This window comes from Ornithorhynchus anatinus, chromosome 9 (assembly GCF_004115215.2).
Source record: "Ornithorhynchus anatinus isolate Pmale09 chromosome 9, mOrnAna1.pri.v4, whole genome shotgun sequence".
Lineage (NCBI taxonomy): Eukaryota > Metazoa > Chordata > Mammalia > Monotremata > Ornithorhynchidae > Ornithorhynchus > Ornithorhynchus anatinus.
In genome coordinates, this window is record NC_041736.1 from 26,267,890 (window position 1) to 26,338,835 (window position 70,946).

Here is a 70,946-nt window from a genome sequence, read left to right on the forward strand (position 1 = left end):
GGGTCTTATTCCCAGAGGCTTCTGGGTGATTTAACCCTTTCTACCTTAGTTCCCAAGCAGAGGGTGCTATTAGAATACATTTTCCACTTCCCCTTCAGTTCTCCAACGAGAGCATTAACTTTTTCACAACCAGTCTGCCAACTCTCAGCAAATCATCTACCCTAAAAACCTGGACCTAGTCACAAGAAGCCTTTTCACGCCTTACCGCTGCTAAAGATTTCGTTTCGAACTACTGCAAACATTTGCTCAACAATCTCAGAATGGTCTGTGGTATTTATTCCTTCTGTTTCCACTTCACTTGCATATTTAGAAAGAAAGTCACATTTCTTTCCTTCTCCCCATCCCCCCACCCATTCTGCCCCCAGCACGTTCACAATCTACTGAATTTAATGCCATTTAAAGAAAAATCTATCAAAGCCCAAATCCGTCTGCCTGGCAGGTGTCACGGATAGATTCTTGGAGATGGCGGGTCTCTCTGAGGTGCCCGCAATATTGGAACTGATTGGGGATTTAATACATGTCAAATATCAGTTACCATGACGTTTGTTTCTCTTCTCTGGCCCTATAAACTCGTTCTTGACTCCTCCCACTCCAAGAAAAAGTCCAGACTGAGATCCATGTTTCTTTAACTCAGAATAGTTGCACTCCTCAAAGATTTCCAGGGGATTTCTTGATTGATGATTATCAATCTTAGACTATCTGACTAATATGACACAGTAATTTATACCCTAGATTTCTGCTGTTATTTAGAGATTATAGGAACCCATTTATCCACTCTCACTACATCCAGAGAGTCACCCAACATGGTTCTCGTGCATGAGACTTCTTCAAACTGCAAATGAAAATGCTGATTAGAGGGGCCCGGCTTTCATTTTGAGAGAGTGGGGAGAGAAAAAAGACGGGAATTTCAGGAGACAGTTTTCAAAGTCCAAGTGGGCCAGAAAGCCACCGTTTTGCATATTTTCCATTCTTAACGGACATTTTCAACTCTTGTCAGAGACTTGAGGTGAGAGAATATATCTACCAACTATGCTAAACAGTACTCTCCCAAGCGTTTAGTACAGTGTTCTATGCACAGTAAGTACTCAATAAATACCACTGATTGATTGAATGATTGAGCCCAGCCAAGAGTAGTGGAGAAGAAATCTTTAATGTGGATGTCCTTCTATGCAAGTACAGCTGAGATGATTCCCTCTCTAAACTGTACACTCCTTTTTTATGGTATTTGTTAAGCACTTACTATATGCCAAGCACTGTTCTAAGTGCTGGGATAGATCTAAGTTTATCACGGTGGACACAGTCCCATTTCCACATGGGGCTCACAGTTTAAGTAGGAGGGAGTAGTGTGCTCCCTTTGTTCCTTCCCCCTCCCAGCCACACAGCACTTATGCAGATATCTATATTAATATCCTTCTCCCCCTCCTCAAAACTGTAAGCTCATGTGGGCAGGGAATATGTCTATGGTTGTATTGTACTTTCTCAAGTGCTTAGTAGAGTGCTCTGCACACAGTAAGTGCTCAATAAATATGATTGAATGAATTTAATCTTCATTTTACAGTTGAGGAAACTGAGGCATAGAGTGGTTAAGTGACTTGAACAAGGTCATACAGAAAGTAATTGGCAGAACTAGGTTTAGAACCCAGACCCATGCTCTTTCCACCGGGCCATGCTGCTTCTCTGCTTCACATGGACAGAGAACACATCTACCAACTTTTTTCTAAGGGTGGTTATTAAGTGCTTACTGCCTGTCAGACACCGTTGTCAGCTCTGGGGTATCTGCAAGGTAATCTTGTTTGACACAGTCCCTGTCCCATGTGGGGCTCACAGTCTTAATCCCCACTTCTCTGAGGCTCAGAGAAGTGAAACAACTTGTCCAAAGTCACACAGCAGACAAGTCTCAGAGCTGGGACTAGAACCCAGGTCCTTCTGACTCCCAAGCCCATGCCTTATACACTAGGCCAGACTGTTATAATTCTGTTATTTCATACTCTCCCAACCTCTTAGTATGGTATTTTGCACACAGTAAGTACTCAATAAATGTCAACAAATTAATTGACACCTCCCTGCTGCTTTGAACACCCAGGGTAATTATTGTACAGTAATTCTCAGTATGCAATTTTTTAATTTTCTTGGAAAATTACTTTTCAGTGAAATCTCTCACCATTTCCATTATCACTTCTGTGAAATTTGATCTACATTTAGGAACTAAACAGCAGTGTCCCTTTAAGTTTCCCAACCTTTCCATGGTTTTCATTTAAAAAAAATACTGTAATCAGTTTTCTTTATATTGCTTGGGAAGTAATCAGAAATTCATTCTCTGAAATGGGTAAATCATTCCTAGTATATCTAGAACTTGGGCATGTATTAATGTGTTTTTGGACTGTTTATGTAAGTCATCATTTAAAGTGCTGAGAATTGTGATTGTAATATGGAAGTGCAGCCCGGGAATTCAGGCTTTGATTACTTGGGTCTTTGATTAATTGCTAAGATAAATAGATATGCAATTACTCTGAACTAAGGCAACAGGAAAAAAAATCCTTTTGAACACCTGATTAAGAACAATGAGTTCTCCCCCCCAAGACTGCTGTTGACTCCTGGCCTAGTTAATGCTTTAGGGTTCAGAAGCAATGTTATTTTTTATCATGTTGCAAAGCTTGAGTGTTTTTTGGGGAAGATGCATTTTTGAATTATTTATTGATTTTCACGGAGGAAAGGAAAATCTGAGATTTTGAGGCACTCCAATCATGGGTGGGTGGGTCATTTGCATTCTAACTGTGAACGTACCTTATGTTTGTTAAGAATGACCCAGAGAACCCTTTCTAGCTCGGGACAGCATCCTCTAATCTTAGAGTTTACAAGAGGCATTTGAAAAAAATTCAATCCACTCCTCCCGTTTCACCAGTGAGACAGAGACATGAGTATTTCTTAAGTGCTTACTGTGTGCCAAGCACTGTCCTAGCGCTGAGGGAGATAGAGGGTGATCAGGTTGTCCCATGTGGGGACTCACACTTTTAATCCCCAGTTTCCAGATGAGGAGGCCCAGAGATGTGAAATGACTGGACCCAGGTCACACAGCAGACAAGGGGCGGAGCTCTCTTCCCCTCTTCAGAGCCCTATTGAGAGCTCACCTCCTCTAGGAGGCCTTCCCCTTCCCCGCACCTCCTGCTCTCTGCTCTTCCCCCTTCCCCTCCCATCAGCACTATGCTTATTTGTGTATATTATTTATTACCCTATTTGTTTTGTTAATGAGGTGTATATCTCCATGATTCTACTTATCTTGATGATATTGTCTTGTTTTGTTCTGTTTTGCTTTGCTGTCTGTCTCCCCCATTTAGACTGTGAGCCCGTTATTGGGCAGGGATTGTCTCTATCTGTTGCCGAATTGTACATTCCAAGCTCTTAGTACAGTGCTCTGCACATAGTGAGCGCTCAATAAATGCTACTGAATGAATGTGCCTCTCCCGGGGATCCAACGCACGTCTCACTACCCAACGTGGACCCAGGTTAATGATGAGGATGATGCACATGTACATTTAGTGAAGGACTGAACACATCTGATGTGCTTTGCAGTGCACGGGCTTGGGAGTCAGAGGTCAGAAGTCATGGGTTCAAATCCCAGCTCTGCCACTTGTCAGCTGTGTGACTGTGGGCAAGTCACTTCACTTCTCTGTGCCTCAGTTACCTCATCTGTAAAATGGGGATTGACCGTGGGACTCACATGGGACAACCTGGTTACCCTGTATCTACCCCAGCGCTTAGAACAGTGTTCTGCACATAGTAAGTGCTTAACAAATACCAACATTATTATTATTATTATTGTTATTATAAATTCCTTGAGGTTAGGAATTGTGTCCACCTATTCTATCCATACTGTCCCAGGTGTATAGTACAGTGCTCTGCAGACAGTAAGCACTCAGTGAATACCACTGATTGACTGACAGTGCAGTCATTCGCTTGGGAACAGCTGTCACACGGAAGACAGGAAAGGGTACAACTTTCTCCGCAGGCTGCCCCAGAATGCACACTCGCTACACTGACAGGTGTACTAGACATATGGAAGAAGAGATATATTACAAGGTAAATACTCACTGATACCCCATGACCAACCTATTTTAGTTCTAAATCCCATGACTTCTCCTGCTAGTTTAACGCAAAAGAAAAGGCAGACTTGGCCACCTGGTTGGATGGACCAAGGCAGGGTAGCCTAGTGGAAAGAGCACAAGCCTGGGAGTCAGAGGATGTGACCTCTAATCTTGGCTCTGCCACTCATCTCTTGTGTGACCTTGGACAAATCACTCACCTTCTCAGTGCCTCAACTTTCTCATCTGCAAAATGGTGATTCAATAGCCGTTCTCCTTCCTACTTAGATGTTGAGTCCATGGGGAATTTGATTATGTTGTATCTTCCCCAGCTCTTAGTACAGTGACTGGCACGTAGTGAGTGCTCAACAAACACCAAAGTTATTAATTATTTTGGACCAATCGCTGTGCTAGAAGGAAGACCTGAAGATGAGTCAATTTCCACTGAGTTTGAAGGGACAGAATGTGTAAACTTCTCAGAAAAAATTACCAAGGCATAGAGATGTCTAATAATTCTAAGTCCATCTAGCCCCACCCCTTTGATATAATAATAATGGGATTGGTCAAGCACTTGCCATGAGCCAGACACTGTACTAAGCGGTGGAGCGGATTGAAGCAAATTAGGTTGGACACAGTCCCTGTTCCATGTGGGGTTTACAGTCTCAACTCCCATTTTACAGCTGAGGTAACTGAGGCATGGAGAAATGAAGTGACTTGCCCAAGATCACAGGGCAGACAAGTGGTGGAGCTAGGATTAGAACCCATGACCGGCTTCCAGTTGCATGCTCTATCCACTACACCATGCTGTTTCCCAACAGCAGCAATCAACATCACTAAATTTCCATAATCGTACGTAAACGTGAGAGTCAAGGTCACCGTCCAATAAGATTTCAAGGATTTAAAATTTTAAAAAGGCCCATTCAACCTACATGTTCATCCTTTCACAAAATCCTGTTTGTTCTACCTTCACAACATCTCTTGAATCCACCCCCGCTTTCTTCCTCAATCCACACTGCAAGTTTGTTGATCCAAGCACTCATCTTAACTCACTTTTTCCACTGCATCCTCCTCCTCACTGACCTCCTATCCTGTCTCTCCCCTCTGCAGCCCGTATTTCACTCAGTTGCCCAGATTATTTTTTCTAAAAAAAAAAAAAATTGTGTCTACATCTCCCCTCAAAAACCTGTTTGCCCATTCATCTTCATATCAAATAGAAACTCCTCATCTTTAATGCTCATATTCAATCAGCATTTCCCCCTCCTACCTTACCTTGCTGATTTCCTACTACAACCGAGAACTGGACCTTGAGCTCTTCTGATTTCACCTCTGACCCTTTGCACAGATCCACATCCTTTTTGATTGTCTTGAATGGTAAACCTACGCTCAGACTAAGTGGCCTTGTATGTTTGAAAATCTCGTTCAAATCCCTTTCTTTTCCAAACCCAGTTTTCCAAAAAACAAACCTTGAGGCTGAAAGACTTGAACAAAGAAAGCTGTTGGCTGGTAAATTAGTTTAGTAAAAGGAGACACAATCGAGGTTAATTTTGCTCTATAATTTTGATAGTTGTCTTTTTCCCTAAAATACTGTATCTGACTGAAGGTCCCCTTCGCATTGTTTGTACATAAGAGTAGTTAGTTAATCAAAAGCATTTATTAAGTGCGTTCTGTATGCAGAGTCCCTTCAGGGTGGCACCTGGAGAGTTTCCAGTCCTCTACCAGTCTCGGCTACGGGAGGGAGAATCAAGCAGAGGCCTACCCATTCCATTCCTAGCTTGGTCAGGGGCTAGTGAGTGGAAGACAATCTGCTAAAGTCAAAACTCACCCGTGCTGGGCAGCAGCAGCACAGGAGAGAGTCGAGGGCAGAGACTCAAGTGGTAAACCGCTTCTGGATTTTGACCAAGAAAACTCTCCGGATTCACTACCGGAACGATTGCAGATGGAGAGCAGGGACTTCTGGGAGAGATGTGTCCGTGGTGTCACCATGGTTTGGAAATGACTCGACAGCAAAGACAAGACCATTATGCAGAGTACTCTACTGGGAACTTGGAAGGGTGTTCATTCATTCATCACATCATATTTATTGAATGCTTACTGTGTGCAGAGCACTGTACTAGATGTTTCAGAGAGTATAATATAATAAGTAGATACATTATCTGCCCACAATGAACTTACAATCTAAAGGGGCAGAAATCTTCACCATAGAACACATAGCCCCAGCTGCCATCCCCTTGGTTTGCATCCATTCATTCATGCTTAGAACAGTGTTCTGCATACAGAAAACACTAAATATGATGAATTCATTCATTTTATTCATATATTCATTCAGTGAATCAGTGGTAGTCATTGAGCACTTACTGTGCATGAAAGCATTTTCCTAAACACTTGGGACAGCACAACAGAGTAAGTAGACCTCCCCTCACTCACTCATTCAGTAGTGTAGTATTTAGCAAATCGCTGTGCTAAAAGCTGGGGAAAAGATGCAAATTAGATCGTGTCTAGCCTCTTAAGGACTCACAATAAGTGGAGGGAGTTGACAACAGACACTAAGGAAAGACAGAAACAACAGAACACAAAAAGATAGGGAGAAAAATGAATACGTTAAGAGACTTTTATAAGATCTCCTGATTCCTAGAGCTGTGCTCTTTCCAATGGACGAACAGCAGGGCTCATCTGGGAAATTAGAGATTGCTGAGTTTCACTTCTACTCCTGCCAAATTGGTAGGATCTATAATTAAGTTTGGGTCAGTGAATGCTTAAAATATCACGGCCCCTCGAGGGGAAGTCAACACAGTTCTGCAAGGGAAAATTATGCTTCACTGAGCAGCTGGAGCTCTTCGAAGAGAACCGGAGAACATAAAATATCAGGAGAGTTTCTCTACTAAAGCCTTAAAAGACAAAAACCAAGTAACGGGATTGGAAAGAGCGCTCTCATGGTTAAGAAAAGTTAAAATGTAGAAATTAAAAGGTAGCCAATTTTTGGTATAGAGAAGAGTAAACCAAGGGGTCCCTAAGGATTCAATCTGGGGCAGGTTTTGTTTAACATCTTCGAAACCTGGCCTGGAACACCCTCCCTCCTCATATCTGACAATCACTCTCCCCTCCTTCAAAGCTTTATTGAAGGCACATTTATTCATTCATTCAATCGTATTTATTGAGTGCTTACTATGTGCAGAGCATTGTACTAAAGGTTTAGAAGAGTACAATACAAAAGTAAACAGACACATTCCCTGCCTACAGTGAACTTACAGTCTAGAAAGGGGAAGACTCACATTAATATAAATAAATTAATTACAGAAATGTACTTCTGTGCTGCAGGGCTGGGAGGGGGTAAGATCAAACGGAGCAAGTCAGGGCAATGCGGAAGAGAGTTGGAGAAGAGGAAAAGGGGGGGGCTTAATCAAGAAAGGCCTCCTAGAGGAGATGTGACTTCGATAAGGCTTTGAAGGGGGGGAGAGTAATTGCCTGTCGGATTTGAGGAGGGAGGGCCTTCCAGGCCAGGTGCAGGATGTGGGTGAGGGGTTAGTGGCAAGATGGCTGAGATCAAGACACAGTGAGAAGATTAGCATTAGAGGAGCGAAGTGTGCGGACTGGGTTGTAGCAGGAGAGTAGTGAGGTGAGATAGGAGAGGGCAAGGTGACAGGCTGCTTTAAAGCCAATGGTGAGGAGTTTTTGTTTGCTGTGGAGGTGGATGGGCAACCACGGGAGTGTTTTTGAAGAGTAGGGTGATGTGCCCTGAATGTTTTTGTAGAAGAATGATCCTGGCAACAAAGTGAAGTAGGGAGTGGAGTGGGGAGAGGCAGGAGGCTGGGGGTGTCAGCAAGGAGGCTGATGCAGTAATTCAGGCAGAATAGGATGAGTTATTGTATTAACGTGATAGAGGGCCTTCCCTGATTAGCTCTTCTATCCTCTTTTCCTACTCCTTTCTATGTCACTCTGACTCACTCCCTTTATTTACCACTCATCCCCAAGCACTTATATACATATCCATAATTTATATATATATTAATGTCTCGCTCCCTCTCTAGACTGCAAGCTCTTCATGGACAGGAAATGTGTCAGCTATGTTGTGATATTGGATTCTCCCAAGCACTTAGTACTGTGGCCTGCAAACCCTGAATGCTCAATAAATAATATTGATTGATTGATTTTGGTTGTGTTCATTTTCATTTTCCATATCTAGCTTAGACTGATGAAATTTACCAGAATCTACAAGAATTATGGACATTTAACTGAGTGATGTGCTTAGAGAAGCAGCATGGCTTAGTGGAAAGAACCCGGGCTTGGGAGTCAGAGGTCATAGGTTCTAATCCCGGCTCCGCCGCTTGTCAGCTGAGTGACCTTGGGCAAGTCACTTAACTTCTCTTGGCCTCAGTTACTTCATCTGTAAAATGGGGATGAAGACTGGGAGCCCCACATGGGACAATCTGATTACCTTGTATCTACCCCAGCACTTAGAACAGTGTTTGACAGATAGTAAGCATTTAAGAAATACCAACATTATTATTAACATTGAGTTCATTTAGCTATAAAGTCTGACACAGACTAGATCACACAAGGCACCCAGTGGTACTAAATAGAGAAGCAAGTCTCACTTTCTCCATGTACACATCTCTTTCCATTTCGTTGATGGTGAGTATTTTCTCATTTGAAAACTTCATGAGGTCCTTTGAAGAGATGCTATAGAAATGCTAAGATCCCATTATTATTAAAGAATGACAAATCACAAATGATTAATGGAAAAATGCAAGATGATGTATGTGAACTGTAGGCTCAGAAAAGCTGTCCCTTCTACCTAATGATTAAAAAAGTCCTACATCAGTCTTCTTCCCCTATTAGAGTCTCATGACCCTCTCTCATTTTCACTGTCCCTAAACAATTATCATCATGAAATAGCATAAAAGCACCCTGGCAATGCCCTTTTTGACAAACCATACCCTTAGACTGCCCTCAAAGTTAGAAATGGCACAAGATGGTCTCACCTCCATTTATCCAATGTCAGCACATATTAATTTGTTCGTGAAAAAACATAGCACCACTCTAAGGTGGTTAGGATGTCTAGAGGAGTTGCTAATTCATACACAGAGTTCATTATTTCTGCACCTTTTATCTTCACCAGCAAATATACATCAGGGCCGGTAGCGGATTTTCAAGATTTTAATTGAGAAAGGTAGTTTCACTTAGTTCTAACTAGCAAAGATATAAAAGGGAGCATAGTTTAGAAACCCGAGGTGTTTCATAGGTATTTAAGAAGACTTGATTTAGGAAGACTTGATTTAGGTAAGCACCCATGTCTCTGAAGGTGTCCTTGGGGTCCCTTATAGTGCATGCATCAACTCTGCTGTTGTCTGTTCACTTGTCAGTCAGGTTATACCAGTGTAGTCTAATCTACTGAGCATTTACAGAGTGCTTACTCTGTACAGGATGCTATATTAAGCACTGGGAGAGTACAGTAGAGTTAATAGACATGATTCTGCCCAAAGTGACCTTGCAAGCTAGCAGGGAGAGATGGACACTAAAATCAATGAAAGGGCAGAGCTTGAAAAGGAGTGCAAATATATGAATATAATTACATTAGGGAGAGGGGATGAATGAATCTCTTAGAGAGGCGGAGGTGTTGAAATGTAGGTGTGGGGAATAGAGGGCTGTGGAGATGAAACATTAATCAGGGACAGATGTGATTTTATTTGGTTTTGAAGATGGGGAGAGCAGTGGTCTAGTAAGCACTTAGTACGGTGCCCTGCACACAGTAAGCACTCAGTAAATACCACTGAATGAAGGAATGAATAGTCTGCTGAATGTGAAGGAGGAGAAAGTTCCAAGTTAATGTGAAAGCATGAGCAAGATGTCGCGGACAAGAGAGATAAAGAATGAGGCCCCAGGAATATGCTGTCTTGAGAACATGAAGCTTTCAAGCTGAGGTGTAGTGGAAGAGGAGTGAGAAAAAGTAGGGTTAGGTTTAGAGCTAATTGAGTACGTGAAAATCAAGTTTCTGCTTAATGCGGACTGGGATGGCTAACGACTTGGAGGAGTGCAGAGGCAATTACAGAATAATATTTTAGGAAAGTGATCCAGGCAGCAGAGTGAAGTATGGACCAGAGACAAGAAGAGGAAGGCGGAGGTAGTATTCCAGCCCAGATATGACAAATACTTGGACCAGTAATAATAATAATTGTAAAATCTGTTAAGGGGCTGACTGCGCGTTAAGCCGTACTAAACACCATACTAAACACCGTACTAAACATCATGATAGATTCAAGATAATGAGGTCAGATGCAGTCCCTGTCCCACATGGGGTTCATAGTCAAAGTAGGAGGAAAAATAGGCATGGAATCCCCATTTTACAGTTGAAGAAACTGAGGCCCAGAGAAGTTAAGTGACTTGCCCAAGGTCAGAAAGAAAGCAGAGCCAGGATTAAAACCCAAATCATCTGACTCCCAGGCTATTGCTCTTTCCATTAGGCCAAACTGAACCAGTTTAGGACCATTTGGATAGGGAGGAAAGGGCAGATTCAAGACTGAATATAGGGGTTGAAAGAGAGGAGTCAAGGATAATGCCCAAGTTACAGGCTTGAGAGATACTCACCCCCTTCCCTTATATGCATATCTTTAAATTATTATAAATACTTATTCATTCCCATTAGTGCTTTCTCCTCCTCTAGATTTGTAAGCTCATTATGGTCAGGAAACAGGTGTGCTAATTCTGTTGTACTGTACTTTTCAAAGCGATTAGAACAGTGTTCTGCATAATAAGCACTCAATAAATACCACTGATTGATTGATTGAAGAGAGGATCTGGGAGGGAGGATGAGGAGTTGAGTTTCAGACGTGGGGAGTTTGAGGTGCTGGCAGGAATACAAATCCCCTTGTAATAATAATAATGTTGCTATTTGTTAAGCACTTACTAAGTGCAGAGCACTGTTCTAAGCGCTGGGGTAGATACAGGGTAATCAGGTTGTCCCATGTGAGGCTCACAATCTTAATTCCTATTTTACAGATGAGGTCACTGAGGCCCAGAGAAGTGAAGTGATTTGCCACAGTCCCACAGCTGACAAATGGCAGAGCTGGGATTCAAAGCCATGACCACTGACTCCCAAGCCCAGGCTCTTTCCACTGAGCCACACTGCTTCTAGATTGTCAGCTCTCTGTGGGCAAGGAACAAGTCTGCCAAATCTGTTGTAGTGCACTTTCCCGAGTGCTTAGGACAGTGCTCTGCACACTGAAAGTGCTTAATTTCACTGACTGACTACAGACTTCTAGAGTGTAAGTTTACTATGGGCAGGGAACATTTCTGCTAATTCTGTTTTACTGTACTCTCCCGAGCACTTACTCCAGTGCTCCACACATAGCAAGTGCTCAATAAATACGATTGATTGATTGATCAATTGACTCCACTCAGGTTAACATTGTAAATGGAAGAGGAAAGATAGGTTAATCTTATCACTGAGTCGTCTTTTTTTCCACAGTGTTTTGGTTCATCCTTTACAACTCCATGTCACAGATCGGAGTGACCTCTCAACCTTGTACTTTCCAAGTGCTTAGAACAGTGCTTTGCACTTGGTAAGTGCTCAATAAATACAACTGAATGAATGAAGATTTTTCCACCAATCAGATCCTACCTGGGGCAACAGTTCAGGGGAGGAGGCCAGATGGGTTGCTTGTCAAGAAATACAAATGGTAAAGGATTTCCAGAAGACTTCAAATGTAAAGGGAATTGAAGATTAGCAAACCGCATCCCTACCATATTATCATTATTATTATTAAGTGCTGTCTAGTCATTTCCAATTCACAGAGACTCTATGGATAAGCTTTCTCCAGAATATCCTGTCCCCTGCCCTAATCCGCAACCTTTCTAATAGTTCTTCCATTATCGTCGTTATGGTTTCTATCCATCTGCTGCCGGTCTGCCTCTTTCACCTTTTCCTGGGACTTTTCCTAGCATTAGTGTCTCCTTCCGAGAATTATTCCTACCATATACCCTTACAATTTCTACCTAACTCCCTCCATTTCTTCCTCTAACAATAATAATGATAAACACTGTGGCACCAGTTAAGCACTTACTGTGTGCTAAACACTGTACTTAGCAGTGTTGCTTAGTTGAAAGGACATGGGAATGGGAGTCAGAGAAACTGGGTTCTAATCTTAGCTCAAATACTTCACTGCTGACCTCTTTTTTTTTTTTGGTATTTGTTAAACACTTATTATGTGCCATGAACTGTACTAAATACTGAGGTAAACACAAAATAAATCATTCAGTCACATTTATTGAGCCCTTACTGTGAGCAGAGTACTGTACTCAGTGCTTGGAATGTACAATTCGGCAACAGATAGAGACAATCCCTACCCAACGGCAGGCTCCCAGTCTACAAGGGGGAGACAGACAGCAAAACAAATCAGGTTTTGTTTTGGTTCATCCTTTACCAGTGACATTTCCAGTGACATGGGTCTAATAGAACAGTGTTTGACAAAGAAATTTAGTGACTTGCCCAAGGTCACACAGCAGACAAGTGGTAGAGCTAGGAATAGAATCCAGGACCTTCTGACTTTTAGGCCTGTACTCTACCCACTACGTCACGTTACTTATCTTGGCAAAGCCATGTAACTTCTCTATGCTTCAGTTACCTCATCTGTAAAATGGAGATTTTTTTTAATGATATTTGTAGAGCATTTACTAAATTCCAGGCACTGGACTAAGCCCTGGGGTAGGTACAAGATAGGTTGGACACTGTTCCTGACCCATCTAGGGTTCACAGTCTTAATCCTCATTTTACAAGTGAGGTAAATGAGGCACAGAGAAGTTAACTGACTTGCCCAAGGTCACCCAGCAGACAAGTGGCAGAGCCAGGATTAGAACACTGGTCCTTCTGACCTCCAGGCCTATGTTTCTCTCTCTAGGCCACAGTGCTTCTCTATGCCTCCTGTTTCTCCTCCCTAACCCTTAGACTATGAGCCCAGTGTGGGACAGGGACTGTGTCAAATTTGATAAACTTACAGCTACCCCAGCACATTAGAACAGTATTTGACACATAGCAAATGCTTAACTAATGCTATAAATAAATAAAAAGCACTGAGGTAGAAATGAAATAATCAGGTCAGACACAGTCCCTGTCTCACATAGGGACTCTAGATTGTCAGCTCATTTGCGGCAGGAAATGCGTCTCCTAATTCTTCTGTATTGTGCTCTCCCAAGTGCTTAGTGCAGTCCTCTGCACATAGTAAGTGCTCAATAAATACCACCGATTAAGTGATAGGGCGAAAGACTAAGGAGACTATTGAGTGTCCATTTTGCAGATGAACAAAATGAGGCACGGAGAGGTGAAGTGGCTTGCCCAAGGTCACAAAATAAGCCAGTGGCAGAGCTGGGCTTAGAACCCAGGTCCCTTGACTCTTGGGCCTATGCTCTTTCCAAAAGTCCATGTGTTTTCTCTTTATCCCTTACCAGGATGACACGCCCCCAGAGGGAAACTCTCCCCATCCACTGGAACCAACACCCATCTTTTCCCCATCCCAATCACCCCAGGAAGCTCCTTCCATGATGACAATTACCTGATCAGTCACCCATCCAACCATCGCCCCCTCACCCCCCGAGAGTCAGCCCCACTCCCTTCAGAACCAGCCTCCCCCAACAGAAATAACTCTCCCCTACTAGAACCACCTGTCCTGCCCATGGGAGCTGCCCCTCCCCTTCTCCCTCTGGAACCGCCCCTCACCATGGAACCAGCCCATCTCCTAAGAGTGACCATCCCCTTTGAAACTCTCATTCCCCCACAACCCAGCTGAGCTCTCCCCCCTTCCCCCCATCTCCCGAAGAGCCCCCATCTCTGTGACTCAGCTGTCTTTGTGACACAGCTTTGAGGGGTTGGTCCCAAGCTCTGTGATGCAGTTCGTATAGTCTGGAAACAAGCTCTATGTCAGACAGGGCAAGGAAAGGCAACCCAGTCCTGTTGGAAGATGTGGGAGGTACTGGAAACCCTGCTATTCCCGATCATCGCCATCTTATGGGCCTTTCAATGGCCCCTCCCCGACGAGGGATTCGCGCTTCTCTTCCTCATACTGCTGCTCTGGCAGGTCCAGAGGGGCCATGTTGAAATGTGGAAGAAGGAAGACCAAGTCTACAACCTGGTAGGGATCCCGGGATCCCTCCTCCCTCGGGTTCGCGGGGTCTCAGAGAACCTTATGCCCTCCCCTGACCTTTTTCTGCCACTCTCTATTCTCTCCTCTTTCTTGTTCTAGGCCCTCCTTACGGCAGGCGTCCACAGCCCCAAGTAATGAGGAAGAGAGTTGGAGAAGAGGAAAAGGGGGGGGCTTAATCAAGAAAGGCCTCCTAGAGGAGATGTGACTTCGATAAGGCTTTGAAGGGGGGGAGAGTAATTGCCTGTCGGATTTGAGGAGTGCCAGACACTGTACTAAGTGCTGGGGCGGCTCACAGTCTCAATCCTCATTTTACAGATGAGGGAATTGAGACCCAGAGAAATTAAGTGATTTGTCCAAGGTCACACAGCAGACAAGTATCAGACCAGGGATTGGAACCCAGGACCTTCCGACTCCCAGGCCCGTGCTCTATCCCCCTCACCACGCTGCTTCATACTTATAATTGGAATAGCTCAAACTTTATCTATCAGCCAATGCCCAGGCAACCCCAAAATCAGCCCTGACTAACAGAGAGGAGATACACTATTGTGGAGGGGCGACCAGATATAGAGGAGAGGTTGGCAGAACCTGTGGCTGGGCACAAGGGAAGCAGCATGGCTCAGTGGAAAGAGCATGGGCTGGGGAGTCAGAGATCATGGGTTGGAATACCCGGTCTGCCACTTGTCACTGTCCTTCCCACTGCAGTGAGGCCTGGCCAGGGCCTCCACGACCCAGAGGAGTCTTTACTTGTTTGGGTTTATGGCTCCTGTGGTTCTGGGAATTGCTGGTGCAGGAGACAGACTCTCTGGGCTTTTGTCTGCTGGGCATTTCTTCCAGTCCAAATCTGTTCCCACTCTCAGTTTCCCCACTCTCCCAACCTCAAGTTTTCCAGAACAGATCCTTCCCTTGCTAGTGAGAAGCAGCATGGCATAGTGGGTGGCGCCTGGGTGTGAGAAGGTCATGGATTCCAATTCCAGCTCCACCACTTGTCTGTTGTGTGACCTTGGGCAAATCACTTCATTTCTCTGTGCCTCAGTTACCTAGTCTGCAAAATGGGGATTGAGACTGAGCCCCTCATGAGACGGTCCCCAAACTGATTTGCTAGAATCTTCCTTAGTACTTAGAAGAGTGCCAGGCACATTGAAAGCGCTCAACAAAAACCAGATTAATAATAATTATTATTACCCATGAATAAAGTTCTCCTTCTAGGAGAAAGAAGATGCAAGTGGGCACGTCTGGGCTGGGAGGGGCAGGAAGGAAAAGAGAGAATAAAGCTTTTAAACCTTCTCACCTGACAGGGAGATCGGAGCCCAGTCCAAAGCCCTGCTAACCACCCTGCTTTCATCCTGCATCAGCATCGTCTGAAGTATTGGCTTCAGGACACATCGGATGAAGGTACCGTCCTTTACTTCCCTCTTGTTGGCCGGCCCCACCACCAGGAATCCCGGCATCTCCCCCAACTACTCTCAGCAGGCATAGGACCAGGCCCCGAGAAGTGGCTCCTTTCAGTACCTTTCAGTCCTAAAATTGTGACACAGAGCCTGACTGCAGGTGGTGGCTCGAATGATCTTGGATCTGTGACCTTTGGGAGGATCTGTGACCTTTGGGCATTTGGTATTCAATCTACTCTCAGTCCCATGGCACTCATGTGCATATCTAAAAATTGCATTTTATAAACTTTTTTATATTAATGTCCATCTCTTCCTTAAAACTATAAGCTTGTTATGGAGAGGGTATGTGTCTGCAACTCTCTTATATTGCATTTCCCCAATCTGTACACAGAAAGATCTCAACAAATACCATAGACTGACTGATTGATGGATTTTGGGAAAAGGATGGAGGTGCGAGATGGGGTAAATGCTCTCAGGGGGTTATTTGACCATCCTGGTTTATGTTTGGCCTGCAGGGCTTGTAGGGTGGAGAAGTAGAGATCCTGGGCCCACCCCAGCTCTAAATAGCAGGAAGGGATAGCCTCTTCCAAGAAACCCAAGTAACCCATTTTCTCGGTTTCCAGTTTGGAGGCTGGGCCAAGAACACACCAAGGATCCAGAAGCCAACCTGATTCTCCTGAAAAGGTGATCTATCTATTCTTTATTCACACACTTTGGGCCTGCATCTGGACTCTGATACTCTCCAAGGAAGAGGGGTCCACCCTTGGAGGTACAGACATGATTTCAGGGTGTTGCTGACAACCTCCTGCTGTCAACATTATAGCGGAGTTACTCTAAGTGAACCCCTCCAAAAAGGAAAAGACTGCACCTGTCACCCTGATATAATTACTAATCTGAGAAAGAGAGTACGTATCAGGAAGTCCAAAACAAAACAGTTTGCAGGCTCACCCCACACCGCTGCACAGACCAGTGGACTCCTGCCCGAAGAACAAAGACTCTTGTCCCCTGATCCCTCTTTCACCACCTCCAACATCCTTTGCCCTTCCATGCTTCTGCCCTAAAAGTAGGCTTCCTCACCTCTGATGTTACCCTAGGCAGTTAGGGGCATTCCTAAGGTATGTCTGCATATTTTCAATATTCCTCCCGGAGACGATGGAGTAGTGGCTAGAACAAGGTACTGGGAGTCAAAAGGTCATAGATTCTAATCCCAGCTCCACCACTTGTCTGCTGTGTGACCTTGGGCAAATCATTTTACTTCTCTGCCCCTCAGTTACCTCAGTTGGAAAGTAGGGATGAAGACTGTGAGCCCTGTGGCAGACAAAAATTGGGTTAAACTCAATTTGTAGCCACCCCGGCACTTATTACAGTGTCTGTCACATAGTAAGCACTTAATACCTTAATTATCATTATTATTATTATCTCTTCTTATTGTGTTCCCTCATCCTTCTCTGTTGTGCTTGTACATCCTCTAATCCCATCCTCCTTGTGTTTTATTCATTTCTGTGCTACTGCCAGTAACTAACTGCCTCACCCTGTCCTCCAGCTCCTTTCAGTATTGACCCATAATAATAGTAATAATAGTAATAATAGCAGTGATTAATAATCGTGGTATTTGTTAAGCAGGTACTATGTGCCAGACACTGTACTAAGTGCTGGGGCGGCTCACAGTCTCAATCCTCATTTTACAGATGAGGGAATTGAGACCCAGAGAAATTAAGTGATTTGTCCAAGGTCACACAGCAGACAAGTATCAGACCAGGGATTGGAACCCAGGACCTTCCGACTCCCAGGCCCGTGCTCTATCCCCCTCACCACGCTGCTTCATACTTATAATTGGAATAGCTCAAACTTTATCTATCAGCCAATGCCCCGGCAACCCCAAAATCAGCCCTGACTAACAGAGAGGAGATACACTATTGTGGAGGGGCGACCAGATATAGAGGAGAGGTTGGCAGAACCTGTGGCTGGGCACAAGGGAAGCAGCATGGCTCAGTGGAAAGAGCATGGGCTGGGGAGTCAGAGATCATGGGTTGGAATACCCGGTCTGCCACTTGTCAGCTGTGTGACTGTGGGCAAGTCACTTAACTTCTCTGTGCCTCAGTTCCCTCATCTGTAAAATAGGGATTAAGACTGTGAGTCTCACATGGGACAACCTGATTACCCTGTATCTACCCCAGCGCTTAGAACAGTGCTCTGCACATAGTAAGTGCTTAAAAATACCACCATTATTATTATTATTATTATTATTATTAAGAGGGGTGACAGCTGGGCAGAACTGGTGAGCCACTGGGAGCCCAGGACTCAGGATTCCCTCAGAGGAGAGGCCTGAGCCTCTTCTCATTCACAATCTGGAGGGTCTCTCAGTTCCTTGACACTGGGACTGAGGATGGACTGGAAATAGACCCAATGGAGAATGACCATGCTTCAAAGCTCACCCTTTTGAATAGAGGAAACTATTTACTGAATGAGGAGAAGAAGCAATATAAACAGTACCAGGACCAACAGTGTGGAGAGTCAAGAGGGACCAGCTGATGGGAAGCATTAATGCTGATTTGAGAAGCAGTGTGGTTCAGTGGAAAGAGCGTGGGCTTGGGAGTCAGAGGTCATGGGTTCTAATCCCGGCTCTGCCTCTAGTCAGCTGTGTGACCTTGGGCAAATCACTTAACTTCTCTGTGCCTCAGTTACCTCATCTGTCAATTGGGGATTAAAAAAACTGTGAGCCCCACGTGGGACAACCTGATCACCTGGTATCCCCCAGCGCTTAGAAAAGTGCTTAGCACATAGTAAGCGCTTAACAAATACCACAATTATTATTATTATTTGATATATATAATAACCGTGGTAGCGGGAATAATAACAATAAAAATAATAACAGCCAAGTACTTATTATGTGACAAGCATAATTGCTGGGGTAGGTATAAGCAGTCTCCGTCCCGTATGGAATCGCAGTTTAAGGAGGAGAGAAAATGGGTATTTAATCCCCATTTCTCTGCTGAGGAAACAGAGGCACAGAGAAGTTAAATGACTGGATCAAGATTAAATGACAGTCAAATAGTGGAGGCGGAACCCAGATGTCCTGACTCCCAGAACAGTGCTCTTTCCATTGCAGTGGAGGATCCCCTGCTCAGACTGACGAGTCTGCTGTGCCCTGGGGAAGGGGATTTGATATATGTAATGATTCGACCAAGGGCCCTGCTACCTTCTCTCTCCTGCTGCTCTCTATTAGGCAACAACCTCAACCCCTTTATTGCTCAGGCCTAGACATAATTCCTAGTGCTCTTGCTGCTTTAAGGCTGTTCAAATCCTTTTTTTTTTTCCTTTTTTGGGGATATTTTTTAAAGTGCTAAGTATGTGCTGGGCACTGTACTAACCACTGGGGTAGATAGCCCACCCACAGTGTGGCCTAGTGGATTGAGCACAGGCCTGAGAGTCAGAAGGACCTGGGTTCTGATCCCAACTCCACCACCAGCCTGCTGCGTGCCCTTGGGCAAGTCGCTTCACTTCTCCACACCTCAGTTACCTTATCTATCAAATGGGTGTTGCGAGCCCCGCCTTGTACCCACCAAGACCTTCCCAGACCCGGGGAGCCTCTGTGACACTTAATAGAGTCAAACCACACCATTCATCACCAAGGTTACCATGGCAAGTTTTTACAAAGTTTTACCAACGTGCAAAGGAGTGACACATCCACACACTCATTCACTCTAGCAAGGGTCCAATACAAGTCTGTTGATCAAGGGAGCCCATTCTGCCGACGATTCTTCTTTCTGCTTCCAAGTCCTGCTGCTTTCCAGTGCTGCTCTTTCTGCCTGAATACTTCTGTGCTGCTTCTCTGCATGCCCTTCGCATGCCTCCTTGCAATTCAAAATGACCACCTTTTATCTACCTTAAGCATGACAGCTGTGGCTCTCTGTGGCCATCATTGATTAGTCCAAGCCCCTTACTGGGAAAAACAGGGAGCGAAGGCCATGCCTCCTTCCATGCTCCATCCCCACAGGCCAGCAACCACCGCCTCGCGTAGAGCCCATCAGGGCCTTCACAAATCTCTTCCTTGTGGTTGTTCAATGGATCACCAACAGTCACGAATAAGGCCTCTTGCTATGGGCTGACCGCGTTGGCAGTTAAGACGGTGAGCCCCACATGGGAGAGGGATTGTGTCCAACCCAGTTTGTTTGTATTGAGCCTGTCACTTAATACAATACCTGGCACATAGTAAGCACTTAACAAATACCCCCATTACTGGTGTAGTGGATAGAACATAGGCCTGGGAGTCAGAAGGTCAAGGGTTCTAATCCCACCTCTGCCATTTGTCTGCTGTGTGGCCTTGGGCAACCCATTTCACTTCTCTCTGCCTCAGTTCTCTCATCTGTAAAATGGGGATGAAGACTGTGAGCCTTGTGGGGGATAGGGACTGTGTCCAACTAGATTTGCTTGTATCCACCTCAGCGCTTAGTACAGTGTCTGGCACATAGTAAGTGCTTAACAAATTATTATTATTAAATACCATTATTTTTATCATTATTATTACAAGAGAATTGGGTTGGACACAGTCCCTGTTCCACAAAGGGCTCACAGTCTTAAGTCGGAGAGTATTGAATCCTCATTTTACAGATGAGGGAACTGAGGCCCAGAGAAGGAAAGTGAGTTGCCCAAAGTCATACAGCAGATGACTGGTGGACAGGATTAGAACCCAGGACCTCCAACTCACGAGTCCAGGTTCTTTCCCACTTGGACACCATGCTTCTCAAATCTCTGACCCCATCTCACCAGCTGTAGCCAAATCTCTGGCCTCATCCTGACAGCAGCAATCAAGTCTCATTCCCCATCCCGTCAGCTGGGGTTCCTGGTTAGGCCTCATCATCGAGGGCACGGTGATCCATCTAGAAAGGAGAACAAACAGAGGGCCGACTGCTGAAACCCCACAGCATCAGAGCCAGGTCGGTCAGTGACGGGTATCTGTTTGTCCTCAGCTGGAAAGAGTTCTTTTACAGGTTCGGCTTGGACACCTTCAGCGGCAAAGACAGCTGCATCATCTGCCAATACCTCAGGAACGAGGTCCAGAGGCTCCCAACACCCCCCGAAGGCTGGGAGAAGTTGCCTAGGCCCAGAATGTCTTTCTGCCAAGTCTCACAGCCAGAAGACTCCAAATTGGCCCAGTGTACCTGTAGCGCAGGGACCCTGCCTCCCCGCAGGGTTGAAAGACCTCAGATTCTTCAGGTAGAGGAGAATCGTCAGCAGCACTGCAAGCCACAGACATTCCCATGCTCTGGCCGCAGACAGTCAGAAAGCCCTAAAGAGAAAGACTATAAGGACCTGAGACAAACTTCTCTTAAGCTGCAGGCTCTGCCTGAGGCCCTGTCCGTGGGAATGAAGGCCTTCTCCCAACCCTCTCTCCTCAGCCCTAAGACCCGCAGCCTCCTGGAGCAGCACTTGAAGTCCATGCTCCACTTCCAGCAACTGGGGCTGCCCAGATGGATATTGGAGGCTCAGAGTCTGTTAGCGCCTCAGGTGGGAGATCAAGACATCCCATCCAGCTTTCCCTGGAGAAAAGGTGCAGTCATGCCCAAAGACTCCATCAGGATGAAGATGCTGAATAGCAAAAAGGAGGAGTACGTGGAGGAGCACGTGGTCCAAAAAAGCCATCAAAAAATCCCCTCGGTGGTGCCCAGTGGTCAGGGAGACACCAGCTGCTCGCCACCACAGGCCCCTCTCAGCTCACAGGGCCCCCCAGCTCTCTCTGGCCCCAGAGGTCCGGCTCCCACCATGGCAACCTCCCTTTCTCCAGACCCTGTAGAGACCAAACTTCGGACACCGGACCAGAGGGCAGCTTCTTTTCTGAAACTGAGTTCAAACCTCAAAGTGCGGGAGGACCAACGACTCCTGGTCAAGCCAACGGTCCTGCCCGAGGCTTCGATTAAGAGCCTGGATTCGGTCTTGCAGCAGAAGTACATGGATTTCCTCTCTGGGTTTTCTCTTATGTACAACAGAGCCATCAGCAGTGCTGTGTCTCGAGCCGGACTTGCCCGGATTTCACTAAGCACGGAGGGCAAGCCTGCCCCGATCGAAGACCGTTTGGAGTGCAACGTGGCAGATGAATCGAACAGGGAGAAATCTAAAGAGCCAAAACTCTCTCCGACTGCCGACTGCAAAGGGTCTTCACTGGGCAGTAGGCAACGTCACCACACCAAGGAAGCTCAGGACCACAACCAACCTTTGACCCAAATGGCCAGGGCTCCACAGCAAAAGAGCCAGGGCCCACACCATCTAGGTTCATGCCCCTCCAAGATGTCTCTTTGCCCTCCTGGGGCTGCAAGAGGCTTGGAGGCTCCCACGGGAGTCCAGGGGAGGAAGAAGAATGTCGGTGAAAGCCACAGCAGAGGCCCTCTCTCTGCCCTGGCAGCAAGAAGTATGGCATATACCCAGTCCAGTGGCCCTCAGGTTTCCACCTCAGGCCCAGCAAGGCACAGCAGGGGCTGCCAGACGATGACCAGAGCCATGATTTTTGAAAAGCTGAAGTTGTGGTTCAGCTCCATTGATAGAGGCCAGCAGGTGGGCATCGGTGCCAGGGCTCAGCTGACAGCCGCCTCAGGGGAGCTAAAGAAGAGCTCTGCCTCTTCGGGGAACTCCAAGCCACTCTTCCCTCAGGGTCCCTCTACCCTGCAGCCAGGATTCTCAGCCCTGCTGGTCCGTGGGCCTTGCCCGACACACCCCCAGACATCTTCCTCAGGATGTCTTCCTGGGGCTCGGGTCAAATAGGCCCAGGACCCCCTCATCTCTTCACAGAGATCAAAATCCATCAGAGACCTCGTGCTAAAGGGAATCAGTTCTAGCTATAGCCCAGTCATCAGTTTCATTCATTATCATGGTCTCCTTTCAAATATAGTGCTCCTTCTGCAAGAAAGCTGTGTCTTCCATCTGTCCCACCAGCCCCGAGTCCAGCTGGGTCTGCGTGCTGCCACACGCTGGAGGGATTTGGATTGTTTTCCCTGGGGGTTGGGACAAAGGTCAATCAGTCAGTCATATTTATTGAGAACTTACTGTGTGCAGAGCACTGTACTAACCACTTGAGAGAGTACAATATAACAATAGAACAGACACACTCCCTGCCTTCAACGAGCTTACACTGTAGAGGGGCAGGCAGATATTAATATAAAGAAATAAAATTATGGATATGTAAATAAGCACTCTAGGGCTAGGTGGGGGGGATGAATAAAAGGAGCAAGTCAAGGCGATGCAGAAGGGAGTGGGAGCAGAGGAAAGGAGGGCTTAGTCAGGGAAGGCCCCTTGGAGGAGATAGGCCTTCAAAAAGATTTTGAAGGTGGAAAGAGTAATTGTCATCCCTCACGAAGAGGGAGGGGACTCCAGGTCAGAGGCACGAGGTGGACGAGAGGCTGGCTGAGAGATAAACAAGATCGAGGTACAGTGAGCATGTTGGAACTGGAGGAGTGAAGTGTGCGGGCTGGATTGGAGTAGGAGAGTAGCAAGGTGAGGTAGAAGGGGGTGAGGTGATTGAGGGCTTTAAAGCCGATGGTAAGGAGTTTCCATTTGATGCAGAGGTGGATGGCTATCACTGGAAGAACAGGGATGGGGAATTGGGGGTTGTGGAAGTCGAGAGTGGACAGAGAAGACGAAGCAGCGTGGCTCACTGGAAAGAGCACGGGCTTTGGAGTCAGAGGTCATGGGTTCGAACCCCGGCTCTACCACTTGTCAGCTGTGTGACTTTGGGCAAGTCACTTAACTTCTCGGTGCCTCAGTTACCTCATCTGTAAAATGGGGATTAAGACTGTGAGCCCCACGTGGGACAACCTGATTCCCCTGTGTCTACCCCAGCGCTTAGAACAGTGCTCGGCACATAGTAAGCGCTTAACAAATACCAACGTCAGGCATGAACACATCAGATCTCCTTTTTCCTGCCCTCACAGGCACCTGGCCGGGGCCATGTCCCCCACATTAGCACCAGAGGATGGCTTGAGCCGAAGAACTTCAAACTAATTAGGGAAGGATTCACTTCTCAGAGCTGATGGGCAGGGGTAGAGTAGGGGCCCAGGCGGAAAACTTCTAGCCCAGATGGAACCAGACCCAGAACTTTTCCCGGGATTCATTGCAGCCAGGAAGTCCCAGAGCTTGGACTCAGTGTCCCAGACAGTTGTCGAGGCCCAACCCCTTGAAAGAGACCATCCCATTTTCCTTCCTGCCACACCACGCCTATCACTCCACTAGTGTGGGCCCTTTTTCCTCAGTACCTGCTTACCAACTTCCTTCCTGGTCTCCTGATGTTTCCAAAGCTGTTGTCCAAAATGGGTCACACCCCAGTCTCCCTGGGAATCATCCAGGAGTGTCGATCCTACTGTATTTTATCCTTGTTCTTCCTTCTGCTCCTATTTGTGGATGATTTTGCATGACTGTGTCTCCCATTGAATCACAGGAGCCTCGTGGGTAGGAAACTTGTGTTTTACTTTGGTTGACCTTACCCTCATCTTCAGGACCATCATTTTCACTCGGTAAAAGCTCCTTCGTTGGTGGATTAATTAATTAATGGATTATGTCTCTGAATGCTGAACTAGTTTCCATCTGGGTAGAGTTGGAGAACAACAATAATAATAATAATACTGATGGTATTTGTTAAATTTTTACCCTGGGCCAAGCAGTGTTCTAAACTCTGTGGTAAACAGAAGTTAATCACTTGGGGCTCATAGTCTTAATCTCCATTTTACAGAGGTGGCAACTGAGGCATAGAGAAGTTGTGACTTGCTCAAGGTCACACAGCAGACAAGTGGAGGACCAGGGATTAGAACCCAGGTCCTTCTGACTCCCAGACCCCTGCTCTAGCAAATAGGCCATTCTGTTCTGCTCTAACCAATAGGCCATTCTGTTTCTCTTGAGATTTGGAGGAGCTGGTGCTTTTCAGGGATGAGAGCTGGGATAGGGTGGAAAGCCCGATGGAATGAGTAGGTTTTAACTGAATCGGAACCACTTTGACAGAGAAAGTTTCTCCCTTACCTCCCCTCTCTAGACTCTAAGCCTTATTAGGAGAGAACATGTATATCAGCTCTGTTTTATTGTATTGTCCCAAGAGTTTAGTACAGTGCTCTCCACACAGTAGATGGTCAATAAATACCACTGATTGACTGGAGGAATCCGACTGGGATCAGTGGGTAACTAGAGCAAGACTCCCTCACCCCAACCTGCTTCCCGGCTATGGTGTCATCAGGTCTAAAGAGATTAGCGGAGGCCCCTGAGGTCAACCGTGTTTTCCCTTTGGATGCCTGTCTCTCTGAGGGAGGTGGGGGGTCTCACTTGGAATTTTCCTTCCAGTTAAATGGTTGTGAACCAGCCAATATCTTCCTTCAGGAAGTGAAGACTTTTGATAGAATTTCGAGTCACCAAAAGTATATTTTCTGTCAGTGTCTTCCCCCCACCCTCCACGCCCCATCCCTTTGGGGCAGATAGCTCTGACCCTCCTGGCTCAGGAGGATCTGGGTGGAAGACGGGATAAACACTCCTTCACGCTTCTTCGAAATTCACTGAATCGCTAGTATTTACTAATCACCTGCTTAGGACAGAGCCACTGGGATGTCATCCAGGCTTCTTGGCACTAAATCCAGGCTGAAGAACCCCCCAAGGTGGTGTCTAGGATTGCCCATATCCCAGTCAGTTTCCACTGGGTCCCAGCCTCCAGGTCTTCCATTTTTCCAACTCAGTTTGGGGGCCTCCACGCTGGTCTGCAAGTCCCAGCACCCCTATCACAGCCTCTGCTTTATGGTATCTGCCCAGAGGCACAGAGTTTACATCGCCCCATCTCCCAGGGTTGGCTGCAGGAAGCAGGGAGCCAAAGCGGCCCCTCTGCACCCGGGGTTTTTCAGTCCACATGCTTACCTGGCCTCCGGTAGGCAGTCACCCTGATTTTATATCTGAATTCTATTTAATCAGTTCTTCACAAGAAAACCAATGAAAACCAATCCAGTTCAAATCTACTACTTCCCTCTCCGGTACCCTCTGTACTCATCTTTAGGCATCCCACAGCTCATGTTCTTCTCTCTCTCCAGAGGAGACTTGTTCCTCCACAGCCCTGGCATAGTGCAGAGAGTGCAGGCCAGGAAGTTAGAAGGTCAGGGGGTCTAATCCTGGCTCCCCCGCTTGTCTGCTGTGTGACCTTGGGAGAGTCGATTCACTTCTCTGTGCCTCAGTTACCTCATCTGTAAAATGGGGATTAAGACTGTAAGCCCCAAGTGGGACGGGGATTGCATCAAATCCGATTTGCTCTTATCTGCCCCAGCCTTTAATACAGTGAGTGATACATAAGTGCTTAATAAATACCATAATTATTATTATTTTTCTGGACTCTGATATACAGGGATCCTCTATTATGCCTCCTTGGGTCCTGTTTTCTTCCAGGGTCCAGAGCACAAACTCGCCTTCCACTCGACTCTCCCAAGCAACCCACTTACTCATGTCTCACCTCTGGATGGCCGAGGGTCTCTCTTCCCCCAACATGGCCCCTCTATTCCCTTTGAAAACTCCCTCTGTGATTGATTCATCTACGTCTTCAGGGAAGGGGCTCTATGGAAGGATTTTCCTAGCTTCCCTCTCCCTCTCCTAAGTATGTGGGTCGGAGGAATTGTTTGTGCGGAGTCCAACAAAATATCAAGTTGCACACCCCAAGGAGTTTTTTATTACAATATTTACTAAAGATCTGCTTGGGTGAGGACAGACATAGTCTTCTGCCCTAAAAGGAGGCTCAGGCTCATCCCCACCCTGGCCTAATGGATAGACCACAGGCCTGGAAATATGAAGGTCATGAGTTCTAATCCTGTTTGCCAATTATCTGCTGTGTGACCTTGGACAAGTCACTTCACTTCTCTGTGCCTCAGATCCCTCATCTGTAAAATGGGGATTAAGACCCCTAATGTGTGTGAGCCCTATGTAGGACAGGGACTGTGTCCAACTCGATTTACTTGCTGGGGATACTCTACCCCAGCAATTAGAACAGTGCATGGCACATAGTAAGTGCTTAACAAATTACAGAATTATGATTATCATTATTGTTATCCCCAGAAGGTGGGAGCAGGAGCTAGTTCTAATCCGTGGTGGTCATGGTGTCCTGTTACACTAACAACAAAATTCAATCGAGTATGGGTCCAGTTTTCCTATTTGAGGACAGGCTGTGGCTGAAGTTGGTGGCAGAAGAAGGGAGGCTGAAATTGACAGTAGGAGAAGGGTGTGGCTGAAGGATGATTTAGAAAGACAAGGTCGATTAATGCAAAATGGAGGTTGAAAACAAAATGGAGTAAGGCTGGTTAAGAGTTGGTTTCCACAGCTGTCACAGCCAAATATTAAGCAGTTGGGAGAAATGATCCCGGACCTCAAGGAGTTTCCAGTCTATCAGGGGAGTGAGATGCTAGAAAGGCAATTACAGGAAGAGGGAAACAATAGAATATAAAGAAATTTATACACATGCAGTGGAATGTTGAACTACCAGTTACTCAGGTGAGGAATGCTCAAGTGTTGCAGTGTCTGGTGATTGAATTGGAATTGCTCAGTGGAAAGAGTACAGGCTTGGGAGTCAGAGGTCATGGGTTCTATTCCCGGCTCCGCCACCAGTCATCTATGTGACTTTGGGCAAGTCAGTTCACTTCTCTGTGCCTCAGTTACCTCATCGGGAAAAGGGGGATGAAGACTGTAAGCCCCACGTGAGACAACCTGCTTACCTTCTATCAACCTCAGCGCATAGAACAGTGCTTGGCACATAGCATTTAACAAATGCCATCTTCATTATTATTATTATTATTGGATTGAGAAGCAACATGGCGTAGTGGATATAGAGCAAGCCTGGGAATCAGAAGTCATGGGTTCTAGTCCCGGCTCTGCCACTCGTCTGCTGTGTGAGCTTGGGCAAGTCACTTTACATCTCTGTGCCTCAGTTCCCTCATCTTTAAAAAAAATGGAGATTGAGACTGCGAACTCCACAGGGAACAGGGACAGCGTCCAACTTGATTTGCTAGTATCCACTCCATCGCTTAGTACAGTGCCTTGCACATAGTAAGCACTTAACAAATACCATCATCATCATCATTGGACCCAAATCATTTTGTTTCATCTCAGAGATGATGAAACTAATGGTTCTTAGCAGCCTGTTGCAGCCTCCAGAAAAAAAAAATCAGCAGCTTCTAATGAGAGCTGAGTCTGTGCTCCTTGAAAAAGGCATGAAGGTTTTAAGGTTTAAGGTTTTAAAGATGTAAAATGGTTTAAATGGTTTTAAAGATGGATGAATTACGGGAAGAAAGTGGAATTCTGGAAAGGAATCAGAGCATTTTCTTCTCCCTTTGCATCCAGGAAACTCAAATAACCTGGGTGTATTGGAGTTCACTGGGTCCCAAACACCATCAGAAGGATCGGGGCAGAGTAGATGAGTATCAGATTGGGTGTTAGAAAATCCAGGGTCAAATCCCAGCTCCACCACTTGCCTGAGTGACCTTGGGTGCATCATTCAACTTCTCTGTGCCTCATCAATTCCCTCATCAATAAAATGTGCCTTAAAAACATGTCCCACGCCCTTAGTCCTTAGTCATTAGTCTCCGCAGGGTGGGGGACTGTTACTGACATGATTCTCTACCACTTAAAAATAAAATACAATATCATAATAAATACTGAATAAATGTCAAACGTATTACCCAAATGTTAACCCCACCCATTCCAAGTGAGAGTTGGAGTGTGTTTAGGTGTGTCTCAAGTTTCCTCATCAGTAAAATGGGGATTAAAAAAGAACCGAATGCCAAGGAACCTGGGTTCTCATCCCTGGCCCACCATGAATTTTCCCCAAGATCGTCCAGCAAGTCAATGGCAGGGCCAAAAAAAAGAACCCAGGAGTCATGATCCCCAGCTCCCAGTTGAATATTTTCAACTTTCTTCTGGCCCAGTTAGGCTAGGAAAGAAATTGGGGGGTGGGAAGGTGTGGGGTGGGGGTAGTCGGCTGCTTCTTTTTGAGAGAGAAATTAAAGTCTGCGGGTCTCCTCCCATATCTTGGAAGGCAGTGGCAGCTGGGAGTCCCAAGATCCGTCCATCGTTGACGCATCCACCCTGGACTGTCCTGCCCCTCCTGCCTGCCCCGCTGCCGATGTTGCCTGTCTCTTGGGGCTGGCATTTTTGCAGGCCCCCTACACCTTGCAGCTCGGGGGTGAGGGTGTTGGGGGGGTCTGCTGAACACTCAGCGGGGAGATTTACCCACCAATCAAATCCTGCCTGGTTTAACCTCTCAGAAGATGGGCATTAGGGGCATGGGGAACTAATCAAATGAAGGGGCGGGACGACCACTCTACAAACAGATTTTTTCCACCAATCAGCTCAATGCAGCCACTCAAAAAGTAACATTTTCCACCAATCAGATCTGGTCTGGGGGAACCAATCAGAGGGAAGGAGGGGACAGGCGGCTCATAAGGCACCGTTACATCAGGAGGACTCTGAATTTCAAAAGTTTCTGGGAAGGTTTTCAAATGTGAAGGGAGTTGTAGATTCGGGAAATTGCAACCTTATTGTCTCCCAGTTTCAAATCCTTGTTAACCCTCTCCAGTCTTCCCCTAATAATAATAATGATGATAGTGACTGTTGGACTAGTTAGGCTCTTACTATGTGCCAAGCACTGCACTAAGCTCTAGGGTAGAAATAAGATAAAGAGGTCAGACAAAGTCCCTGTTTTACTTGGGACCAAAAAATACGGAGGGTGGAGAATGGAATAGGTTTCTAGTCTCCATTTCACAGATGTGGGAAATTAGGCAAGGAGAAGTCAAATGCTTTCCCAAGAACAAAAGCAAACGAATGATAGAGCTGAGATTAGAACTCAAGTCCCCTGACTTCCAAGTCCAAGGTCCTTCCAAAGATCCCTGCTTCTTTACCTTTTCCCCATTACCAAGATAACACATATCACCTCTAACAGGGAGATGACCCTCACCCACTAAAATCAGCACACACACACACGAACTCCTTCCCCATCCCAATCACTCCGGGGGTCTCCCATCCCGATGGGAACTACGTGACCTGCTCTCCATCCATCCATCCAATCCCCTGGGAGTCAGCACCCCCCCAGAACTCACCCTCCCCCACAACTCACCAATGAGAGTCCCTCCCCCTATGACTCATCTGCCTTTGTGACACGGCTCAGGTTTCCAGCCTGGTGATGCAGTTGGCGCCTCTCAGATACAGACCCAGGGTCCGCCAGGGCAAGGAAAGGTGTCCCAATCCTAGACGATGTGGGACGTCTTGGAAGCCCTTCTGTTCCCAATCGTTGCCATCCTCTGGGCCCTACAGTGGCCCCTTTCTGATGAGGGCTTCTCGCTTCTCTTCCTCATGCTGCTGGGCTGGCAGGTCCAGAGGGGCCACATTGTCTTGTGGAAGAAGAAAGACAACCCGGTAGGGACCCAAGCATGACCCACCCCCTGGGTTTTTAGGGCCTCAGAGGTTCGTCAGCTCCCCATACTCGCTTTCCTCCCAAACCCGTTTCTCTCCCCTTCACCAGAGGGGAAGAGAACCAGCATCAAGTGAGGATCACTGTCTTGATCTCTGCAACAAGCCCCATCCAGAACTTCTGCAGCCCACAAGGTTCTTGTTTTGGTCTGAGGTCTTTGGGCTAAAGTTGGGAGTTGCCCATGCTGGAGATGGGTTCCCTGGGCTTTTGTTTGTCAAAGTCATCCTCCCCCAGTCCAAGTCTGATTCCATTTTCCATCTCCCCACTTGACCCAACCCAAGTCTCCTGAAACAGAGCCAGGAGCCAAGGCCCCTCCCAGTCAAGGGAAAAACTCCTTTTTGTCTTGTCTCATGCTATCGAGTCATTTCTGACCCCTAGCGACACCAAGGACACATCTCTCCCGGAACACCCCGCTCTCCATCTGCAATCGTTCTGGTAGTGGATCCATAGAGTTTTGGTCAAAATCCGGAAGCGGTTTACCACTGCCGCCTTCCATGCAGTAAACACGAGTCTCCGCCCTAGAGTCTCTCCTGTGCAGCTGCTGTCCAGCGTGGGTGAGTTTTGACTTGTAGCAGGTTGCCTTCCACTGGCCACGCAAGGAATGGAATGGGTAGGCCTCTGCTTGACCCTCCCTCCCGTAGCCTAGACCAGTAGATTACCGGAAACTCTCCAGGTGTGACCTTGAGAAGGGGGATCTTCTAGGGGAAAGAAATCCCAGGCAGTGTTTGCCAAGGTTGGGAGGGGGTGAAGGGAATGAGAGAGAATGAAGTTTGTTTGCCTTTTGTCCTGGCAGACAGACCAGAGCCCAGCCCAAACCCCCGCTAATCATGACACTTCCCTCCTGTGTCAGCAACATCTGAAGTATCAACCAGAGGATGCATCAGATAAAGGTACTATCCTCCGTTTCCCTCCTTCTGGACAGGTTGCTGAATTCTCCCACCCATGGGACCCTGGCGTACCGGAGTCTCCTCCCCTGCTCTAGGGGGTAAAAGGATCAGGTCCAGAGAAAGTCAATCTAGGCTGAAGACTCCAGCCCTTTCAGTCCTAGAGTTGTAGAACAGAGCTAGGCTGTAAAGGGCAGGAGGTGGGGGGCGGCTCTAAAGATCTTGGGAAAATCAAGGAGGTGGGAGGCAGAAGCAGAGGGCTATTATACCATCCTTGTTCAGGGTTGGCTTGCAGGGGTTTTAAGGTAGAGAAGCAGAATGCTTGGGGACAGCCCTCCTCCAAATAGCATAAAGGGGCAGAACCCACCCCTTCCCAGGAGCTCCAAGTAACTCATTCTTTTGGTTTCTAGTTTGGAGGCTGGGCCAAGAACACACCAAGGATCCAGAGGAGGTCCTGGTCCACCTGAAAAGGTGATCTATTCTTTCTCTTTTTCACACCCGCTTGGCTGTGAGACTCCCCAGGGAAGAGGGGTCTAGTCTTGGGGGTGAAGGCATCATTTGCATGGGTTGCTGACAACGGCCTCACATTAGCAACGTTCTAGAGTTCCCCTAAGTGAGCCAATCCCAGAAGATAAATGTTCCACCTGTCACCCTGGAATTAACTACCAATCCAAGAAAGAGATGATGCTTCAAGAGGGCCAAAGCAACATAGTTTACAGGTTCGCCCCACATCGCTGCAGAGCAAAGATTATTGTCCCCTGACCTCTCTTTCACCACCTCCAACATCCTTTGCCTTTCCACTTCTGCCCTGAAAGTAGGCTTCCTCACCTCTGAGATCACACGGGGTGGCTTGGGGTGCTCATGAGGTGTGACTGCAGATTTTCAATATTGCTGAGGATGATGGGATGACCTCTTCTTACTGTGGCCCCATTGTCCTCAGTTGTGGGCCCATAATTGTACGAATCACATCCTTCTTGTGTTTTTATTCACTGCTGTGCTACAGCCAATAACTAACTGCCCCACCCTGTCATCCTCTTCTTTACAATATTCACCTATTCGTATGGTTTGGCTACCTTAAACCTTATATCAGTGGTATAGAGTTAATTGTATTTACTGAGAATTTTTGTGCGTACAGCATGTATGAAAGCAAATGGGATCTCTAGACTTGTAAGCTCATTGTGGTCAAGAAATATATATTTTTTTGTTTTGTTGTACTCATCCAAGTTTTGCACACAGTCAATGCTCAATAACTATGATTGAATGAATGAACGAATGGGAGTGAACAATACAGCAGATATATTCCCTGCTCACAATATAGATAATAATAATTATTATTATAATGATGATGGTATTTGGTAAGTGCTTACTATGTGCCAAGCACTATCCTAAGCACTAGGGTAGATACACGATCATCAGGTTGTCCCACGAGGGGCTCACAATCTTAATCCCCATTTTACAGATGAGGTAACTGAGGTACAGAGAAGTTAATTGACTTGGCCAAAGTCACACAGTTGACAAGTGGAGGAGCAGGGATTAGAACCCAATGACCTCTGACTCCCATTCATTTATTCAATCATATTCATTGAGCTCTTATTGGGTGCAGGGCACTGTACTAAGGGCTTGGAATGTACAATTGGCAACAGATAGAGACAATCCCTGTCCAACAATGGGCTCACAGTCTAAATGGGGGAGACAGACAGCAAAACAAATAGACATCATTACCATCAGAATAGATAAATAGAATCATAGCTATCCACACATCATTAATAAAATAGAGTAATAATATATACAAGTGCTGTGGGGAGGGGAAGAGGGAAGAGCATAGGGAAGGAGAAGGGGGAATTGGGAGGGAAGGGGGACAGAGGGAAAGGGAGGGCTCAGTCTGGGAAGGCATCCTGGAGGAGGTGAGCCCTCAGTAGGGCTTTGAAGAGGGGAAGAGAGTTTGGCAGATGTGAGGAGGGAGGGCATTCCAGGTCAGCGGTAGGACGTGGGAGAAAGCAGGACAGGTGAGAAAGAGGCACCGTGAGGAGGTTAGCGGTGGCAGAGGAGCAGACTGTGCGGGGTGGACTGTAGAAGGAGAGAAGGGAGGTGAGGTAGGAGCGGGCCAGGTGATGGAGAGCTCTGAAGCCAAGAGTGAGGAGTTTTCGCTTCATGACTCCCAAGCCCATGCTCTTTCCACTAAGCCACGCTGCTTCTCTGATATAGAGATGCATATATCCATGATGATACAGTTGTGTATCAGCCACTTGTCCTGCCCCCACACTCACCTTAATGTCAGTCCCCCAACGGAGGGTTGCTACAGAATTGTTGGGGGATGCCTGGTTGTAGTGGAAAGGGGGGCAGACAATGTGGGTGGTCACAGGTGCTAAGCCAGCTGGGCAGAGCTGGTGAGTCAATAGCTGCTCAAGGTCAGGACTCCCTCAGGTTTGGGAGTTTGTCCCCAAGATAGTCAGAGGTGAGGACTGGGCCTCCTCTCTTTACTTCTCTTGGAGTTCCCTCAGTTTCAACGGTGACCATGATTGAAAGTTCACCTGATTTTAAAAGAGGAAACAAATTTTTTGAAGAAGAAATCTAAATGTAACAGGACTGACAATGGGGATAAGTAAGAGGGACCAGCTGATGAGAAGCAATAATGCTGGTTCAACAGGAAATAACAACAATAATAATAATTATTATTATTATTATTATTATTGGCTTCTGTGGCAAGCGTTGTGCTAAGCTCTAGGGCAGGGACAAGAGACAGCTTTCCCTCATGGGTTCCCAGAAGGAAGGAGAACAGGAATTGAATCTCCTTTTCACAGATGAGGAAACAGAGGCTCAGAGGAGTGAAGTGGCTTGCCCAAGTATAGGCAGCAGTCGAAATGCGGTGCTGGGATTAGAACCCTGGTGTCGTGACTCCCAGGATTATGCTCTTTCCATCAAGCCTGTGGCCTGTGCTCTGCTTAGACCGACAGATCTGTCTCATCCCGAAAGGTTTCTGGGGAAGGAAATGTTATGTATGTGGTGGTACTGCTGAGGGCCCCACCTCATTCTCTTTTCTGCTGCTCTCCACTGGACAACAGCCTCAAGTCCTTTACTGTTCGGACCCAAATATAGTTCCTAGTGCTCTTGGCTCCTACTGACCTGGTGTCATTCAAATCCCATTCCCCGTCCAGTCGGCTGTGGTCAAATCCCATTCCCTGTCCTATCAGCTGTGGTCCCTGGCTCAGCTGGGTGGCCAAGGGGGTGCTGATCCATCTGGAAAAGAGAATGAAACTGAGAGCCAGCTGCTGAAGTCTCAGAGTGTAAAATCCGGATCTGAGAACAACAGGAGTCTCCCTCCCCTCAGCTGGAAAGAGCAGTCGTTCTTTTACAGGCACGACGTGGACATGGTGTCCGTCAAACCGGATCGTGCCATCTTTCAACACCTCAGTGAGGAAGCCCAAGAAGTGTTCTTGGAGGGCGGTGCCCCGTCTTCCGTGCCTCAACCACCCACTGCCGATAGGGAGAAGGTGATTCCTTCCGGGTTGCTTTTCCACCCCCAAGACCTGGAGTCGGGAACTCACCATTCCCAGGAGATCGCCTCACATCCTAATGACTGCAAGTCGGCCCAACATGCTGGTAGTGCAGGGGCCCTGACTCCCACCAGGGACGAAGAACCTCAAACTCCTCAGCTGGAGAAGACGCATCAACAGCATGGTGAGCCGAGCTTCCCGCCCTCTGCCCTCAGAATGTCAGAGGTCCCTAAAGAGGAAGCCCACAGGGACACAGAAAAAACATTTAAGTCACTACAAGAGCCCGAGGCCTCACTTGTGGGAACAGAGCCCTGTTGTCGGCCCTCTCTCCTCTGCCCCAAGACCCGCAGCCTCCTGGAGGAACACTTGAAGTCCATGCTCCACTTCCAGCAATCGGGGACGCCCAATTGGGTCCTGGAGGCCCGGAGTCTGTTAGCGTCCCAGGCAGGAGAGCCCGCCTCTCCCTGGAGAAAAGGTTCAGCCATGACTGAAGATTTCCTCAGGATTGAGACTCTGAAGAGCGACAAGGAGACCCCAAAAGGCCATCAGCTTAGACTCGGAGAAATCCCCTCAATGGTGCCCAGTGGGCAGGGTGACACCATCATCTCATCACCACGGGCCCCTCCCGCCTCGCAAGGCCCTTCGGCTCTCCCGGTTCCCAGAGGATCCTCCACAGCAACTTCCCCATCTCAGCAGCCAGGCCAGAGATTCACCTCAACTCTGACGCTGAGATTGAAGCCCAGATCGCGAGAGGACCGGCGACTCCAGGTCAAACCACGGGGCCTGCCCGAGAGCTCAATTAAGAGCCTGGAATCTGTCTTGCAGAGGAAGTACGTGGATTTCCTCTCTGGGTTTTGCCAGCTTTACGATATAGCCATGTCCATCGCAGTATCCCCAGCAGCCCTTCCCTGGGTGCCAGTGAGCACAGAGGTCAAGCCCGCACTGGGCAAAGACTGTTCCCAACGCAGCGTGACAAACGAACTGAAGCGGGGGAGATCTGAAAAGCCCAAACTCTCTCCCATTGCCAACTGCCAAGAAACTCCCCTGGGCAGTAAGTTACGTCGCCACTCCAAAGTAGCCCTCGACCGGGACAGACGTCAGAGCCAACCTGCCCGGGCCCTGGAGCAGGAGAGCCAGGCTCGACAGGTTTCCCAGCAGTCAAAGTCATCAGTCTGTCACCCCAGCGCTGCAAGCTACTCGGGAGCTTCCACAGTGATCCAGAAAAGGAAGAAGGTCACCAGACATGGCCACAGCAGGGCTCCTGTCTCTGCCCCGGCAGCTGCCATCCAAGCACCCCTCAGCTCCTGTGGCCCTGGGGCTTCCATCCCAGGCCCAGCTAGGGCCAGCAAAGGCAGTCAGCCTCCACCGAAAGCCACGTTCTCTGAAAAGCTGAAGATGTGGTTCGGCTCCCTTGGCAATCGCTGGCAGGAGAGCATCAGCCCTAGGGCTCGAGTGATATTTACCTTTAGAGAACCAGGCAAGCTTAGCTCTGCAACACCAGAGTACACCAAACTGCCCTTCCCCAAGGGTGTCACTCACCTGCGGCACGGCTTGTCTGGCCCGGTGACCCGCAGGCCTCGTCCCACACAGTCCCAGTTATCGTACTCTGAACATCTTCCCAGGTCCCGACACAGAGCCCCCTAAATTTGCACAGACATCGAGATCCATCAGAGGCTTTATTGTGCTGCAGGGGATCAGCCAGTTCTCATTACAGCCCCGTCACCAATTTCATTGACCACCCTAGTCTCCTTCCAAATAAAGTACTCTTCCTTCAGGAGAGCTGTGTCTTCCATCTGTCCCACCAGCCCTGGGCTGGAGCCCAGGGAAGCTTTGGAACTCGGGCCCCAGGTGTGGCCAGATCTGTGTGCTCCTGCCCACTGTGGGAATTTGGATGGTGTTCTCTGAGGGTTGGGGAGAGGAACAGGGATTCATTCATTCGGTCATATTTACTGAGTGTTTACTGTGTGCAGACCACTGTACTAAGCACTTGGAAAGTACGATTCAGCAACGACTTCGACCTCAAGGCGAGGAGTTGTGGAAGTCAGGGGAGGGTGGATGTGGAGACAGTCAAGCGTGACCCATCTCAGATTACTTTTCCAGCCCTCACAGGGGCCTGCCCAGGGCCGTTTCTTCCATATTGGCCACCAAAGGACAGCTCAGGTTGAAGAATCTCAGACTCGAGGCACATAGGAATCTTCCAAGAGCCAAATAGAAGGGGTCGGGGTCAGGGTCCAGGCGGGGCTATTGTAGTCCAAATGGAGCCAGGGCCAGGGTTTTTCCCAGGGAACACAGTGGTCAGGGTCCCGCAGAGCTCCATCACCACATCCCAGACAGTTGGAGAGGCCCAGGTGTCCCACTATCCTCCCTCCTGCTACACTGTACTTACCCCTGAACTGATGGTGGCCCATTTACCCCATTTAGTACCTGATTACAGATTTCTTTTTGGTCTCTTGATGTTTCCAAAGCTGCTGCCCAAAGTGGGCCACACCCTGGATTCCCCAGATGTGCTGTCACCCTAATCAGCCCAGCGTATTGATCTTACTGCTTTTTATCCTTGTCTTTCCTCCTGCTACCACTATTTGTGGATCAGTTTTCATGTAAGCCCATCATTGGGCAGGGATTGTCTCTATCTGTTGCCGAATTGTATATTCCAAGAGCTTAGTACAGTGCTCTGCACTTAGTAAGAACTCAGTAAATACTATTGAATGAATGAATGTAACTATGTAACCCATTAAATTGCAGGAGCCTTGGAGGCAGGGAATGTAAGTTTAGCTTCTGTCGGGCTTTCCCTTGTCCTCAGGCCATCATGTCCATTCAGTAGATGCTCCATAAATCCTCTTGGTTGGTAGATTGATTAATTATGTCCCTGAATACTGAACAATAATAATAACAATGATATTTGTGAAGCGCTTACTCTGTGCCAGGCACTGTACTAAACACTGAGGAGATACAAGCAAATTGGATTGGACACAGTCCCTGTCCCACATGGGGCTCACAGTCTCAATCCCCATTTTACAGATGAGGCCCAGAGAAGTGAAGTGACTTGCCCAAGGTCACACAGCAGACAAGTGGCGGAGTCAGGATTAGAACCCACAACCTTCTGACCTCCAGGCCCATGCTCTATCCACTACACCATGTTGCTTCTGGGCAGTGCTGGAGAATGGGAAGAGTTGGTGTTTTCTGGGGATGAGGGAACTGGGGCAGAGTGGAAAGCATGTTGGGATGAGGGAGATTTTGCCGAATTGGTGCCATTCTGATGGGGATGTTCCTCCCAGACTGGAGCAATCTGAAGGTGATGAAGGGGCAACCAAAAACAGCTCTCCCTTTCCTCTCACCTCCTCGTCCCCTGCCCCTCCCTTGCACTCTCCACCCCCCAACACACTGCCACTGTCTCCTGACAATGGCATGGTGGATAGAGCACAGGCCTGGAGTCAGAAGGTCATGGGTTCCAATCCCAGCTCCACCACTTGTCTGCTGTGTGATCTTGGGCAAATTACTTCACTTCTCTGTGCCTCGGTTACCTCACCCACAAAATGGGGAATAATACTGTGAGCCCATATGGGACAGGGACCTTGTCCAACCTTATTATACTGTACGTACCCCAGCACTTTAGAACAGTGCTTGATAACAAGAATAATAATAATAATAATGGTATTTGTTAAACTCTTATTATGTGCTGGGAAAACAAATTGGAACAAGCAAATTGGGTTGGACATAGTCCCTGCCCTCTGAGGGGCTCCCACTCTTGATTCCCATTTTACAGATGAGGTGATTGAGGCACATAGAAGTGAAGTGACTTGTCAAAGGTCACACAGCAGACAAGTGGCTGAGCTGGGATTAGAACTCACAATCTTCTGACTTCCAGGCCCAAGCTGCTTAGTAATTGCTTAACAAATACCATCATTATTATTATCATTAAGGTGTCACAGGATCTGATCAGACCAGCTGGGGTCCCTGGGGCCAACCATCTTACTCCTTTGGATACCCGTCTCCCCTGAGTGGAATTATCACCCTTGGAATTATCTCTCCAGGTAATCGATGTGAACCAGTCAGATTGCCTTTGGGAAGTGAAGGCTTTCGAAATTCTATGCTATTTGATATTTTGGGTCCCTAAAGGAGTATTTTCTGTCAACGTCTTCCCCCCATCCTTGGCACCCCTCCTTCTGAGCCCGATGGAACATTCCCATAGCTCTGGCCTCCCAATTCCCGGCTCAGGGGATGGGGAACCTGGATAGAAGATACAACAGACAAGCAGGCATTCAATAAATCTCATTGGTATTTACAGAGAACTTATTTTTGCAGAACCACATATGAAACAGTTTGGAGAAGTGATTCCTGTCCTCAAAGAACTTGCAATGTAGCTGATTCACTAAAGGCAATAATGAGAAGGGGGAAGCAATGATGTATAAAGAAATGTTGAAAAGTGCAAAGCAGGGTGAGGTTGAGGTACCAGGTGCTCTGGATACTGAACTAGCCTCCTTTAATGGGGCAGTGGCAGGTGGGTGGACCCAAAACATTTCAATTATCTCAAAGACAATGTAAACCATTGATTTTTTGCAGCCCATTGTCTGCCTCCAAGAACAAACTATCAGGAGCTTTTTAGGGGAGCTGAGTTTGGGCTCCTTGGAAGAGGCATCGTCGTCCTGTGGCGGTGTTAAGGGAAGATCCAGGAAAGGGACCTCCTGGAAGGGGAAGGGAATTTGGAGCTCTTCTCTTCTCCCTTGGCATCCAAGAAACTCGCATAAATTAGATAGAATGGAGTTCTGTGGGCCCGAAACACCAACAAGAGCATTGTGGCCAAGTAGATAAGCAAGGGATTGGGTGTCAGGAGACCCGGGGTCAAATCCTGGCTCTGCTACTTGTTCCCTGAGGGATCTTGGACATGCCACTTAACTTCTCTACAATTCAGTTCCCTCATCAATAAAATGGGCTTCAAAACATATACTCCCATGCCCTTAGTCTCTGAGCCCCGTTGAGGGTCGAGAACTGAAACCAATATGACTTTCTACCACCTAAAAGCAAGTATGGCTCAGTGGAAAGAGCCTGGGCTTCGGAGTCAAGTATCATGGGTTCGAGTCCTGGCTCTGCCATTAGTCAGATGTGTGACTGTGGGCAAGTCACTTCACTCCTCTGTGCCTCAGTTACCTCATCTGTAAAATGGGGATTAACTGTGAGCCTCACGTGGGACATCGTGATTACCCTGTATCTACCCCAGCGCTTAGAACAGTGCTCTGCACATAGTAAGCGCTTAACAAATACCAACATTAATATTATTATTATAAGTACTGAATAATGTCTTTTATATATCCCCAAATGCAGACCCGCCCCACCCCTCAAATGAGTTAGAGTGTGTTCTTAGGTGCCCCAGCTTCATCAGTAAAATGGGGATGGAAATAAGGACCGGGTGTGAGGAGACCTAGGATCTAATTCCAGCTCTACCACAAGCACGCCTCAAGGTCACACAGCAGATCAATGCCACGGCCTCGAAAAGAACCTAGCAATCCTGAGCCCCCAACCCAGATTCTCGACTTCCTTCATGGCCCTGCTAGTGGCTTCGACACTGTCAACCACCCCCTTCTCCTGGAAACATTATCCACCCTTGGCTTCACTGACACTCTCCTTTCCTGGTTCTCATTTTACATCTCTGACCATTCATTCTCTATCTCTTTCATGGGCTCCTCCTCTGTCTCCCATCCCCTAACTGTGGGGGTCCCTCAAGGTTCAGTTCTGGGTCCCCTTCTATTCCCCATTTACATATTCTCCCTTGGAAAACTGATTCACTCCCATGGCTTCAACTACCATCTCTATGCGGATTACACTCAAATCTCCATCTCCAGCCTGGATCTCTCTCCGTCTCTGCAGCTTCACATTTCCTCCTGCCTTCAAGACAGCTCTACTTGGATGTTCTCTCGTCCTCTCAAGTTTATCATGTCCGAAACAAGTTCTTCCCTCCCAAATCCTGCCTTTCCCCTGACTTTCCCATCACTGTAAAATTCACCACCATTCTCTATTTCACAATCCCATAACCTTGGCATTATTCTTAACTCCTCTCTCTCATTCAACCCACATATTCAGTCCATCACTAAATCTTGATAGTTCCACCTTCACAACTTTGCTAAAATCTACCCTTTCCTCTCCATCCAATGGTTGGCTTTAAAGCAATCACCTTGCCCAGTCCTACCTCACCTCGCTACTCTCCTACCACAAGCCATCCTACACACTTCACTACTTTAATGCTAATCTTCTCAATGTCCCTCGGTCTCATCTATCTCACTGCTGAGCCCTCACCCACATCCTCCCTTTGGCCCAGAATGCCTTCCCTCCTCATATCCAATAGACAATTACTCTCCCCATCTTCAAAGCTTTATTGAAGGCACACCTCCTCCAAGAGACCCTCTCTAACTTCATCCCCCCTTTCCTCTTCTCCCACTCCCCTTCTGGGTCACCCTGACTTACCCCTTTTATTCATTCCTCCCTCAGCCCCACAGAAATTATGTACATATCTGTAATTTATGTTAATATTAATGTCTGTCTTCCCCTCTAGACTTTAAACTCATTGTGAGCAGGGAATATGTCTGTTTATTGTAAATTCCCAAGTGCTTAATGCGGTGCTCTTCACACGATAAGCATTCAATAAATACAACTGAATGAATGAATGAAGGCAAGGAAGAAATTGGGCTGAAGGGTGGGTGCGGGGAGTCCCCATGCCAAATGTTTCCTCTTGGACATCCTGACTCCCCAGCACCCCTATTATCTACCAGTTTCATTATCTAGTTAACCTCCTCCACTTCTTCTCTAATTAATCACGATGATGAGAATAGCTGTGGGTCTATTTAGGCTCTTGCTCTGAACCAATCACTGCACTAAGCTTTGGAGTAGAAAGAAGATCATTAGGTAAAGATGCCATCCCTGTCCTACATGGGACCATAGAGTAAAGGGGATGGAGAACAGACATTCAGAGCCTATTTCACAGATGTGGAAAATGAGGCTCAGAGAAGTTAAGGGACTTGCCCAGGTCACAGAACAGGTCCCCTGACTCCCAAGCCTATGTTCTTTCCCAAGGTCCATGTTTCTATGCCTTTTCCCCATTATCAGGATAAGAGTTGCCATCTGAAGGAGACATCCCCCATCCACTGGAACCGGGCCCCATAACACTTCCCTATCCCGGTGACTCCAGGAGTCTCCCTCCCTGATGGGAACTACCTGATCTTCCGCCAGTCCACCCATCTATCCATTCCCCCCAAAAGTGAGCCCCCTTCCCTCCAGAAGCCACCACCGCTCAAGCATCACTCTCTTCCACTGGAACCACCTCCCCTTCCCTTATCCCTCCAGAACTGGCCACCACCATGGCACCAGTGACCACTCACAGGTTTCACCCTTCACCCCTAAGATCTTCCCACTGGCCCCTCTCTCCCTCCCTCCCCCATCACCAATTGATGAGAGCCCCCTCCCCCTGTGACTCAACTTTCTTTGTGACACGGCTCTGAGGGATTGGTTCCTGGCTCAGTGATGCAAGTGCCCCCATCAAGGTCCAGACGCTGGGACTGCCAGGGCGAGAAAAGACATCTCAGGCCCGGATGATGTGGGACATACTGGAAGCCCTCCTGATCCCTATCGTCGCCATCCTGTGGACTTTAGAATGGCCCTGCTCTGACGGGGGCTTCACGCTCCTCTTCCTTGTGCTGCTCTTCTGGCAGCTTCATAGGGGCCACATTGGATTATGGAAGAAGCAGGATGAGATCCACAACCTGGTAGGGATCTCGGCATAACCCACCCGCACTGGGGCTGTCAGATCTCAGAGAACCGTAAGCTACCCCTGGTCGCTTTGTCCGGATCTCTTTTCAATCCCTGTTCACCTTCCTGTCCTCAGTTCACTGTGCAACAGGTGTCCAGGTCCCCAAGTGAGAATCATTTCTACATCTCCTGCAGTGAGCCTTGGCTAGGGCCTCTGCAGCTCATGGAGATCTTTTTTGGGTGTCTGAGGCCTCATGGATTCTGGGCCTTGTCTATGCTGGAGACAGGCTCTCAGGGGTTTTGTCTGTCTTCCTCCTCCAGTCCAAGTCTGCTCCCACTCTCAGTCTCCCTGCTGGTCTACCCCAACCCTTCTGGAGCAGGGACAGGAACCCCCTTCTAAGGAAGAGAAAATCCCCTTCCAGAAGAAAGGAGGCACAGCAGCGTCAGCCAGTGTTGGGAGGGGGAAGATGGGAGAGAGAGAGAATAAAGTTTTTTGACTTCCTGCCTAACAGAGAGATCCGATTCCAGCCCACATCCCCGCTCACCACACTGCTTCTGGCCTGCCTCAGCATTTCCTGAAGGACATACTGGAAAACCCACCCAATAAAGGTATTGTCCTCTTTTCTCTTGTTGTTCATGCCCAAGACATCACCTCCAAACCCTGGGGTCCCAGGATCTTCTTCACCTGCTCTCAGGGGACATAGGACCAGGCTTAGGCCAGCCCAAGTTAAAGCTGGAGTCCTAGAGTGTTAGAACAGTGTCCAGCTGTAGTGGGGCTTCTAATGACCTGTGGAAGAGGAAGAAGAGGGGAGGCAGGTGGCAACTGCTCTCAGGGGCCTATCTTCCCTTCTCTATTGGGCACAGTCTGGCTCCAAGAAGTAGTAAGAGTCAGAATCTCCCCCTCCCCGGAATCCCAAGTAACCCATTCTCTTGGATTCTAGCTTGGAGGCTGTGCCAAGAACACACCAAGAATCACGTGGAGGACCTGCATCTCCTGAAAAGGTGATTGTTTCTTCCTTTTGACACATCCCTGGGTCCCCTCCTAAACTCTGAGACGCCCCAGGATGCAACGAAGAACTCAGGGAGGAGGAGTCCAACACAGGATGGGTTGGGAGGGAGGGAAGCTTTGACATGAGAGGTGAATGATAATGCCCAGGTTGACTGCATATGAGGTGGGGGTAGACGCTGTGGGCGGACACGTGTGTTGTGATAGCTGGGCACAGGTGGTGAGCCAACAGGAGGCCAGGGCTCAGGACTCCACCGGAGAGGGGAGCCTGACCCACAAGCTATGCAGAGATCAGGACCAGGACCCTCCTCATTACTGGTCTGAGGGATCCCTCAGTTCCTTGAAACTGGGACTGTGGATGGACTTCAGATTGATCCAAAAGTGAGAGCCTTCACGGGTTTGAATGTGGACCCAACTTTAGGAAATGAACCAATGAATTTATTGAATCATTAAGAGAAGAAATAAAAAAAGGATCCACGGTATTGATAGTCAGTCAGTAGTATTTATGGAGCACTTCCCGTCTGCAGAGTACTGTACTAAGCGTTGGGGAGTGGATATGACAAAAAACAGACACATTCCCTGCCCATAGTGAGTTTACAGGCCAGAGTGAAAGAGCTGATTGGAAGCCTCGTTGATGATTTACAGTGCTCTGCACAGAGTAAGTGCTCAATAAATACAATTGAATGAATGGAATAATAATAAATCATACTTATTGAGTGCTTACTATGTGCAGAGCACTGTACTAAGCACTTGGGAGAATAAAATATAGCATAGTTGGTAGACACATTCCCTGAGCCAAAGGAGCTTACAGTCTGGAAGTTAGTGAAAAGATAACACTATCATAAAATAACAATATAATGATAAGATGATGATAAAAAGAATTACAGGCTATGTGATGAGCATTGTTCTAAATGCTGACATACATACAAGCAGTCACTGCCTCATATGGACTGCCAGGCTGTGGAGATAGGGGTACGGGTATGTAATCCCCATTTCCCAGGTGAGGAAACAGAGGCTCAGATAAGAGAAATGACTTTCCCAAGGTCACCCAGCAGGCAAGTGATGGAGCCAGGATTAGAACTCAGGTGTCCTCACTTCCAGACCTGAGCTCTTTCCACTAGAGCAAACTGTCCCTTGTCCCTCACTCAGACCAATGGGTCTGTCCTGTCCTGAAAAGTCTCTGGAGAAGGGGATTTTAGATATGTGATGGTCCCACTGAGGACTCTCCTACTACTCTCCACTGGGCAACAGCCTCAATCCTTTTACTGCTCAAACCCACCCCTCACTACCTTGATGTCATTCAAATCCCAGGCCTCATCCCATCAACTCTGGTCAAATCCCAGTCCCCATCCTCATCCCATCAGCTGTGGTCAAATCTCAAGCCCCAGTCCATCAGCTATGTTCAAACCCTAAGTCTTGTCCCATCAGCTATGGTCGAATCCCAATTCCTGTCTCTTCAGCTGTGGTCCCTGGCTAGGTCTGGTGGTCAAGAACATAGTGATACCATTAGAAAAGAGATTGAAACCGAGAGCCAGTTTCTGAAGTTCCCTCAGCTGGGAACAGTGGCCATATTTTTCCAGGCATGCCAAGGGCATGTTCTGTGGCACACTCACTTGTGCCATCTGCCAATACATCAGCAAGGAAGCCCAGGGCATGTTTTAGGAGGAACGTACCCCTTACTCTGTGTCCCCACCCCTCCCTGCCAATGGGGATAAGGTGACTTGGCCTGGCTCATCTTTCCACAGATACCTGGAGTCAGAAAACCACCATTTCCAGAAGCACAGCTCACGGTTTAACACCTCTAAATCAGCTAAATGTACCTGTAGTTCAAGGATACCGATTCTCCCTGTAGAAGAAGGGCTTCCAACTCTGCAGCTGGAGGAGGAGAGTCATCCGTACCAGGAGCTGGGCTTTCCACACTCTGGCCACACAGGGTCAGAGAGACCTACAGAAGAGGCCCACATAGACAGGGAACATACCTCCTTTAAGCTGTGGACTGAATCTGAGGCCTCGCCCATGGGAACGGTATCCCCCCTCCAGCCCCCTCTCCTCAGCCCCAAGACCCAAAGCCTCCTGGAGAACCATCTGAAGCGCGTCCACCATTTCCAGAAATGGGGGCTGCCCAACAGGGTCGAGAATTCCCTGAGTCCGAGGATCCCCAAGATTCCTGACCAGCCAGTCCCCTGGCAGAGGGAACCAAAAGAATCGGCGCCTCCAACCCAGGGGCAAGGTAACCTAGACAGACTCAGTCTGGAGGAGGAGACAGAGACTGTGCCCTCTCGTGATCCTGGGGTTCAGCCCATCCCGGGCTCTTCGGACTGCTGTATAATCTCTCCTCGACCCTCAAAGGCCAGAGCAGCTGGTCAGCACCAGAATCAGATATCCATCAACACCGGCGATCTGGCCTTTGTCCCCAATGACACCAAGGAGTTACTGGAGGGCAACATCAGGAAAATGATCATCCAACAGAGGTGGGGCCTGCCCAAGCGCATCATGGAGGCCCGAAGACAGTTTTCACACCTGACAGGAGGCTGTGATGCCCAAGAGAAATATACAAAGCCCAGAACTTCCTCGAGGCAGAACTCTGTCCACCAAATGTCCAGCTACACGGGGCTCACACTTCCCAAGGACTCTAAAGGAGAGGTCTTAGAAGGGACCAACGATGCCATAAGAGTTCTAATGCCTGAAGACTCCCGCAGGCTGAAAACTCTGAACCGAGGGAAGGAGGCCCTAGAGCGGCACATGGCCCAAAAATCCCATCAGCTTAGACAAGGAGAAATCCCCTCAGAAGTGAACGGTGGTGGGGATGACACCAAGACCTCACCAACACTAGACCCTCTCTCCTTGCCAGGCCCCCCACCTCTCTCGGATCCCAGGAATCTGGGCCCCATCATGGCATCCTCCCCACCTCCAGACCTTCTAGAGACCAGACCTCAGAAGCCGGAACAGAGATTTACTTCATCTCTGACGCTAAGACTGAAGCCCAGACCGCGAGAGCAACAATTCCTGGTTAAAACCTCGGGCTTGTCTGAAGAATCGATTAAGAACTTGGAATCTGTCTTGAAGCAGAAGTACCTGGATTTTGTGACTGGGTTTTGCCTGCTTTACAATATGGCCATGTCCAATGCAGTTCCATCAGCAGTCCTTTCCCGGATGCCAGGGAGCACAGGGAACAAGCCCACCCTGGACAACCACCATCCAGATCACAGCGTGACAGAGGAGCCGAAGAGGGAGAAATCTGAAGAGCTAAAACTCTCCCCAACTGTGGCCTCCCAAGAGGCTTCACTGGACAGCAAGGACCATTGCCAGGACATGGAAGTTAGAGACCCCTGGCCTGCCAGCCAAACTGCCCAGGTCTTGGGGCAGGAGAGCAAGAGGCCAGGTCAGCTGTGTACGTGCTCCTCCAAGACATCGCTCTGCCCACCCGGGGTGGCAGGAGGCTTGGGGGCTCCCACAGTGGTCCAGGGGAGGAAGAAGAATGTTGGCCAAGGCCACAGTAGAGACCCTGTCTCTGCCCTGGAGGCAAGGGGTATGGCATACACCCAGTCCAGTGGCCCTCAGGTTTCCACCTCAGGCCCAGCGAGGGACAGCAGGGGCTGCCAGACGATGCCCAGAGCCATGATTTCTGATAAGCTGAAGTTGTGGTTTGGCTCCATTGGTAGAGGTCAGCAGGCGGGCATCAGTGCCAGGGCTCAGCTGACAGCTGCCTCAGGGGAGCCAAAGAAGAAGAGCTCTGCCTCTTCCCGGAACCCCAAGCCGCTCTTCCCCCCGGGTCCCTCTACCCTGCAGCCAGGATTCTCCACCCTGCTGGCCCGTGGGCCTCGCCCCACACAGCCCCAGACATCATCTTTGGGATATCTTCACGGGCCCAGGGCCAAATAGGCCCGGGACCCCCAAAACTCTGCCAGAAGATCAAGGTCCATCTGAGGCTTTACTGGACTCACAACGGCCCAGTCATCAGTTTCGTTCACAAGCCTGATCTTCTCGAAAATATACTCTTCCTGCAGATGAGCTGTCTTCTTATCCTACCGGCCACGGGCTGGTTCCTGGGGAGCACTGAATGAAGGGGCATAGAGCAGTCAGGCCTACATGCTCCTGCCCGCTAGGTGGATTTGGTTGGTGTTGGTTTCCCTGGGGGTCAGGGAGAGGAATCGAGATAGGAAGTGAGTGTAGAAGTTGGACTAGGGAGCAACAATCAATCAATCATATTTATTGAGCACTTACTGTGTACAGAACACTGTACTAAGCACTTGGAAGAGTACAGCCCAACAACATAACAGACACATTCCCTGCCCACAGCGAGCTTACAGTCTAGAAGGGGAGACAGACATTAATATAAATAAATAAATTACAGATATTTACGTAAGGGCTATGGGGCTGGGGGATGGCGGAGAATAAAGGGAGCAAGCATAACGAAGTGGGAGAAAAGGAAATGGGGGCTTAGTCAGGGAAGGCCTCTTGGAGGAGGTGTGCCTTCAATAAGGCTTTGAAGGGGGTGAGGGGAATTGTCGGTTGTGAAGAGGAAGGCGTTCCATGCCAGGGGCAGGATGTGGGTGAGAGATCGGCCAGATAGACGAGATAGAGGTATAGAGAATAGGTTGGCCTTAGAGGAGTGAAGTGTGCGGTCTGGATTGTCGAAGGAGAGTAGTGAGGTAAGTGCTTTAAAGCCGTTGGTAAGGAATTTCTATTTGATGAGGAGGTGGATGGGCAACCACTGGAGTTTCTTGAGGAATGGGGAATCATGGACTGCATTTTTTTAGGAAAAATAATCTGGACAGCAGAGAGGAGCATGAACTGGAATGGGGAGAGACAGCAGGCAGGGAGGTCAGCAAGGAGGCTGATGCAGTATTCAGAGCAGTCTAAGTGCTCAGATAAATGTGATAGAAGTTTGGATGGAAAGGAAAGGGCGGCTTTTAGCAATGTTGTGAAGGTTGAACCGACATGATTTAGTGACAAATTGATTATGCGGGTTGAATGACAGGAGTCAAGGATAACCGTAAAAGTTACAGGCTCATGACAAAGGAAGGATGGTGGTCCCATCTGCAGCGATTGGAAAGTCAAAGGGAGGGCAGGGTTTGGGTGGAAAGATAAGGATTTCTGTTTTAAACATAGTAAGTTCGGGATGACGGCACACCAACCAAGTAAAGATGTTTTGAAGGCAGAAGGGAATGTGAGATTGCAGAGAGGGAGAGAGATCAGGGCAGGAGATGTAGATCAAACAATCATATCTGTTGTGTGGTTACTGTGCGCCCAACATATTAAGCACTCGGAAGAGTACAGTATAACAATATAACAGACACATTCCCTGCCCACAATGAACTCACAGTCTAGAAGGATTTAGGAATCACCTACACAGAGGTGGTATTTGAAGCCATAAGAACTGAAAAATTCTCCAAGGGTGTGGGTGTAAATGGAGAACAGAGACCCAGAATTAAACCTTGAAGGACACCCACAGTTAGGAGGAGGGAGACAGAGGAGGAGCCCACCAAAGAGATTGAGGAGGGGCTAGAGAGACTGGAGAACCAGGAGAAGATAGTGTCAGTGAAGCCGAGGTTGGACAATGTTTCCGGGAGAAAGGGGTAATCAAGAGCAGCGAGGGCAGCTGAGTGGTCGAGGAGGATTAGAATAGAGTGAGGCCACTGGATTTGGCAAGGAGAAGATCATCTGTGACCCTTGAGAGGGAGGTTTCTGTCGAGGGAAGGAGACAGAAGTCAGAATGGGGAGGGTCAAGGAGAGAATTGAGGAGAGGAACTTGAGACAACAGGCATAGAGCTTGGAGAAGAATAATAATGATATTTATTGATATTTGTTAAGTGCTTCCTATGTGCCAAGCACTGTTCTAAGCGCTGGGGGAGATATAGGGGAATGAGGTTGTCCCACGGGAGGCTCACAGTTTTCATCCCCATTTTACAGATGGGGTAACTGAGGCCCAGAGAAGTGAAGTGACTTGCCCACAGTCACCCAGCTGACAAGTGGCAGAGGCGGGATTCGAACCCATGACCTCTGACTCCCAAGCCCAGGCTCTTTCCACTGAGCCACGCTGCTTTTCTATGGTAGGAGAGAGTTGGGGCGATAACTGGTGGGAGACTTGGGGTCAAGGGAGGGCTTTTTTAGGATAAGGGAGACATGAAGATGAGGGGTCAACTGGGCACAACACAGTTCAGATCTCCCTTTAGTGGCATTTATAAAGCACTTACTGCATGCTAAACACTGTACTAAGTGATTGGGAGAATACCATACAACAGAATTGCCAGACATCTTCCCTAATAATAATAATGATAATGGTGGTACTTGTTAAGCACTATGTGCCAAGCACTGTTCTAAGTGCTGGGTAGATAGGAGGTAACCAGGATGTCCCACGTCGGGCTAACAGTCAATCCCCATTTTACAGATGAGAGAACTGAGGCACAGAGAAGTTAAGGAGGTTGCCCAAGGTCACACAGCAGAAAAGTGGCAAAACTGGGATCGAACTGTACATTCCAAGCGCTTAGTACAGTGTTCTGCACACAGTAAGTGCTCAATAAATACGATTCTAATGAATGAATTAGAACCCACATCCTCGGACTCCCAAGCCCATGTTCTTTCCACTGAGCCACACCGCTTCTACACACAAGGAGCTTTCAGTCTTGACAAGGAGAGATGGATAGGAGCAGGGTAGGGGGTGGGTCAGGGCCCCAGGGGGCCAGATTTCCAGGATACCCTGCTGTCAGGCAGGCCCAAAGCAAGGTCATCACAACCCTGACAGTCACAAAGGCTCAGGAGCCCAGAGCCAGGTGGACCTTGTCCATTTTACACCACTCTGAGCCTGTCCCTCTGCTTATTCTGTCTGTTGTCAACTTCTTTTCTGGTTTCCTGATGTTCTCAAAATTGCCTCCCAATGAAAATCATGCCCCAGGGACTGTGGGTGGCCACAGAGGCTTCAGTTGGGCACAGGGTACTCGTCTGAGATTCCGTTTCACCGGGCCTTTCGTCCTCCCCTAGTCCACACAGAACAGTGCAGGCCAAGCCACCGGACTTTCCTTAATTCAGACCCTTCCATGCCTCACCTGGTCTGCGCCCACATTCTCTACCACCTCCGTCAGCCAGGGAAATCTACAACTCACAGCTGGAAGGGCCTGGAGCCACCCACAGCCTGGATCACTCCTTCACCAGTGACACCCTGCTCAAGTTGGCGAGATTTCCCCAGGAAGAAGGAAGCAGCTGAGATCCTTTTTGGCGCTGCTGCAAGCTGAATTTTGAGCCGTTTTCTCAGTTCTAGCCCAAACTCAGAATAAAAGCCCAATGTGGCCTGGAGGTGTAGCACCAAGATGCATGCCCTTTCTGCTTTATATGGAAAAGAGATTAAAAAAATGTCTTCCTGAAGCTGGAGTTCAAGGACTGAGCAAACCACAGTCCTCCATCAGATAGAGAAGCAGCGTGGCTCAGTGGAAAGAGCCTGGGCTTGGGAGTCAGAGGTCAAGGGGTTAAAATTTTGGCTCTGCCACTTAATGTTGGTATTTGTTAAACGCTCACTATGTGTCGAGCACTGTTCTAAGCACTGGGGTAGACACAGGGGAATCAGGTTGTCCCACGTGGGGCTCACAGTCTTAGTCCCCATTTTACAGATGAGGGAACTGAGGCACCAAGAAGTTAAGTGACTTGTCCAAAGTCACACAGCTGACAAGTGGCCGAGCCAAGATTTGAACCCATGACCTCTGACTCCATAGCCTGTGCTCTTTCCACTGAGCCACGCTGCTTCTAACTTGTCAGCTGGGTGACTGTGGGCAAGTCACTTAACTTCTCAGTGCCTCAGTTACCTCATCTGTAAAATGGGGATTAACTGTGAGCCTCACATAGGACAACCTGATTACCCTGTATCTACCCCAGCTCTTAGAACAGTGCTCTGCACATAGTAAGTGCTTAACAAATACCAACATTATTATTATCATCAGCATATTACACCCTCTGTCTCCATTTCCACTTCACTGACTCTCTTCTCGCCCCACGCAATTATATGGGACATTCCATACACTCCCAAATCAGCAGAAACCTCTTCTTAGACAAAACTCTGGGCTTATTTTGTCCTCATCCTCCTTCGTATCTTAGCTAACTTTTTCAGCGTTAACTGGCCCCTTTACTCTGACCTGGATTTGCTGACAGTCAACATGCAGGTTCCCTTCTGTGTCAGGAACTGCTTATTTCATTTTTATTCTTCTTATTTCATTCTCAGAATCTACTTTCACCCCTCGGTGCCTTCTGTGGGGACCCAGAAGCCTCTGTTTTGGGTCTGTTACTCTTCTTCCTCTACAATCACTCTCTCACCTCTACTTATGTGATTTCAATTTGGGGAAATCTGCCTCACCAGGCCTGATCTCTCATCTTATCCAAAATCCCCCATTTCCTCTTGTCTCCAGGTCATTTTCACATGTACCTCAAAGGTTTCATAATAATAATAATGATAATAATAATGTTGGTATTTGCTGAGTGCTTACAATGTGCAGAGCACTGTTCTAAGCATTGGGGTAGATACAGGATAATCAGGTTGTCCCACGTGAGGATCACAGTCTTCAACCCCATTTTACAGGTGAGGTAACTGAGGCACAGAGAAGTTAAGTGACTTGCCTACAGTCACACAGTTGACAAGTGGCAGAGCAGGGATTTGAACCCATGACCTCTGACTTCCAAACCCGGCCTCTTTCCACTGAGCTACGCTGCTTCATATATTATAATAATAATAATAATGATAGTGGTATTTAAGTGCTTACTGTGTGCCAAGCACTGGGGTAGATACAAGGTAATCACGGCATCCCACGTGGGGCTCACAGTCATAATAATCCCCATTTTATAGATGAGGTAACTAGGCACAGAGAAGTTAAGTGACTTGCCCAAAGTCACACAACTGATGTGGCGGAGCTGGGATTAGAACTCATGACCTCTGATTCCCAAACCCGGAATCTTTCCACTGAGCCACCCAGCTTCTCAAATGAATTATGGTATCTGTTAAGGGCTTACTGTGTGGAAAGCACTGTTCTTAGCTCTGTTGTGGCTCAGTGAAAAGTGCCCGGGCTTGGGAGTCAGAGGTCATGGGCTCTAATCCTGGCTCCGCCACCTGTCAGCTGTGTGACTTTGGGCAAGTCACTTAACGTCTCTGTGCCTCAAATTACCTCATCTGGAAAAATGGGGATTAAGACTGTGAGCCCCATGTGGGGCAACCTGATTATCTTGTATCTACCCCAGCACTTAGAACAGTTCTTGGCACATAGTATCTGCTTAACAAATGCCGTCATTATTATTATTATATGTTAATAATAGTATTACATGTTAATAATAATACTAATAGTCTCATTGTGGGCAGGGAATGTGTCCATTTATTGTTGTTTTGTACTCTCCCAAGCACTAGCAGTGTGGCGTAGTGGAAAGAGCCCGGGCTTGGAAGTTAGAGGTCATGGGTTCGAATCCCGACTCTGCCACTTGTCATTTGTGTGACTGTGGGTAAGTCACTTCACTTCTCTGTGCCTCAGTTCCCTTATCTGTAAAATGGGGATTAACTGTGAGCCTCACGTGGGACAACCTGATTACCCTGTCTACCCCTGTGCTTAGAACAGTGCTCTGCACATAGTAAGCACTTAACAAATACCAACATTATTATTAATACAGTGCTCTGCACACAGTAAGCACTCAATAAATTCACCTGAATGAATGAATGAATGCTGGTGGTATTTGCTAAGCATTTATTACGGGCTAAGTAGTCTACTAAGCACTGGAGAGACATAAACTAATCAGGTTCTCAAGAGAAACTGCATGGCCTAGTGGATAGAGCACTGGCCTGTGATTCACTAGGACCTGTCTTCTAATCCCAGCTCATCTACTTGTCTGCTTTGTGACCTTGGACAAGTCATTTAACTTCTGTGCCTCAGTTACCTCATCTTTAAAATTGGGATTGAGACTGTGAGCCCTATGTGGGACAGGGACTGTGTCCAACCTAATTAGCTTGTATCTATTCCAATATTTAGTACAGTACATGTCACAAAGCAAGTGTTTTACAAATGCCATTTTAAAAAAGGGTCCTAAAAGGGGCTAATATTCAAATTAAGAAAGAACACAGGTATTGAATACCCATGTTGCACATAAGGGTAAGAAGGTTTGTCCAAGGTCACGCAGCAGATAAGTAGAGGAGCCAGGATTAGAACCTAGATCCTTTGAACCCAGGCCCACACTTTTCCCACTAGGCCATGCTGCTTCCCAGTTAATCAGGTCGGACGCAATCCCACGTGGTCCTCACAATCTAAGTAGGAACCAAAATTCTTCTCCTTCTTCCTCAATCCAATCCTCTTCCTCCTCCTGATTTCCTCATCTCCATAGATAAACCTTCCTGTCCCACAAATCCTGCAGTCTGCATTATCCTAGGCTTTTCAAAGCTTATATTTCATCTACCATCACATCCCGCAAGTTCTTCTGACATTCTGTGCCCTGGATATGGTTTTTCTTCTTCGCCCAAAACCTACCTCTGTGATCCAAGTTCTGGTTATATCACATCTAGACTATTATAGCTGCCTCCTTACTAGCTCCTTAATCTTCCCTCACTAATCTATACTATATGCTGAAGCATGCATCTTCTTCTTGGAGTGTTACTCAAACACACATCTCTGTGCTTCTCAAGACAAGCTCTGCCATATGACTGCTGTGTGATTTTGGGCAAGTCGCTTAACTTCTCTGTGACTCAATTTCCTCATCTGTAAAATGCGGGTTAAATCCTACTCTCTCCTATTTAGACTGTAATAATAATTATTATTATAATATTTATGAAGCACTTACTGTGGGCCAGGCACTGTACTCACTGGTGGGGTGGACACAAGCAAATCAGGTTGTACAAGATCCCAGTGTCAATCCCCATTTTACAGATGAGGTCACTGAGGCAAAGAGAAGTGAAGCAGCTGGCCTAAGGTCACACAGCAGGCAAGAGGCAGAGCAGCGATTAGAACCCATGCCCTTCTGACTCCCAGGCCCGTGCTCTAGCCACTACACTGGGCTGCTTCACTTCATGTGGAGCACAGACTATGTCTGACATGATTAACTTGTATCAATCCCAGTTATTAGTACTGGGCTTGCACACAGTAATAATACATATTTTAATAGTATTAGTAGTAGTAGAAATAATAATAATGCTATGAAAAACTTCCATTGGCTTCCCATGTCTCTCCATAGCAAGGAAAAATTCCTCATCCTTGATTTCAAGGCTTCAAGGCTCTTCACCAACTCACCCTACCTTCCATATCTGTTTTTTTCTTTTGCTATTCCCCTGCTGGCTCTCTTAATTCTCAAGCAAATTGTCTATTTGTACCTCGTTCTCACCTCTCCCACTTCTGTCCCATCTCCCATGCTGTTTTCCTGACCAGAAACTCCTTTGCTCACCAAAACAGACAAGCCAGTCTCTTCCTGTGTTCAAAACCCTCCTCCAAAATATCTTCCTCAGAGAGTCTCCAGCACTTCAATTCATGCAGACTCACCAATCGTCTCCAGCACCCGGCAATCAGTTGTACTCTCCTAAGAGCCTAATGTTCTCCTTGCCCTCCTTAGGCTCGGGCTCTGGGGCAGAGATGAGCCCTGCTTTTGGACGCCTTGGGGTATCCCTGGGCTACTGGTTTTTCACCTGACTGCTCCTTCACCTTGCCGGCTCCAAACCGTGGTCTCTGCGGTGTGTGGAGGGACAGTCGGTGCTTTATTGCCCCCCTGGTCCAAAGTGGCTTCTCAGTGCACCGAGGGGGCTCCGACCTGCTGCCCCTCTTGCCTGCCATCACTTCAGAGTGCCTCCCCAGTGCTTGGCTGAGTGCTCGCCTGCAGCACCTCCCCATCTTCTGCCAGTCCTGGGGCCCGGCTCTGCTGTCCGCCGGCTCTAGTAGCCCAGGACCAGCACACAATAATAATGTTGGTATTTGTTAAGCGCTTACTATGTGCAGAGCACTGTTCTAAGCGGTGGGGTAGATACAGGGTAATCAGGTTGCCCCACGTGAGGCTCACAGTCTTAATCCCCATTTTACAGATAAGGTAACTGAGGCACAGAGAAGTTAAGTTACTTGCCCACGGTCACACAGCTGACAAGTGGCAGAGCCAGGATTTGAACCCATGACCTCTGACTCCCAAGCCCAGGTTCTTTCCACTGAGCCACACTGCTTCTCTACAACCCCCCTCACACACACCCCAACACCGAGGGGTCGCAGCATGTCCCCCATCTCCAGCCCGGGAGTGCAGGCCGTAGTGGCTCTTAGAGCCAGGACACCTCGGTCTCCCACCCTATCCCAGTTTGGGATTGACCCTAGTGTCCCATGTTTCCCTAGTGACTTGGTATTTTGGGGGAGCCTCCTGTCTCTACCCCACAAATGAAGCATTTAGTACAGTGCCATGCATCCAGTACAGGCTCAATAAATCGATCACAGCTTGACCACTGTATCAGCCTCTTCACTGGTTTTCCTGCCTCCCTCCATCTTGCTCCTCAAATCTGTGCCTCATTTACCTCATCCATAGAATGTGGATTACGACTGCGAGACATGGACTGTGTCCAACCTGATTAGCTTGTATCTACCCCAGTGCTTAGTACAGAGCCTGGCACACAGTAAGCGCTTAACAAATAACATTTAAAAAGTCTCTCTAAAACATTCGGCCCACCCCTCTCCGCTCCCCAAAAACCTATCACCCATGGATCTTTTATCAAGCATGAACTCTTGGCAATTGGCCTTAGGGCCTCTCTGCCTTTTATTTATCCACTCTCTTCTCCCACTATATCACAGTTCAAACTTTCGCTCCTCTCCAGAGCACCTTCTCATCAGGTCTTGTTCCTGATTCTCACACCTCTGACTCCTGACTCCTTGCTGAAATTCCCCCTTGTAAAATCCACCCGCAAACTTTCCATGATTCATTTTTCTTCTCCCAGGTCACATTGTTCCTCTCAGCACTTAGCCACCGCTTTAGCACTTTAGCATTCAAGCTGCTTGTTGCATTTTTGTGCATATCTATTTTCAAGTTCTAGTATTTCAACATATTGTCTCTGATTTGTGATTTATTTTTATCTTTCTGCTACAGTGTGGAGATAGGGTGGTCTAGTGGATAGAGCTTGGGCCTGGGAGTCAGAAGGACCTGGGTTCTAATCCTGTCTCCGCCACTTGTCTGCTGTGTGACCTTGGGCAATTCACTTAACTTCTCTGTGACACAGTTCCTCCTCTGTAAAATGGAAATTAAGACTGTGAGCCCCATGTGGAACGTGAAATGTGTCCAACCTAATTAGCTTGTATCTACCCCAGTGACTAGTAAAGTGTCTGACATGTAGTAAGAGCTTAACAAATACCTTTTTTTAAAAAAAAAAAGAAGCACTGTATCTTCTAACTTGATTGTTCTCTTTCCAGCACTTAATACAGTGTTCTGCCTGCACTAGATGCTCAGTGGATCTGATCGATGGATTTTCAAACCCTAAGAAAGAGTGGCATTCTAAAATAAATCGTTTCTGTCTTCTTTTCCCAATCATCTTGCTGACACACAGGGCTCGATGCCTTCAAGACCTCAGACAGACAATGCCCAAGGAATCAAGATTGAGGGGAGTGTACAAGGCCAAATGGATGTATGACATTCAAATTTTAATTCCCTGACAAACTGACACCAATAAAGAGATTCCGCTTAGATCATTTCTTAGAGAGAAATGGGAAGGCATTATTTTCTTCCATGTGCAGTTTCGTGAAATTCTTAGACAGATCAACTTTAATCGGAATAGTTGGAAAGTAGCTAAGTTGTTCAATGTTTCTCCTGGCTCTCTTTCCCTAACGATCTTTCAAGCGGTAGCATATCATCAATCTACACCTGCAGACATTGTACATCAAGGAGTAAGCGGTGTAGACCCAAACTGCCTTTTACCTGCAGCAACGAGGCATCGGCATTTTGAGCTATGTTTATGGCAGGAAGAAAAACGATAATGACCAACTCCGTTCTGAATCTGTCAGCTATTTCTATTGAAGGAGCCAAAATAAACTCACACTGACTTCCTGGATGGACCCTGCCATTTGCAAATAGCACCGATCTCCTTAGCAGTTGACAGGGTAACGACAGGCAAAAAAAAAGGGTTGACTATCAGGTCCCACCATTTGTCCTACTTCGGGAAAATGCTAGCTTAGTAACAGGGAAAATTTGATAATAAGACCGGTGGATTATCACTGTCGAGCGACTCGCACCACAGGAATATGTCATCTGCTGGGGCCCATCCCTGGACCCAACCAGGTTAGCAAATGCCTTAACGCAGAAACATCAGGATATGGTGATTATTGCGTTTTAGACTTTACTGACACTTGGGTTCAGCTGCTGAAAGGCCTGAAAGATGGGTCATCTTTACTTTCTGCCAGGGTATAATTTCCAAAGGGTGGGAGAGCTTCAGGACCCAGGAAAGGATAATCCTGTCTCAAGGATGAACCTCCCCTGACATGGATCACTCTGGTCTCCAGAATGGAACACCGGAGAATTTAGGGAAGCAGCATGGCCTAGTGGATAGAGTGCAGGCCTGGAAACTAGAAGGACCTGTGTTCTAATCCTGGCTTTGCCATTTGTTTGCTGTGTGTCCTTGGGCAGGTCACTTCTCTGTGTCCCAGTTGTAATAATAATAATAATAATGTTGGTATTTAAGTACTTACTATGTGCAGAGCACTCTTCTAAGCGCTGGGGTATGCAGGGTAATCAGATTGTGCCACATGAGGCTCACAGTCTTAATCCCCATTTTGCAGACAGTCACACAGCTGATTATCTCATCTGTAAAACAGGGATTAAAACTGAGAGCCCCAAGTGGGACAGGGACTGCGTCCAACCTGATTAGCGTGTATCTAACCCAGCACTTAGAACAGTGCTTGATGCATAGTAAGCACTTAAACACCATGATTACTATTATTATTATTATTATTATTCTCCACTGACTTTCCCTCTAAGTTTCCTGTGGCTGGGGTCCTCCAACTATAGTTTGATTACCCATTCCCAAACGCTGAGCACAGCGTTCTCACACAGCATTCACTCCATAAATGCCACTAATTGATTGATGGCCGGGGGGAGAGCTGGAGCCTTGTGCCTCTGTGAGCTCTTTTGGACCCAGCTGCCTTGAAAAGTCAGTGGCAGCGGGAACACGGAGGTTGAAGCCCTTGTTAATGGCTCTTTAATAGAATTTTGCGTGTTGTCGTTACATTCCTTATTGACAGATTTTGACAGCTTAATAACATCCTCGATGAATCCGAATCAATTTGTTCGCAAGGCCTGTGACTGCCCTACGTACCTAATGGAGCAGTTAATGCACAGTTGGTGCGGGAGGGAGGCTTACGTGGCCAACCTGGCTGTTTAATAGTCTGCCCTGTGACTCGCAGGAGCAAGCTGGTGATCCTGGGGTTTCCTGTCTAATGGGCTTGTTATGAAGGCAGATGCTTATACTGGAACCCGATGTCAGGCAGAAGTTGCAATCGTAGGCACTGTCTGCTTTCATGGTCCTTTTGAGGACTGATTTCTTCTATAATAATAATATTAATTGTGATATTTGTTGAGAACTTACTGTGAACAGGGCCCTGGACTCCGCCACGTGTCTGCTGTGTGACCTTGGGTGAGTAACTTTGTAGAATGGGGATTGAGACAGGGAGCCCCATGTGAGGTGGGGCTGTGTCCAACCCAATTTGCTTCCATCCACCCCAGTGCTTAGTATAGTTCTTGGTCCCTAGGAAGCTAATATCACATTTATTATTATCTCTAAGCACTGGAGTAGATGCAAGATCATCGGGTCAGACACAGTCCCTGTCCCCCATGGGGTTCACGGTTGAAGAAGGGAGGAAAAGTGGTATTTAATCACCTAATTCTAGTATGTGGGCCTACCAAGAGAACACCGATTCCAACACGTTTGATTTCACGAGTCAATGCATCTTCTCCGGGGAGGCCGAGCCATGTCTTATCTATTGACCTAGATGCTCTTTTGGCATCAACTCTCTCTCTCCTGAGACTGGCCTGCAGCTCTCCGTGGCCATAAAACTTAGACACAAACTGCAGCAGAATCACCACTGCAACTTTCCTTAGAAATATAGTCCATGGTCAGCAGCTCCCAAACCTAGCTTGATGCACTCCAGGGAGGAGTGGATTGTAAACTCCTTGAGGGCAGAGGTCATCTTTCAAATGCTTAGTAGGGTGCTCTTCAGACAGTAAGTGCTCAGTAAATACCATTGATTGATTGATTGGTGTATCCTTCCTTCCTGCAAGAATAAAATTCTTCCCTGAGAGTATTTACAGCAATGCCCTCCATAATAATAATAGTAATTTGGTATTTGTTAAGTGCTTACTATGTGCCAAGCACTGTTCTAAATGTTGGGTAGATACATGGTAATCAGGTTATCCCACGTGGGGCTCACAGTTTTAATCCCCATTTTCCAGATGAGGTAACTGAATCACAGAGAAGTTAAGTGACTTGCCCAAAGTCACAGAGCTGATAAGTGGCGGAGTTGGGATTAGAACCCACCATCTCTGACTCCCAAACTTGACCACTGAGCCACACTGCTTCTCTACGAGGCCTCATAGGATGCCGGGATCATATCTTATTTGTATAAGAAATTTTGTCTAGCTTCTATGACTCAGTTTTCCCATCCCTAAAATGGCTTTACTGATACCTGCCTCTAGGAACTTTGTGAGTATTTAGATGAATCTGTTTGAGTCGTTTGGAGAAGAGGCATTAAATGAGTTGAAGATGGAATTATTACTATGCTAAATCAACCTCTGCTCCATATATCTGCCACTCAATTGTGGCAGGACTGTGAACTTGGAAGCATTGGAAGCAAAATGATTCAGTCATTTTCAACGTGTCTCCTTTTCCAAAAAGTGGGCTTCTGTCTGGTGTAAAAGTGCATTTTCTCACCTTTGGGAATTCAAGAAACAAAAAATAAAAGACTTGAGACCTCCCCCCCAACACTACATCTAATTAATCTCATACTAAAACTCTGCCATCTTAATAAAAAGGAACACATCTGTCTCTATACCCTGACCGGAAGTCATCACGTCCAATCCGAAGACTTTCATGACTTCCCATGTATGCTCCTAGAAATCATTTAAGCTGAGAGGTGGTTTTAATAACTCCTAGCTCTTCCTGTCAACAGCTGACTAGGACCAAATGAAGGAGCCTATGACATCCATCATTCTCAATAGTAGTCAGACATGTTAGCTTTCAATTCCGTGCACAGTACATTAAATATGCAAATCCGGCTAATAATATTTTGGATTTGCATGTCTAATCCAATACAAATCATGCTGAAAATTTTCTCCCCACAGGAGGAAATACATAATCCAATGATCAATAGCTAAATGGAGGCATTAAATAGCTTTCACATGGAGCATTCCTATAAAGGCAAGTTTCAATTTTGTTCTAATTGTTCTCTTTTTGTCCAGCCCAGCTCAAGAGGGAATTACACTTGATCTGGCTCTCCTACCATAGCTGAAATGCTTAGATTTAAAGCCCCCTTTCAATGCCAGAGTCAGAATGCTAAATCACACACAAATCTTGCTTGTTTTTTTCCTCTTTTAAAATTCCACTGGGCAGATCAGTTCCCAGGAATTTTTTGCTTCTAGTGATACAGCTCATTCTCACCACTGCTTGGGTTCAAATGAAATCCTTTCTGGACTCTTCAAAAGACTGAGTGTCGCCTCTTCGCCACAACCTTTAATAGTCCTTCAGACCTCTCGCACCCTTTCAACCCCCAATTAGTCCCAGCTTGTCACTGCCCTGATACTTCAAGCGTTCTTGAAGCTGGAAGGAAGGCAAAAAGTCAGATTGGACTGCTTTAAATGATAGTAAAGGCAGCTACAAGAGGTGCGTGTCACCCCCCTCTCAGGGTCAAAACTGGAGAGTTTCCAGTTCTCTACCAGTGTCACCTATGGGAGGGAGAGTCAAGCAGAGGCCTAGCCATTCCATTCCTAGCTTGGCCAGTGTTTAGCAAGTGGAAGGCCATCTGCTACAAGTCAAAACTCACCCATGCTGGGCAGCAGCGGCATGGGAGAATCAAGGGTGGAGACTCAAGTTTACTGCGCAGGAGGAGGCAGTGGTAAACCACTTCCGGATTTTTACCAAGAAAACTCTCTGGATCCTTTATTGGAACAATTGCACATGGACAGCAGGGCGTTTTGGGAGAGATATGTCCGGGGTGTCGCTATGGGTCAGAAACGACTTGATGGCATGACAAAAAAAGACACTGTCGCCCCATTTAAATAAAATACAATGAAGTCCTCATACCTCTCCTATAAGATCGTAAACTTCTTGAAAGCAGAAGCCAAATCTTTTCTATTGTTTGTTCCTAGATATCACACTGTGGGTGCACAATTTTTTTTTTAATGACACTTGTTAATTGCTTACTGTGTGCTGCACACTGTACTAAGGACTATCCTACATACAAGATAATCAGGTGAGACACAGTCCCGGTCTAGTACAGTGCTCCCAGTCTAAGCAAGAGGGAGCACAATTTAATCCTTATTAAAAAAAGAGTAAACTGAGCTCCAGAGAAGATAAATGACCTTCCCAAAGTCACACCACAGATAAGTGATGAAGTTGGGATTAGAATCCAGGACTTCCAACTCCCAGACCTGTGCTCTTTCCATTAGGCCACGCTACTCCTCTGGTTGATCCCAAAGAGCCTTCGCATGGGCAACCCACTTATTTCTTCTACCTGTTTGTCGTACAGATCCAGGGAGATGAGGAGTGGAGGTTGAAATACGCTCTCTAAACTCAGTAAGCAATCAATGCGGAGCCCCACACACAGTGAGCTTGCAGTAAACTACTCTACTTGCCAGATACTCTCCGTCCAACCAATTGGTGGTATTTATCGAGTGCTTAGAGGGTGCAAATCATTGTACTAAATGTTTTGGAGAGTGCATTACAGTAGCTAGACATGATCCCTGTCCTTAAGGGACTCACAGTGCAGTTGCTTTCATGCAATAGACTCCTAGTACGTTTTTCTCCTATTATTCAGCTATTCCTACACCCTGCTTTAGGAGAACCTTTAAAATAATCTTTAAGAAACCATCCTTCTAGGGATTGCACTTGGGGTTTGAGGACAATGGTAAATCAATCTATTAATTGCATTTATTGGCACTTACAGTATGCAAAGTAGTGTACTAGGAGTTTGGGAGAGTACTGTACAATAGAGTCGGTAGGTATAAACCTCAACCACAAGGAGCCTCTAGCCTAGAGGGTGAAAAGGAGAGGGTGGTAGACAGCTTGTGTGCAGTATGTATCAATTTGCAGAACCTGTTGTATTTGGAAGATCAAGGTAAAAGAAGCTCAAGGTTGCACAGGTTGTGAATCCAAATGAAAGGAAGATAGTATTTATTAAGCACCTACTAGGTGCCAAGCATTACATCAAGCACTTTACTAAGCACTAGTCTAGATACAAGATAATCAGGTCAGACACAGTCCCCATCCAACATGGGGGTCAGAATTTAAGTAGGAGGGAGTGGATTTAATCCCTATATTGGACTTGGTTGCATACCAGATGATCAGATATAATCATTGTTCCATCTGGGGTTTTCTTTTTGAGGGGGAAGAAGACCAGGTAATTAATGCCCATTTTAGAGATGAGGAAATGGAGGAAAAGAGAAGTTAAGTGACTTGTTCAAACTCCCAAAGCAGGTAAATTGCTGAGCCAGGGCCCCTGACACCAAGGACTGTGCTTTTTCTACTAGGCCATAGAGTACTGATGCTGCCTCAGAATTCACTGTCCAGAGACCCTCACCCTAAACTGTCCATAACTACGCAGGGAAGGGGATGGGGCCAGCGGAGGCTAAGGGAGAGCAAGTGGAAGCAGAGGAGGGAGAGGAGGAGGAGGAGGAGGTTCTCCTCCTCAACCTCCCTCCTTCAGGGAGGGTCCAGGAAACCTACCAGGAATGGGGAAGACTGGGTGAGCAAGGATGGGAAAGGAGCTATTCTCCAGGCAAATTCAATAAGAAGCAGTGTGGCCTAATGGGAAGAGCCCAGGCCTAGGAGTCAGAGGACCTGGGTTCTAATCCCAACTTCACTATGTGTCTCTCCTGTGTGACCTTGGGCAACTCAGTTCACTTCTTTGTGCCTCAGTTTCCTCATCTGAAATAATGAAGACCGCGATCCCCAGATTGGACAGGAACTTCATCCAACCTGATTGTTTTGCATCTACCCCAGTGCTAAGTACAACTTAATAAGGACATAATTAAAACACAAAGATTTGATATGCTTTGAATTTGAAAAATGGCATTTTCCACCCAGGGACAAGAAACCCACTGGGATAAAGCTGTTCCAGGACCCTGGAGAGACCCCAGCGGCAGAAGAATTTGGTGGCTTAATGGCGCTACATCAGTAACGATGGCATTTACTAAGCGCTTAGTACATGCCAAGCACTGTTTTAAGCACTGGGGAGATACAACGTAATCAGGTTGTCTCACATGAGGCTCACAGTCTTCATTCCCATTTTACAGATGAGAAGAGAAGTCACTTGCCCAAAGTCACATAGCTGACGAGTGGCAGAGACAGGATTAGAAACCATGACCTCCCAACCCCGGGCTTTTTCCACTGAATCACACTGTTTCAGGATAATGAAAGGGCAGCAGCCCCTGGTCTGTAAATGCGGAGTCTTCCCCCACCTCAGAGAAAACTGGCATAAAAGTATGATATCTCATCCCTGAGCTACACTGTTCAGAGGCCCACCTGGGGAAATAGTCATTCTCTGGACAATAGCTTCCAAATCAAAACATTACTGAGAAAAGCGATTACATGGAAATCCGGCCCAAGCAAAGATCACCCAGCATAGAACGTTATGCCACAGCTCTTAGAAAACAGGATCTCAGTAGGCCGTGTTCATAAAGAATTGGTCCAGACCTTTCTTTCTGTCATTTTCTTTCCATCAGGATTATATAAATCAAACAGGATTATTGTATCTGTGGCTCAAAGTCCTGCAGAGACATATTGAATTTCTAAGAAATGGCAGCATCTGGCTAAGTTCTATCTTCTCAGCAATAAATCCCGCTACAATTCTGACATCGTTTTCAGGGTTTTCTCCATTTTTATTTTATTATGGAAGAAAACTGCTTCTCCAAGCTGTGACTTAGAGGGATATTCTTTTAAATAAGTAAAATCTCTTCCTTTGATTAAGTGGAAGTATTCATGGTTCTTGACATTTCACTTGTGAGACAGTGGTTGGAGAATGCATGCATTCCTGTGGCAGGGAGAATGCCAGTTTCTTAATGGGACCAGAACGTCTTTCCCATTTCAGCCTCAGAGGAGACCATTAATTTCCATTTGGAAAGCAATGTCTTGAAGGTAACTTGGTCCCCTCACAGAGATATAAGACCCCCCTTGGACATCAGAATCCTACGTGAGCTGCTGCTATGCATACTCTGAGCCCCTCTAACCGTCAGGCGGTCCTGAACTAGTCTGGTGTTCCTCTCGAATTACCTTTAGTCAGAGATTTTTCCCAGGGAGTTTCTCTAGAGAAAATGGACTGATTTGGGGACAGTTGTTTTAAGAGTGCCATCTTACAAGCCCACCCCTCCCTTCCAGGAAAGAGCTACCTAAGGGAGTCATAAGTAGGTGGGGAAGTCTCAGGGTGGGGGAGAGGGGAAGGAGGATGTGCCGGAGAGACTTAGCCCCAGGGAGTTTGGGTTAAGAGGGTCTGGAGGTCAGTGAGAGGTTCTTTAAGGGGAGGGTATCAAAGGAGTGGGCAACAAAGGCAGTCTGACTCTACCTCCTTCTTACTAACACCCCTGCCAGATGTAGAGAGTCCTGGCCTCCCTAGATTCTCTCCCCCTGATTCCGGATGTTTCCTCAGACTAATCCTACCCCACCTCGTCTATTGCCTCTGCCTCCTTGCTGATCTCCTCACCTCCTGTCTCTCCTCATCCCAGTCCATACTTCGGTCTGCTGTCCTAATAATTTTTCTACATACCAGTTCATCCCACATTTCCCCACTCCTCAAGAACCCTCAGTGGGTGCGCATCCACCTCTATAACACAGAAAGTCCTTACCATTTTCTGTAAAGCACCTAACCCCCTCCTACCCCCTCCAATCTACCTAGAGAAGCAGCATGGCTCAGTGGAAAGAGCACGGGCTTGGGAGTCAGACGTCATGGGTTCGAATCCTGGCTCTGCCACTTGTCAGCTGTGTGACTGGGGGCAAGTCGCTTCACTTCTCTGTGCCTCAGTTACCTCATCTGTAAAATGGGGATTAAGACTGTGAGCCTGATGTGGGACAACCTGCTTACCTGTATACCCCAGAGCTTAGAACAGTGCTTTGCACATAGTAAGCGCTTAACAAATACCAATATTATTATTATTACCTCACCTCACTGATCTCCTACTACAACCCAGGCTGCATGTTTGGATCCTCTAATGTCAACCTACTCCTTGTACCTTGATCCCATCTCTCTCTCCACTCAACCCTCGCCCATATCCTGCCTCTGGCCAGCCTGGAACCCCCTCCCTCTTCACAGCCAACAGACCATCACCCTCCCCACCTTCGAAAGGCTTATTAAAATCAAGTCTCCTCCCAGAGGCCTTTTCCAATAAAGTCCTCATTTCTTCTACCCTCTCTCCCTTCTGCATTACCTGTATTTGGATTTGAATGCTTTTATGTTCCCCACAACAATTATGTACATATCCACACTTTATTTTAATGTTCATCTCCAAGTTCCGTGGGCAGGGGATGTGTCCACCAACTATGGTATATTGTACTCTCCAAGCACTTAGTAAAATGCTCTGCAAACCACCTTAATCCCCAGTTCCCTCATCTGGGCAACTGGGTTTAACACTGTGAGCCCCATGTGGGATATTGACTGTGTCCAACTTGATCACCTTGTAGCTACCCCAGAGCTTAGAAAAGTGACTGGTACATATTAAGTGCTTAACGAATACCATCTGAAGCAGCACAGTGTAGTGGACAGATAAGGGACCTGGGAGTCAGAAGGTCGAGTTCTAATCCTAGCTCTGTCACTTGTCCGCCGTGTGACCTTGGGCAAAGCACTTCACTTCTCTGTTCCTCACTTCCCTCGTCTGTAAAATGGGGATCGAGACCATTAGCCCCATGTGGGACGGGGGACTGTGTCCACCCTGATTTTCTCATATCCACCCCAGGGCTTAGTACAGTGCCTGGCACATAGTAAGTGCTTAACAAGTACCACAATTATTACTGATTGACTGATAGATGGACTAATCGTCCTGCATGCCTTGGAGACATCCAAAATGGGTCTGGTCATCAATTTTCAAGTGGACCTATTACTCTTCAAGCATCTCCTATTGACCACAATGTATCTATTTAGTTAGAATATTTACCAGACTCTTACTATGGAGTGAGCACTATGCTAAGCACTGGGTAAATCAATCCATCAGCGGTATTTATTGAATGATTACTGTTTGCAGACCACTGTACTGAGACCTTGAAAGAATGCACTATCATAGGTAGTCATGATCCCTGACCTCAAGGAGCTTACAAAATAAAACCATTCAGACAGTTTCTCCCCCTTAAGGGCTCACCATCAAGGTGGGGGAAGTTGAAACCTACCAAAAAGAGAAATACATTTGGGATAACAAATCACAGACAATGGGAGCACTTTAAAACACAAGAATCATTCACTAAGGGTAGAGGAAGGTAAACAGTGGAAGTCTTTGCCATACATTTCTCCATTTTCCCATCAATGCTAATCTCAAGAGAAGTTTTTGTAGTCCAGTTTATGGATGGCTAGGAGGGGTAGGAAGGAATGTGAAGAAGGAGCTGGATGGAAGTCTCAAGTACGCGAAGGTGACCCTGGGTGTCTGGAGACGCAAATGAGAAAGGCGATGGGAAAACCGTGACAGGGGGCTGATGTTTGTCAGAATTTACAACTTTACCAATCTCAGAACTACCTTGTTTGGTAAGATATTTCCCCCCCACCCGCACAGGCTCAGGGTCAGAGGAAAGAACAAAAATCTTCCATTCCTTCACCAGCCAGAATCTTTTTGACTTAGTTATTTTTCAGACATTCCAGAGAATGCATACCGCCAGCTAGCATCATGATCCCTAACCATCAGGAAGTTCTAACAACACAGACTCTGCTGCAGATAAAGATTTAACTTCTGACAATGCATGGCCTCCCCTGGTAAAATGGTTTTGGGCAGGGAAGGATTTCCTCTGAGTAGATGACAGCAATTCCCCACTGAGTTTATCTGAAAGATTTCCCCTTGAACCCTAAACAACCGTCATACCCTATTCTCAGAAACTACCTTTTAAAAAAAAAAAATTAGGTTTGGGGGATGTTCCCATTTGAGGATTTTAAATTAAAAAGTGCAAATATTTTACTCCCCAAAATATTCAACCAAACAGCTTCAAGCATCGCCATTCATTCATTCAATCGTATTTATTAAGTGCTTACTGTGTGTAGAGCACTGTGCTAAGCTCTTGGGAAAGTACAATATAACAATGAAGAGTGACAATCTCTGCCCACAACTAGTTCACAGTCTAGAGGGGAAGACAGACATCAACACAAATAAATAAAATCAGAGATATATACATGAGTGCAGTGATGCTGGGTGGCGGGGAAGAGCAAAGAGCAAGTCAGAGTGACACAGAAGGGAATGGTAGATGAGGAAAAGTGGGGCTGAGTCAGTGAAGGCTGCTTGGAGGAGATGTGCCTTGAACAAGTCTTTGAAGAGGGGGAGAGTAATTGTCTGGCGGATTTGAGGAGAGAGGGCATTCCAGGCCAGAGTCAGGAAGTGGGTGAGGTGTCGGCGTTGAGATAGATGAGTTTGAAGCACATTGAGAAGGTTAGCATTAGAGGAGCGAAGTTTGCGGACCGAGTTGTAGTAGAAGGGTAGGGAGGTGAGGTAGGAGGGGGCCAGGTGACTGAGTGCTTTGAAGCCGATGGTGAGGAGTTTTTGTTCGATGTGAAGGTGGATGGACAACCACTGGAGATTTTTGAAGAGGAGGAAACATGTCCTGAATGCTTTTATAGAAAAATGAAACAGGCAGCAGAATGAAGAATGGTCTGAATAGGAAGACCTGGAGACTGGGAGGTCAGCAAGGAGGCTAATGCAGTAATCCAGGTAGGGTAGGATAAGTGATGTAGGTAGGATAAGTGTTTGTATTAACCTGGTAGCAGATTAAATGGAGAGGAAAGTGCAGTTTTGGGCGATGTTGTGAGATAGGGAGGGTAATGGTATTGTCTTCAGTGATGGGAAAGACAGGGGGAGGACAGAGTTTGGATAGGAAGATAAGGAGTCCTGTTTTGGAAACATCAAGTTGGAGGTGTCAGCGAGGCATCTTTCCATCTTTCCACATTTTCAGGAACCAATCACGTGGACTTTTTGTAACAGTCCTTATTGAGCATCTATGGACAGCTCTGGATTGAACTAAGCATTTGGAGAAAAGCCACAGAAGTTCATTAAGTGCCCCTTGTCCACATGAAGCTTATAAACTAACAGAGACCAACATGCACTTGATCTATCAGGGGCGTTTAAGAGAATATTCAGGCCTACCAATGTTCCATCGACAAATTGAGCTGATAGAACCACCTTACAATAGCATTGCCAGGAACAATCAATCAAATTTATTGAGTGCTTTTGATGTACATAGCGCTGTACTGAGCACTTGAGAAAGTACAATAAAATAGAGTCTCACTTTAAATCTCCGGTTCTTCTAGTTCCTACCTAGACACTGCTGCAGACAAGGCTAATCATCTGTTTCATTATGCTTCTGTGTTTCCATGATATATCGCCTCCTTTTACATACTAATAAAAACCAGTGTCATTTCACATATATCTTTGCAGTTTAAACTGCAGTAAATGTCAGGAATTAGATGGAAAAAAATATGAACTTCTCCAATCTCTTAATTTGGTGCTCAATTGCAATAATAAATCGAAACCGATTTTCCTAGTCCCAAACGGTTCAGTTCTACTTTCAGACTAATAGTTTGCATTTTGGGAGTGTTGAATGGAAATGGGGAATGGAGAGGAATGGGGGTTATGTTCTAGATCCTTTCTATCTAACACACCCCTGCGGGCAGGGAAACATGTCTACCAACCCTTTCATAATGTACCCTCCCAAGCGTCGATCCCTCACAGCCTGGGAAAATTTATTAGATGGATGAAAGGATCTTTTCAAATATTTCTATGTCTGTATGTTTCTATGTCTGTATTTCCCCTAGCTTCCAGAAAAATTCCCATTCAAGGTAGGCCACACAACAATCCAATTAAATCCAAAATAATTATGAGCCAGAGGCCATCACAGTGACTAATGCCCCAGGAAGTATGCCAACCGTGTCCAATACAAAGAATTCTCTCCAAGTCAGGAACCGTCTCCCCACAGAATGGAAGGAGAAACAGACACAGCCGTTTCGGTTGGACCATCGAGAATCACATGCGGAGGCAGCTGAGTTTTGAGAGATCCGCCCAGACAGAGCTGAGGAACCAGAGTGGAGACATATCACCTTATTCTCCTCTCCTTCCTCTTTGGAAGTTCAATCACCTATCCATCTTTCCACACTTCCAGGAACCAATCACGTGGAATTTTTGTAGCAGCATTTTTTGAGCATCTATGGACAGCTCTATATTGAACTAAGCATTTGGGGAAAAGCAACAGAAATTCGTTAAGTGATCCTTGTCCACATGAAGTTTATAAACTATATAACTTTTAAACATGGCCTTCGACTGTCAATTTGAAGGAACAGAGTGCAGCTTCCATTGATAGGCACCAGTAGTAAGGTGATGATCTCCCTGAATCCAGGGAGATAGAAGAATAATGTATAAGCCCTGTCATATCTTGAGGTCCGACCTGAGGTCCTGATGGATGTACGGGCTCAGCAAAGCTCTTATTTATTGGGGACTCAGAACAGTAGAGTGCATTTCAGCAGGAGTCCCAGGATCAGCCCATTAATAGTCATTGAGATGAAGTCATGGGATGGAAGGGTCCTCAAGAATTCATGTTATCTCATAACTGTGTACTCCCCTCAACACAAAGAGCTCCATACATGTCTGGCTCTCCGTCTCCAGGCATGAAAAGGATGAAGCGATTCTGGTCCTCAGAGAATCACCAGCAATGGAGACAAGATGGTCTCCCTTGGAAGCCCAAGACAGAGTTGTCTCACTTTGGCAATGAAGGAATTTTTCCTTACAACCAAGCAAAATCTCTCTTACTTCATATTAAGCGTGTTTCCTCTGGTTTACTCCTCCACAGCAGCCCAGACAATTGGTGGCTGGACCCTTCATAAAAAAAATAAAACTCTTCAGGTGCTTGAAAACGGTTTCTAAGCACTCCCATTTCTGTTCACCTTTCTTCAAGGACCCCTTTCTTCACTCTTTTTGCCAGTTTTTTGCTCTTAGATGAATCTGTTCCTCCACACCCCCTTTAGAGTAGAATGAGCAAAACTGGACACCATACCTGAGCAAAGAACCAGCCAGGACAGAGCAGAATGGAAGGACAAACCCCAAATCTCTGCCACCATTCTGTTTGTGTGCTTCTGTGTCATGCGGGCTTTTGAAACGACATCATTATGTTGTTGACATATTTCAATTTATGTTGTCATAATCAACATTTTTTTTTTGGTCTGGTAGATAAAAAAAATCAAATTTTTCCACAATCTGTAATGGGATTTTTTTTACGCTTTCTGAATTTCCTCTTCTTTTAAGGGCCATCCTCTAACTAATCAAGGCCACTTTAAATTTTATTTCTCTCTTGTAAAGTGGGATCAGTGTGCTCTAGAGCCATTCACACAAGAAGATTGTGAATCCCTTTGGAGATTCAACATGGTGAAAAAAAAAAGATGGAA

At 46.9% G+C, this 70,946-nt stretch overlaps 3 protein-coding genes and 1 non-coding gene across 4 annotated transcripts; all 4 read left to right on the top strand.

Moving 5' to 3' along the window:
* Positions 1-5,754: 5,754 nt before the first annotated feature.
* LOC114814487 lies at positions 5,755-5,892 on the top strand. The gene has a single exon (XR_003762279.1). It is a non-coding gene; the product is annotated as a small nucleolar RNA SNORA7 (small nucleolar RNA).
* Positions 5,893-13,973: 8,081 nt separating this feature from the next.
* On the top strand, positions 13,974-22,498 carry LOC103169466. Its single transcript, XM_007664884.3, has 4 exons — positions 13,974-14,197; positions 15,505-15,601; positions 16,221-16,281; positions 20,589-22,498. Exons 1-4 carry the CDS (start codon positions 14,027-14,029, stop codon positions 22,351-22,353), a joined length of 2,094 nt encoding a protein of 697 aa, XP_007663074.1. The 5' UTR covers positions 13,974-14,026; the 3' UTR covers positions 22,354-22,498.
* A 7,276-nt stretch (positions 22,499-29,774) lies between these two features.
* LOC114814195 lies at positions 29,775-36,210 on the top strand. The gene is made up of 4 exons (XM_029071675.2): positions 29,775-30,000; positions 30,849-30,945; positions 31,350-31,410; positions 34,295-36,210. The coding sequence occupies exons 1-4, from the start codon at positions 29,839-29,841 to the stop codon at positions 36,075-36,077; spliced, it is 2,103 nt and encodes a 700-aa protein (XP_028927508.1). The 5' UTR covers positions 29,775-29,838; the 3' UTR covers positions 36,078-36,210.
* A 5,725-nt stretch (positions 36,211-41,935) lies between these two features.
* Positions 41,936-47,184, top strand: FAM205A (family with sequence similarity 205 member A). The gene is made up of 4 exons (XM_007659038.3): positions 41,936-42,184; positions 42,680-42,776; positions 43,109-43,169; positions 44,919-47,184. The coding sequence occupies exons 1-4, from the start codon at positions 42,011-42,013 to the stop codon at positions 47,053-47,055; spliced, it is 2,469 nt and encodes an 822-aa protein (XP_007657228.2). The 5' UTR covers positions 41,936-42,010; the 3' UTR covers positions 47,056-47,184.
* The last annotated feature ends 23,762 nt before the right edge of the window (positions 47,185-70,946 follow it).

Excerpts from the sequence above, each read along its gene's own strand:
- LOC114814195 (XM_029071675.2), top strand. The coding sequence starts at position 29,839 with ATGTGGGACGTCTTGGAAGCCCTTCTGTTCCCAATCGTTGCCATCCTC. Across the intron at positions 30,001-30,848 it reads GGAAGAAGAAAGACAACCCG|ACAGACCAGAGCCCAGCCCA; the intron begins GTAGGGACCCAA and ends TTGTCCTGGCAG. Across the intron at positions 31,411-34,294 it reads GTCCTGGTCCACCTGAAAAG|GCACGACGTGGACATGGTGT; the intron begins GTGATCTATTCT and ends GTTCTTTTACAG.
- LOC103169466 (XM_007664884.3), top strand. The coding sequence starts at position 14,027 with ATGTGGGAGGTACTGGAAACCCTGCTATTCCCGATCATCGCCATCTTA. Across the intron at positions 14,198-15,504 it reads AAGACCAAGTCTACAACCTG|GGAGATCGGAGCCCAGTCCA; the intron begins GTAGGGATCCCG and ends CTCACCTGACAG. Across the intron at positions 15,602-16,220 it reads TCAGGACACATCGGATGAAG|TTTGGAGGCTGGGCCAAGAA; the intron begins GTACCGTCCTTT and ends CTCGGTTTCCAG.
- FAM205A (XM_007659038.3), top strand. The coding sequence starts at position 42,011 with ATGATGTGGGACATACTGGAAGCCCTCCTGATCCCTATCGTCGCCATC. Across the intron at positions 42,185-42,679 it reads AGGATGAGATCCACAACCTG|AGAGATCCGATTCCAGCCCA; the intron begins GTAGGGATCTCG and ends CCTGCCTAACAG. Across the intron at positions 42,777-43,108 it reads GGAAAACCCACCCAATAAAG|CTTGGAGGCTGTGCCAAGAA; the intron begins GTATTGTCCTCT and ends CTTGGATTCTAG.